This window comes from Gossypium arboreum, chromosome 10 (assembly GCF_025698485.1).
Source record: "Gossypium arboreum isolate Shixiya-1 chromosome 10, ASM2569848v2, whole genome shotgun sequence".
NCBI classification, from domain to species: Eukaryota; Viridiplantae; Streptophyta; class Magnoliopsida; order Malvales; family Malvaceae; genus Gossypium; species Gossypium arboreum.
The window spans coordinates 36507978-36580066 of NC_069079.1; the positions used below are offsets into that span (position 1 = coordinate 36507978).

General features: G+C 32.8%; 4 protein-coding genes, 1 long non-coding RNA gene and 1 pseudogene across 5 annotated transcripts; 4 read left to right on the plus strand and 2 right to left on the minus strand.

The window, feature by feature from the left end:
* The first annotated feature begins 890 nt into the window (after positions 1–890).
* LOC108487980 (uncharacterized) lies at positions 891–1803 on the plus strand. The gene is made up of 2 exons (XM_017792304.1): positions 891–1459; positions 1530–1803. The coding sequence occupies exons 1-2, from the start codon at positions 891–893 to the stop codon at positions 1801–1803; spliced, it is 843 nt and encodes a 280-aa protein (XP_017647793.1).
* Positions 1804–12268: 10465 nt separating this feature from the next.
* On the minus strand, positions 12269–18622 carry LOC128282032 (membrane-associated 30 kDa protein, chloroplastic-like; annotated as a pseudogene).
* A 1089-nt stretch (positions 18623–19711) lies between these two features.
* Positions 19712–22004, minus strand: LOC108488463 (uncharacterized). The gene is made up of 5 exons (XM_017792741.2): positions 21832–22004; positions 20857–20926; positions 20347–20766; positions 20195–20250; positions 19712–20112 (listed from the first exon to the last, which is right to left on the minus strand). Exons 2-5 carry the CDS (start codon positions 20912–20914, stop codon positions 19921–19923), a joined length of 726 nt encoding a protein of 241 aa, XP_017648230.1. The 5' UTR covers positions 20915–20926; positions 21832–22004; the 3' UTR covers positions 19712–19920.
* Positions 22005–32636: 10632 nt separating this feature from the next.
* On the plus strand, positions 32637–37355 carry LOC108487981 (receptor-like protein 13). The gene is made up of 9 exons (XM_053020105.1): positions 32637–33193; positions 33266–33424; positions 33512–33667; positions 33750–33815; positions 33934–34089; positions 34220–34294; positions 34368–34523; positions 34611–34760; positions 34876–37355. Exons 1-9 carry the CDS (start codon positions 32851–32853, stop codon positions 37128–37130), a joined length of 3516 nt encoding a protein of 1171 aa, XP_052876065.1. The 5' UTR covers positions 32637–32850; the 3' UTR covers positions 37131–37355.
* A 1898-nt stretch (positions 37356–39253) lies between these two features.
* Positions 39254–45873, plus strand: LOC108487553 (uncharacterized). The gene is made up of 3 exons (XR_001871680.2): positions 39254–40385; positions 40492–40603; positions 45548–45873. It is a non-coding gene; the product is annotated as an uncharacterized LOC108487553 (long non-coding RNA).
* Positions 45874–51320: 5447 nt separating this feature from the next.
* LOC108487982 (receptor-like protein 15) lies at positions 51321–55694 on the plus strand. Its single transcript, XM_053020106.1, has 9 exons — positions 51321–51777; positions 51854–51940; positions 52025–52180; positions 52253–52318; positions 52406–52552; positions 52628–52702; positions 52786–52941; positions 53025–53171; positions 53267–55694. Exons 1-9 carry the CDS (start codon positions 51414–51416, stop codon positions 55516–55518), a joined length of 3450 nt encoding a protein of 1149 aa, XP_052876066.1. The 5' UTR covers positions 51321–51413; the 3' UTR covers positions 55519–55694.
* The last annotated feature ends 16395 nt before the right edge of the window (positions 55695–72089 follow it).

Consider the following 72089-nt stretch of genomic DNA (forward strand, 5'->3'; position numbering starts at 1 on the left):
TTTAACAATGTTTTTGTAATTTGGTTCATTTTGAATTATGTTTGGATGACAAGTTGATGTAACTTGATGGTCAAAGAGCTGGTTACCAACTTTGTTTAAGTGTGCAAGTAATATCACCTAGTTCCAATGTAATAAGTGGAGTTAGGTAGTGTTTAGGTGATGAATTTGTTGATCTTTTGACCAGCCAATGACTGGTATATGTAATGGCTTTGAGCCAAAGTTTCTTTTTGAATGAAATCATCAGATTTTCTTCCATATGCTCCATCTTTCTTTGCCTTCTAAATTCTGTTCTTCATTAGCTCAAAGCTTGAATTCGAAGCATTTTTCCTTCTTTTTTATCCGGGTAAAATACGTTGCTGTTAAAGTCCAGATTGAAGTTCTTACTTTATCCGGTTAAAGTGTGTCTAACACCAACAATTGGTATCAAGAGCTCATTTCTTAAAGGACCTGTTTCATATACAATATAAAACAAGATGGCTTCATCAAGCTTCTCACCAGCTGCACCTCTAGTTTTCAATGGAGAAGGATATCACATTTGGGTAGTCAAGATGAGAACCTACCTCCAGGCATTTGATCTATGGGAGGTGGTTAACTTAGATGTTGAACCAGAACCATTGAGAGCAAATCCAACAGTGGCTCAAATGAAGCAGTACTCTAAAGAAAAAAGTAAAAAGCACAAGGCCATGTCATGCATTCAGAACTGTGTTTCTGATGTAATTTTTACTAGAATCATGGCTTGTGAAACACCAAAACAAGCCTGGGACAAACTCAAGGAGGAGTTCCAAGGCACAGAGAGGACAAGGCAGCAGTAGTTGTTGAATCTGAGAAGGGAGTTCGAGAACTTGAAGATAAAGGAAGAAGAAACTGTCAAAAAGTATTCTGACAGAATCATGGCTGTAGTTAACAGCATAAGGCTCCTTGGTGAGCAATTTAATGAGGCAAGGATTGTGGAGAAAGTGCTCTTTACTTTACCAGAAAGGTATAAGGCAAAAATCTCATCTCTTGAAGATTCAAGGGACCTAACCAGCATCTCTTTGACAGAGCTGATCAATGCTCTGTATGCACAAGAGCAAAGGAGGGCCAGCAGATCGGAGGAGCACCAAGATGGTGCCTTTCAAGCCGAAGTCAAGTCTGCCTCGAGCACCTCTGCCTACAAAGGCAAGAATACCTGGTCAAACGAGCCTAAAGCAGATGGTTCAGGAAGCTATCCACCCTGCCCACACTGCAAAAGGGTAAGTCATCCGGGTAAAGTATGTTGGTTTAAGCCTGATGTGCAGTGCAAATTCTGCAAGAAGATGGGTCATGTAGAAAGGGTTTGCAAAAACAAGGGCAGACCAAGATACAACCAACCCCAGCAGCCAAAAGCTGAAGCTCAAGTAGTAGAAGAAGACAATGACCAAGAAGAACAAGTTTTTACAGTTTCTTACTCAGCTGCAGAAGGAAAAGCCACAAATGGATGGTTGATAGACAGTGGTTGCACAAAACAACATGACCCCTGATGTTGACAATTTTAAGTCAATTGACAGAAGCTTCAAAACAAATGTGAAGGTCGGAAATGGACACTTCATCCAAGTTGAAGGCAAAGGAGATGTGCTGATAAACACTCCTACAGGTACTAAACTTGTTACAAATGTCTTGTTAGTGCCTGAAATTGATAGAAATTTGCTTAGCATTGCTCAACTGCTTGAGAAGGGCTATTCAGTTGTATTCAAAGGCAAAGAATGCCTGATTAGTGATCCTAGTGGATCCAAGCTCATGACAGTAGCTATGACAGAAAAAAAGTTACATTGTGGATTGGAATAAGAGTCCAAATAGTACCTACACAGCTGCTACAGATGAATCCAAGCTGTGTCACAAGAGGCTTAGCCATGCCAACTACATGTCAATGGCTCAGCTAACTAAAGAAGATTTGATTGAAAATTTCACTAATTCAGTTGAGAAAGAAAGAAAACTTTTGACACTCAAAGAGGTGCATGATATGCATGGGAACCAATCATCTGCTCAGATAAAAGAATTAAAGGCACATGTAACTAGCTTGGAACTTGAGTTGAAATCATTGCAAGCAACTAACAGAGATATGGCGGAGCAGTTAGAGAACAAAGCAAGTGAAGCAGAAAAACTGGGAGAACAAAATATAGGACTCCAATCCCGTATTTTAGAACTCGAAATAATGTTAGAAAAGAGAGAAAAAGAAATTTTTATTCTCACAAAGAAACTTGAGGATGATAGCAGTGAATCATTGTTTGGTGTGAAGAACTTGACTGCTCAGGAAAATAATCTGCTATCAGAGAAGGAGACGTTGCAAGCTAAGAAGGCTCTGTTGAAAGAAAATTTTGCATTTGAAAGTGATGAAGCATCGAATCAAGTACAGAGGTTAATAGATGAGGCAAACGCATTGCAGCAGCAGCTGGAATCCCTTCATATCCAGAAGGCAAAACTGGAATTGCAGTTTGAGTGAAAGAAACAAAAGTCATCCGAAAGATTGAATGAATTAGAGAATCAAAAATTGGAGTTGAAGCAAATGGTCAAGGACCTTCAAAGAGATTTGGAAACAAAAAGAGGTGATAAAAATGATTTAGTGAACCAAATCATCAGAGAATGCTTAATGAACAAGAGTTTGCAGCATGCAAGCCAAGGAGGAGTGTTGAAATTGGCTGCATGCAAAGATGTGAATTTCCAACATGTCAAGAAGCAGCCGGAGCCATGCATGCAGCTGTGAAGAAAAGAGATCAAACTGTTGTATTATTACCGGGTGAAGTATGCATCTTGAACCAGAAAAGTTGGCCTCCATGTAGCTCATGCAGATTCATGTACACAAGAATTCATGCACATAAGTTGTCCGGGTAAAGTACGTGCAAGAATCCATGCACATAAGTTTCCCGGATAAAGTACGTGCAACTGAAGATGTTAATGCTACTGCTTCATCTCAGTTTCATTTTGTTACCTTTTAACAATGTTTTTGTAATTTAGTTCATTTTGAATTATGTTTGGATGACAAGTTGATGTAACTTGATGGTCAAAGAGCTAGTTACCAATAGTTACCAACTTTGTTTAAGTGTGCAAGTAATATCACCTAGTTCCAATGTAATAAGTAGAGTTAGGTAGTGTTTAGGTGATGAATTTGTTGATCTTTTGACCAGCCAATGACTGGTATATGTAATGGCTTTGAGCCAAAGTTTCTTTTTGAATGAAATCATCAGATTTTCTTCCATATGCTCCATCTTTCTTTGCCTTCTAAATTCTGTTCTTCATTCCTGGCAGTAGCTCAAAGCTTAAATTCCAAGCATTTTTCCTTCTTTTTTATCTGGGTAAAATACGTTGCTGTTAAAGTCCAGATTGAAGCTCTTACTTCATCCGGTTAAAGTGTGCCTAACACCAACAATAGTTCCTTAGTTATAATTGGTCGAGTTCTTTCTTGTTGTCATCCTTAGTCGAGGCAGTCGGCTTGGATAAGGTGGTACTATATAACTACTTTAATAATGATTATTCTTTAATAATATTGGAATTCCTTTTAGTATGATTAAACTATAATTAATTATTTTGTATGATCCCTTAAGATACTTAAGATAATTAACATAAAAGAAATATGATTATGATGATGGTTATACGACATGCAACAAGTGGTATCAAATTAAAATTTTAATTGTCTAACACTATATCATGAGTCCAATATGGTAGGCAGGATGTGCTAAGTAGAACACCATGTCAGGTTTCTCAAGAGAGAATAAGTTTGAACAAATTATGTGAGTAAAGTTTCATAAGATTAGACGAAGAGAATGTCACCTAAAGTACTCAAAGAGAAAAAAGAAGCTTCAAGTCCGTGTTGGAAAGAAAATTAAATATTTTGCATTATAAAACATGGATATTACACACCATATTAAAACAAATTGTGAAACAAGAAGATAGTTTATGCCATACGGAGGGATTTAAATAGCGGACCGAAACCGCTATAGCGGCTGTTATATAGCGGTAGCGGCGCCGTCTGAAACCGCAACGGCTGAAAATAACGGTGTGAAGCGGAGTCACACCGATAACGGTGGGTCGCGGCCGCAACTTAACAGATAACGGCCGGTCGCGGCAATAACGGGACGCTATTCCCGTTATATCCCGTTATAGTGAATTAAAAAAAAATCAATCTCCCTCCTCTAAATAAAAATCAGCAGAAACAGTGAAACTTAATAAAACAAAAGGGAATATATTCCCCTGCAAAATCAATGTTTTCAATCAAAAAAAGTAAAAAGAAAGCAAACAAAAACTGAAACCAAATAAACAGCAAGCAAATAAGCAATCAAAATTCAAAACTCCTTTCTCATATTTCGGTCCCTAAACTGAAACCCAAACGGAAAACAAAGTAAACTGATCACTTCACATTCAGATTCAGAGACTGATAATCTTCAAGTAAATACCTAAAACTTTGTCTTGTTGATTCTTGCTTGTTTTTGCAGTAGATTCAGAGTTTTTTTGAGAGGATGATAGAGTTTAGACTTTAGATCACAAAGTGAATCAATCCCTTACTAACCGTTGTAAGATCGAGAAAAATGAAATCAATCCAGCAACGAAGATGAAAACGAGCAAGAGAAGAGAGATCTTGGAAGCTGGAAAGTGGAAACTGGCGTTTGATTTCCCTCTTGACTCTTCTTTAGTTTTTCTTTCTGTTTCTGATATTTCTGACGTTTGATTTCCCTTTTTCTTTATTTTTTTCATTTTTAATGTCTTTACTCCTAGCCAAAACCAAGGCACCGTTTAGGCTTCCAATATTTTCATGACAGGTCACTGTTTAATGGGTGTAAATTTGGCACTTTGACTAAAATTAATAGGCTGTAAAATTAATAGGCTGTAAGACTTGAAATTAGAATTCATTATAATCATTAAACATATATATATATATATATATATATATATATATAATCATTTTAAAATAAAACCAGATATATTATTTAATGAGAATGATATCCTTACTATATTTATTAAAATTAATATAAAAATGAGATTTAATTTGAATGATAAAATTGAGGATTTGAAAGTTTTAAATATGATTATTGTTTGTATTTTTCTATATGTATTTTGGATTTAAATTGATTTTTTTGTATTTTGTATAAAATGTAAAAATACTTTTATATTTTAATATTTGCTACTTTGTAAAAGGTTATGTTTTTTAATTAATTTCCAATCAAGTTAGTGTTTAGTTGACTCTTGACATTAACTTATCGACAATTAAGTATAATATAAATATTTATATTCTATTTGTTTACTTTTTATTGATATAAATTTTAACATATTAATAATTTATGAAATTAATTTTTACGTACACATATGGAGTTTTAATAATTTTCTTGTGTAATTATATACTATGCTAATGCAACCATAAAAATCATCTATACTATAAATTAAGAGTTGATTGAGTTGATGTAACCTAATAACCGAGACCAAACTCAATTAGAAAATTATTATCCATTCATTTTATAAAACAACAAATATTATTTTGAGGTATTTATATATTTTTATATTTGATAAATTTAGAAAAAATACATGCATATAAATGTAAATAATGACATTTGAAATCCAACATTAAAATCATCTTAACTTTATCTTTTCATGCCCTTAATTTTCACAGCAATTTTTTTATAAATATATTACGTAAATGTTTTCACATGCTATTTCTATAAACTAGTAAGTATTTAAAGTGGAAAAGAGTGAATTCCACCTCTCACTCCCATCCTCTTTAACTTGTTGAAGCAAAGTATATTTGGGTTGATTTATTAGAGTTTGAAGAGATTTTATAGAAAATGAAAATTGCATTGATAACAATCATATTATTATATTTTTAATATGAAAGCTTCAATCTTATCAGGTTTATAATTTTACTTTATATGTTATTTTTTAATTAATATTGTAATTATAATTTATAATGATAATTAGTTATTATTTATTATTATTTTAAAATTTCATAACTTTCATAATTTATTATTTATTATTATGTATGAATTATGCAATAAATTTAAATTTTCCATGTTAATGATGTTTACTTTTTTTGTATTATATTGTTGATAATATAAGTAATGAGTTGCTTATATTTCTAAATATAATTTTATGTTTCTTATATATAAATAAAAATAAAGCATGCCACCACGTGAAGAGTTCCGCCTAAAGGATTGGAGGGTGCACCAAGTAATGATATAGGTTGGCACTTTGGAACTCCAGTGCCAAATACGAAAGGAAATATCATATGTAAACTTTGTGGTAAAGTTGTGAAAGGAGGAATAACGCGATTTAAAGAGCACATTTCTCATAAAACTGGCAATGTTGCACCATGCCCTAATGTTACTGGTATGTGATACTTTATTATTATTTTTAAATGTTATTGTAAATTTTCTATAAAGATTATATATAATTGATAATAATATAAAGTGTGAATTATTTTATTTTTTTAACTAGTGTCATTAGAGAAAGCATGATGAATATATTGAAAGAAAGCAAGACAAAGAAAATAGAAAAAAAAAAAAAGGAGAAAAGATGAATTCTTATCTCAATTAAGAGAAGATGAGGATGAAGATGAACACGAGGAATTCATTGATGAGGTTTCTATCCAATCACAACACGAATGGCATAGAAGAGAAGAATTCAGACGAAGTACTGGTGGTTGGAATAACATTTATGAAGAAGGGCGATCTTCTCATGGATCAGCTAGAGAATATCATAGAGAAAGAACAAGTAAATCCACCCAAGTGAGTCTGAGTTTACCTTAAGGGGAGCTATACCTGAATTGGCCAGAAGCAAAAGTTCAAAGCAACCAAAGGTCAGTGACTCTATTTTAAAGACTTTTCGAAAGAAGATAGGTGAAGCGGTATCTAAATATTAATATATGAAAGACTTCCTTTTCAATTAGCAAGCTCTCCATAGCTGTATAACTTAATTCAAGTGTCAACAGAAATTGGACAAGGTGTAAAGCTCCCAACACCTTATGAGATTTCAGATGTGTATTTAGAGTCAGAGTATCAACGAGTTCATGATTAGGTAAATGGACTAAAGACTCATTGGAAAAAATTAGGTGCAACTCTAATGTGTGATGGTTGGACCAACAGTTTGAATCAAATGCACATCATTAATTTCCTTGTTTATTGTAGTAAAGGAACCATTTTTTGGAAATCGGTAGATGCCTCAAGTGTTCGTAGTAGAGATGCTGAATTCTACTACAGTTTGCTAGATTCGGTAGTAGAAGAAATTGGAGAAAATTACATTGTCCAAATAGTGACTGATAATGAGGCAGCAATGAAAGCTGCTGGAAAAAAATTAATGTTGAAAAGAAAACATCTATATTGGACCTCATGTGCAGCTCACTGTTTAGATTTATGCCTTGAAGATATTGGGAAGAAGCCCAGTGTAGCAAAAGTGTTAGATGAGGCAAAGAAAGTGACTTGCTTTATATACAATCACATTTGGACTGTTGATTTGATGAAGAAGTATACACAAGGGAAACAAATACTTCGACCCGCTCTTACTCGATTTGCAACTCATTTCATTCAACTTGAAGAGATAACAAGACAAAAGCAAGGTCTGAGAGAAATGTTTAATTCAAAGGTTAGTATTTTATAATTAGTTAATATAATTACTTAAATATAACAACCTTCACTGATTTTATTAGTTCCAAATAATTCAAATTATATTATTTTAAATTTTTTCTTATGAATATATAGGAATTTAAAGAATCAAAATGGGGACAACAAAAGTCAGGGCCTGCTTATGAAGCCAAAAAAATTGTTTTGGGAAAAGATTTTTGGAAAAAAGCCAACGACCTTATAAAAGTTTATGAGCCCCTAGTAAAAGTATTGAGACTTGTGGATAGTGATGAAAAACCAACAATGGGTTTTATTTATGAAGCTGTTGATAGAGCTAAACGAGAAATTCAACAAGATTGTCGATATTTCACCGAGTATGAAAAGATTATTGACAATAGATGGAATTTTATGCATTCCGACTTGCATTCAGTTGGTAAGATAAAATGTTTCATATAATGAAGAACTATTTTTATATTTTATTATTTTAAGCTTTAGATTATTATTTGATGATATTCTTATAAATTATACTTAGGTTATTTTCTCAATCCTCAATTTTAATTTGGGGTGGAGCATTCTGAGAATGTACTAATAGAAACATTAGAAGGTACACGATCAGTAATTGAAAGATTAGAACATTCTCTTGATACTCAAGTCAGAATGGTTAATCAGGTTAGATTCAAGTACTATTATTTATTACTTAGTTACATAATTTGAAATAGAATTATTTTTTTTATTTTTACTCTATCTTTTATTTATGCAGTTGTTACTATTTAGAGATAAACATGAGACATTCGGTACTCCACAAGCACAAAGAGCTTGGAAGCAAATGAATTCGGGTAAGCAGTTAATTAAATTATTTTATTTAATTTATATTATTTAATTATATTGTACATTTTGAAGTTATTTTTAAATTTAAATAATATTATGCAGCTGAGTGGTGGATAATATACGGCACATGTGTTCCCGAATTACAAAAATTAGCAATTAAAGTGCTTAGTCAAACAACTTCAGCATCAAATTGCAAACGGAATTGGAGCACATTTAGTTATATTCACACCAAGGCAAGAAATAGGTTAAAGTATAAAAAACTTGAGAAACTAGTGTTTACCTATTATAATATGAGGCTTCAGATAAGGCATCAAAAAAGAATGAGCACTGATGATATAAACGCTAGTTTTAATCCTATCAGCCTTGATCATATCTTTGAAGATGTTGATCCGCTATCAGAATGGCTTCATGAGAAAGGGAATCCATTATTAGATGGTGAAAATGCCGGTGTATTGCCTGTGGATACCTCTGATGATGAAATGGATGTTGATCAGTCTCAACAACAAAATTTGTCTCATTCAAGTTCTAGTTCAATGCCAAGTCAGAGTGGTGATGGACCCGATGGTGGTGGTTTAAGTCCAATTGATGAGGATGATGGATATAGTGGTGATAGAGGTGAAATTAGGTCTTCTAGTCAGTATGGAGGAGAATATGGGGTTGGTACTACTAGTGGACATTTCCGTGATAGATCAGAGTTTGATGGAAATATGTTTCCTGAACCTAGGAGAGATAGAAGTGAACCTAGAGCTCCATCAAAAGGAAAAGGCAAGAAGCATACTTCTATAGGCTCTTCATCTGGTAGGAGATCGAGTTCTAGTAACCTTGGATACAGTGATTCATCTACTAGTACTCAGGGTTTTTATCTACCAGAACAACCTTCATATTTTCAGCCTTCACATGGTTATCCACAACCATATGGTTATTATCCACTATTTCCTAATTATGGTGTGCCATACCAGCCCCAAATGCATCCTCCACCACCAATGTATCACCCACCTCCACCTCTCATGTATCCTCTTCCTCAAATATATCCTCCATATCAATTATATGAAAACCAAGGTGAAAATGTCACTTTTTTTGGATATATTTTTGGACAAAGGTCAAGAGAACCAAGTCAAGAACGCTCTCAAAGTGAAGGTGAAGGATCTGATCTTCCTCGTCATTCCACTAATTGGTGAAAACTAAATCGTACCACTACCATTATTTGTAAGGTTTGTTTTTTTTAAAGAAAACTTTTGTTAATGTTCTTAATTTTGATGATATTAAAACATTTAAAATATATCTTTAGATAAATGAATGGAGTATATTTTATGAAAAGATGATTAAGAATCCAAGCATGTTAAACTATATATGAAAGTAGAATGAGAGTGAGAATAAGTGATAGGAAATAGGAATAATTAATAAGAATCTATACATTTATCTATTCTTTTTTCTTTTTGCAGCATAGAATGTTTATATCTTCACCATCTTCAAAGTCACAAGAAATATTAAAGACATCTCTCGTGTATGAATTTTCAATTATTTTATCTATAAAAACTTTCAAGCTTATTAAATATGATAAATGTTTAATATTTTCTTCTTTTTACTTTGTTATTAGTTAATATAACGTTCTTAGAAAATTCATAAATAAATATAAGAATAATTAATGATTATAAAAGTTGTGTTCTCATATCATATTAATAAAAGTTCATAAGTGTTAGAAAATACTCTAAAAATCATTAAAAGTGACTTTTTATAATTATAATTAAAATTATTATGTTTTACAATAGGTTGTGCGAATTTTAAAAAAATTCACGACCGCGATACCTGCAGTGACCGCAATAGCATCCGTTATGTCCGCAACCGCGATAAATGCAACGCGACAGAAAACGCGGCCGCGACCGCAATTTAAATCCCTAGCCATACGTGTATGTTTTCATGAATGTTTTTCACGTTTGAACTTTCAGTAAGTGTTAATTTGAACATTAACATTCATAGTGTTTTATTTCAAAATTGCAACAAAGGATTTTAATTATCGATTTACATTTGCACATATAGTTGCAGAAAGCTGCATTATTAGATATCTTGAACCTACCTATAAAGAAGAAGACGAAAAAGAAAAAATAAAACAATAAAATAAAATAACAAAAACACTATGTTTAACTTTCATCTAGTGTGATTTCTGATCCTTAACTGGATTTCATGACTTGAATCATTCTAGTGACCAGGTCCTCTAGGACTGGGTCCAGAAGCCAACCGCTCGAGCCAGCACGACATGGTGAACTTGGCCTTCTCGTACACTGACGAGTATGTCTCCAAGTGATTTGCTTTAGCAAAATCCTCTGCTATAACTCTTGTTGCCTCCACCCCAACGTGACTCAAAATGGCCATTGAGATGACAAAAATGATCATAAGGGTGTTTAATTTTCTGCTATTCATCTTCCAAAAACACTGTATTTTCCGTCACCCAAACTATCAAACGTTTTCTTTCTTTTTTTTTCCCTGAAAGGTATATATGAAGGTTGTTGTGTCTGTATGAAGTATGGAAGGGAAATGGGGGTATATATATAGAGGAAAGGTGGCTAGATTTAGACTCAAGTAAAATAGTTTGAATATATTAGTTAGGGTTTTGTCAATTTGGCTTACAAAGAAGATTACGTGTTGTTGACCAAGGAGTTTTGAAACAGTCATGCATGCAGCAGACATAAAATGGAAATAATAATAATGACTGTGTGAAAATGGGGTTTGGGATTGGGGTTTTGAACATGTCAGAAGCACTAAGTTGTTTGAACATTTGATTTAATACGGCATATGCATTGTAGTTTCCTCCTAGTTAAATTCTATTTTTTCTTTTGCGCTTTCGTGGATTTAGTTTTTACAATATTTTTATTTGATTAATTTTAATCTTGACTCAAATAATAGTACTTAAATATTTTGATTAAATTCAATCACTGGTTTATATTATGTGTATAATCGTAAATTTATTTTATATTTTTCAATTTAATCATTTTAAATCTTTATACTTTTCAAATTTTGAAATTTCAGTTGAAATCAATTATAATTGTTAATCCATTAACTAAATTTTAGTGAATAATATGTAAAAATAACAAGGCATTACACATATGATAATATGTTTGCGATTTCGATTTTTGAATAGCATAACTTAACATAGAGAGTTTAACAACTATCATTTGGTAGGGATTGAAATTTTAAAATTTGAAAAGTATAAGGACTAAAAATTATCAAATTAAAGTAAAAGGATTAAATACACAACTTTTATAAAATACAGGGACTAATAGCAAAATTTAACCTTCCCTTTTCCATAAGGTAGAAAGCTGGTTTTTGTCATTTCTCCATAAAGTAGAAAGTTGGGTTTTGTCATTTTAGATTACTTTTATTTGCAAATTGTTCGTTATTATTACGATGTTTTTTCTTTATTCAAAATTAATCAAGTGCAAAGTTTTGAAAATTTCAAGTACTTTGCTTAATTTGAATGGAATGACTTTGCAAATAAGACCGAAATTCTTGCTCTTAACAGCGAAGGTATTGTGATGGCACCTCATTTTTCGTTCAATGACCGCAATTTATAGTCTCCCTCTACTTGAAGTTTTGACACGTCTCCTCCTTCAACTTGGTAAGCAATTTCTACAGTGTCTTTAAGGCTCCCATAGAAGTAGAACAGTTCCATGTCGACCAAAGAAGGGAATTTCAATACAATATTCACATAATCGGGTATACTAAAATCCTTCGGAAGAGACAGAGAAAAGTACCTAACAAGGGCCAGGGAATCGTGACTCAGTCCTTGCATGCCGCCTGTAATTGACTCTATATGTATATATAAAGTATTCTGTTTGTCGCCAATAAGGTATGCAAAACAGATTAAAATGCTAAATTGCCATGGACTATTTGTAGTATTGTACATTAGCAAGCTATTGAATAAATGGTCCAAAAACATGGGTCGTTGCCGCTGGTGCGCAGTAGGTTATAAGGGCAACATGACAATGATAAATACATAAAAAGTATGTACATAACCATCCAAAACTGGTTATAGTTCATTGATCTTGGACTACAGCTATACAAATGATCTGTTTGGATTCTAGCTCAATATGATAAAACTGTTTTGGTTTGTTCATGAAATAAAATACCATCATTTGAGTATCCAGATCAGGAACTTAGAAGTCCTTTGCCTTTCGCCTCAGTTCATTGAGCTCCATCTCAATCTCAGAATCTCGATAAGGAAATGCTGTATTTGTGCTAGCAGAAACAGCTCTTCCAGGTGGAAGCTCTCCTTTCTGTTAGTCAAAATAAGAGGCCAAAAGAGAATTAAAAACTTCCATAAGGTTGAAATTCAAGACACTGTACCTTTGGCTTACAGCTTCAGAAATAAGTAATAACCATGAGGTTTTGACCGACTGTGGGGAATTTTTTCCTCCTCAAAGTACTACTCTAGTTGCCAAAACAGACTAGGAAAGGGGAAAAATATGCACAAAAGATCCTGCATGTTCAGTCAATTCTGATTCATTTTATTTTATTTTATTTATTTTTTCCTTTAGTTTTCTGGTCAGTCAGGTCTGAATTCAGTTCATCACCCAACATCCAGATGGAGCTCAATATATTGTTAACGTAATTTAATTTTAAAAGCCTAGTATAGGCAGGGAAGTTATGTATGTGAGAGAACCTAATATAATCAAACAGAACCTGCCATTCATGAAACAAGTATGAGACATACCTGCGAGCTACCAGAGAGTTCCTTTTCATTTTTGCAAGATCATCATCAACTGATGTGCTCTCAAGTAATGCAAACTGCAAATTGAAATGAGATCGAAAAATACATTATATTATCATAGCGGAAGGGTTCTACAAATGCTGCAGCACATTGTAGTTTTGCATTCTTATTATAAATTTTCAGGTGGTAAGACAATCCAGATTTTCTGACTAAGAACTGACTATAATTCTGATTTTTATCTTGAAATTAAAATAAAAATATTAATAATCCCGACTACATGACCTTCATGCCACAACTACAAAAACAATGGCTACCACATCAAATTGACTTTCCATCTATTTTCAGTTCAGGGAACTTACAGGACCTTTTCCTTATTTCCTGTCCTAGAAGAAATTCAACAGAAACAAAAGAACATAGCTCCTGATTTCAAAAGATGCAAGCATAAACCAAAAACTGTTGGTTGAAGTGGTATCAACCTCATCCTGTAAGGATGAGAGCAAAAGTTCTGTCCCCGGGAAGCACACTTGTTGAGAAGACTTTACCCTAAACACTCCTGGCCTGACAGAGATTAGTCTTGAATCTAATGTGGCTTGGGGATACCCTAGGTTTACACCAAAAAATTCAAGCATAAACCTACAGCTAAATTGACGTTTATTAGTCACACCATCAACAAGCCATTATGTTGTTAAATACCAGGCCTATGATGGCCACTGCCATTAATGATGTATATTTCATATATCAACAAGAGAAATTTGGCCATATAAAGTTCATATCAGATTCAAAGAATGCAAATAAAGATAAAGCAGTTACTACCTTTCCTTCAAGATCATCAGTGGTTAACTGCCCAAGAGCTTCTGCTTCAGACTCCATTGCCAAAACTGTCAAAAAAATACATATATAAGCAAGGGATGGTCAATCTAGAGTGATCAAGAACTGCATTTAGGAGGGATTTCAAATCATCAGGTGCATGATAAGGATGCTTTCAGACTATGTATTTTGACTCTTCTGTTCTTTTTTTAAGTACCCCTGACTCGTACACATTTGAAAATGAATAAGGGGATATGACCCTCTAAGGACCTTCTATATGGATGAAAAAGATGAATATACTCATATCGGACACATACCCCTATCTGATACTTACACCTAAGTCTGAGTAACAAGGACTTTATATAAATAATATATGATTATTAATAGCACCACTTTTATGAAACTTTTAGTTCAGAAAATTATAGTTGATTAAACAGCATCATTTGTAAGCCAATAAGGACACCCGAACTTCAGAACTCCTCACATCCCTTAGCAAATTGATTTTTTCAACTTGGGGAGCTTCTTCACACCTCAGCTTCCTAAACAGGAACTGGAAATACTGTGTCAGTGCACTAGAAGAAATCACCCAATAACTTGATTGGATAAGACTTTAATGTTTAAGATATGTTCAAGAAAGTTAATTAGGCACACTTTCTGTCAAGTTAAATTCTAATCTTGCTAACGCTGAAGCAGAAATTAATTTGCAATTCTCACTTAGAAAAAAATAGCTTCCAACCTAAGAGGAACTCACCTTTCTCTTCCATCTTCTCAAAAGCTGCTAAAGCACTGCCAGTGTTGACATTTCCCACCATCTCATTGACTTTAGTTGCAGTTCTGAAGAAACACCAAAGTGATCATGACCAGAAAGTCCAATGTATAAAACACAGAGAAAAAGGGAGGTCACAATGGGAATAGTGGAGATTACTTTGCAGATTGAGCACGAGCTTTCAAAGTGTCTTTCTTCGACTTTGCCTCTTGTATCTTGCTCTCCAAAAGCTACACAAAATGAAATTCAGGAAATGAAATAGCAAACAAATCCATCAATGTATAAATACCAAGGTAAAAAAATTACATACATAGTTCTCTTATTACATCTATTATTTATTTATTAAGTGTTTCATCAATTTTATTTCCATCAAATTCATCGGTCATAATTCTAAGGCAAAAATGATGTCTCAGTTTAACAAAATGACCTACAAATTATATTAAGAGGCATATATATCAAGATAGATTGGATAATTTTCAAGCTACTTGACATCCTGCAAATTCCCAACACATTGCTGACATGAAGCTTCCCTGATAACTCAGCAACTTACATGACAGCTAAACCTGCTCCATCATGTTTTCAGCACAATTTACTATCTCTAACTAATGGATCATATACAGCAAGATGATAGTTCAGTTCCATATCCTATCTTATTCCAGGTTCCTAATTAACCTATAATTCTAAAACCAAGATCAACACAACTCTCTTTCATGTTTCATATATTGAAAACAGATCTTTAACCTTTAGATTTTCAAGTCTCATATTCCAAGACATAATAATCATTTATTTCAATTCATGCCAAATGTTAAGTAAAGTGAATTCAAAACCTAAGCAGTATATGACATAATCAAATTCCAAACCATCTAAATAAATAATATTTCAATCGAATTTAGAGTAAAAAAGTTAAATAGAAAGATACCCGTGTGTTAGAGACAAGATTATCAACAACGGTTTGCTGTTGATCAAGTTGAGCTTTCAATGAATTAGCATTATCCTGCAACAAAAAGGAAAAATGATGATTAATCAACCATTCAGTCAGAAAGATACCATCCACTTTAGGAATTTAGAATTTAACAGGTCCTAGAACTAAAAAAAGAATCCATTTTTATCAAATTCTATGCATCAGTTAGTTTCAAGCTCTTAGCCAATAAACCAAATACTCTGCCCCCTTGTCTTTTTGTAAGTTTGTGTTAGAACAAGACTATGTTGGGAGACATGAAGGAAACAGAAAGGAGACATAAAAGTACAAAAGTCAACACCAAAACCTCAAATCTCAAGCTTTTAATTCCAAAACCAAAGCTAACAGAAATCAAAATAACAAAAACCACTTATATCTACAACTTATAATCTTAAGATTCAAAATGCCAACACTAATCCTAAAATATCCTACAAACCAGAAATTAGAATTTGATCCATAAAAATATTAAAAAGCAATTGAGAATGTCCTAAATGGCTTTATTTCTTATATCAGCCATTTTTTTTCCACTCATCAGCTCATCTTTTCTTCTCTCTTTTCTTCTTCCTTCTCCATATAAATTCAGCATCCTTTTATATATTCTCTACTTTAAAATGAACAAAAGTAATAGAACCATAAAAGCCCGAGCCCAACAAAACTGATCTGTTTTTCCTTGTTGCAACTCCAAACCATAACTTCTCCATAGATTGAAATGGTAAACTCTAAAAATACAATCACCACGATAAACGGCTAAACTATGCTAATCTTGTTAGTTTAAATTTCCAGCTTCTCAAATCCTTTAGAAAGACAAAAAAGAAAAAAAAAAAAGAATGTTCAGCAAACGCCTTGACTAGGGAAAATTTACTTCTATATCAAATTTTAGCTGTCCTATCATCTTATTGAAATCAAATACTTGGAAAAAAAATTCATTAATGTTCTTTTGACAAATTTCAAGGAGTAAGAAATTGTAGATATGGAATGATTTTATATGAATGCCCAGAGAAACTCTATCTGATAGCAGGATGACATCTTACAGCAAAAGATTTACGCCTCTTAAGGGCTTCACGTGCAAGATCCTCTTCTCCTTTCTGCAGAGCCAGCTGTGCTTTACGGTACCTATATGAAACCAAAACGTAAAGGGGACATTTAAATACCCACGTATTTGGCAGCTAGAGGGAAAATAAAAAAAACTCCTTAATCAATTACCAATCTTCAGAAGCCTGTTGTGCAGCTTTGTACTTATTTTCCAACCGTTTTTGAGATGCTAATACCTTCAAAAAGGATAAAAGATAACATGTATAGTAAAGTGGGAAGAAAATTACACTGGAAAGGAAGAACGAAAAGTCACATAGATTCTAAGACCATAAAGGCATCTATAGTTGAGTAAATGAGCAATGGGATCATGGATAAAAAAGAACAAAAGAATATTAAAAATGATAAAATAAAGGTGAGACAAAGGAGATCACAAGAACAGAAATAAAGGATCCAAAAGACAACTTAAGAAAGAAACAAAATAAATAAATAAAATGAGGCTTACTTGCGCTGTGGCCTGTCTCATCTTTACCAAGTCATCATTCATTTCAAGCACAGCTTGATCTAAAATTTTCTCTGGGTCTTCAAAGGAACTTAAGAGTGCATTTGCATACGACTGCCATCATTGTTGAATTTTCATGTTATTGATGTAACAGACCAAAAGTTGGAATCAGAAGCCATGGTATTGTTACATTAATGTATATAAACAGGTCCTAAACTCTGACCTTAACAACTCTAGCAAACCGATCAAAAGGTTCATGCGCTGCACTAAGGGCACCTCCTCTTTGTCTGTAACAATGAGATCTTCCAGGAACACTCCTTAACCTTGTAAGTTTTAGGAAGCTACTGTTTAAAGGGAAAAAGGAAAATAAAATGACAAACCACTTTAGAAGTTAATATTTAGCTCCTTCAAATGATGTTAGAGGGTCTCTAAAGTTGGTATTGTCATGTCGTATGTATGTCCTTCTTTACAGGAGTTTCACACTCCTAATCATAAGTTAGAATGCAGATAAAATAGTCAAATAGAAAAATGGGAGGAAGAAAATGGGTTGAAAAGATGGTGGCTTACATGATAAGCAGTTCAAAATTTCATTACCAAAAAAAAAGCCCTTCACTAAAAAAGCATACTTAATTGCTAGAGAACCGAACCAATTCATCAACAAATTTTTTATGTTATAGAACTCGTTAACTTTTTTGACTTGTAAATCATACAAATGCCGTTATCCAGAAAACCATTTATGCTTTAATAATTTAACGTCTTTAAGAACACATTTGACTCACCACTTAACTAAGCTTTTGCTTTAACTATACCATTAGCAGACAACCAATAAACCAGTAGCTCATTGAACATAGAAATGCCATCATCAATTCAACCAGTTGAGCTTGAAAAGTATTTTATGTATTCCATTTGAGTTAAGTTAGCAGCCTAGTCAATCTACTTATCAAATAAGATTCATAGAAACCCTGTTTTCACTAATAAAGCTATGTAAGACACAATGACTCTAAAATTACAATAAGAATCAAAGCCTTTTTTTTTTTTTTCCTTTTAAGAGAAACAAAGCATAACTTTGATATATGCCATCTAATAAACAAAACTCAGTTCCAAATTCTAACGCTGGTCTTCTTCCAAAAGCAAGTAAAAGGGAAAAAACTGCATTAACCATCTTAGAAAATAGAAATAACGAATACCCATTTAAATTGAAGAAAAGGAAGAGTACCTCCGCCATTGAAGAAGGAAGAAGTGAGTGGTTTCTTAACTAAACAGAGGGTGCTACTATTCCCCGAGCTTGAAGAAGAAGCAGTGGGTTTCAATGGTATGGTAAATCCTGAGATTATGTGAGACTTGACAGCCATCTTAGGATTAATGGGAACAAAAATTGAAGGGTTTTATTGCCTTTTTTTTTTTTTTTTTTGAACAAGGTTTTATTGCTATGAGAAAATAAAGAAATATAAATTTTATAGATAGAAATTAAAGAGATGAAGAAATCACTCTCGCAAATAGGCGTTTTCAGATTCGGATTTTTTCCCTTTATATATGTGATTGATTTTGATTTTCGTCCGGTGCTGCCCAAAAACGTTGAACCGGGGTGGTTCAATCGGTTCAGCTCTAGCTCTCGGTTCGATTTTATAATCATATATTTTATGAGATTAATAAATTAGATTTTGCATTCCAAAATCTAAGAAAAATATAAGATTTTTCAATAACGTATTGTCCAATAAATAAAAAATTTCAACATTAAAAACGCTTTATTATATTTCTAGAAAAAATTAACTACAAAATTACTCTAAAATTATATAGTTTTTGTTTATTAGGTATTTAAAGTTTTTATTTGTCAATTTATATAAGAAAAAGTGTATGATATCCAATAAAAATTTGACAATTTTACTGGTTAATATCATATTTTGAGGAAAATGAGATAAAATGTCACTTTATTAAAAAAATTACAAATTAATCCTTGTACATTAAAAAAATGAATATTAATTTTTCCATTAAAATTTCATCCATATACGTTGTTAATAAATGATTTGATATTTTTAAATTTTTATAAAGTCACTTGAAATTAAAGAATGAGTAGAATTGAATAAAAGTACAATAAATACTAATGTGGCAATGGGCCTAAACACTAACACATGGGGTGTGATAGAATCTTAATAGTTATTTTCTTTTCATCTTTATTGCTGCCAGTATATTTAAATCTAAATACACATCTTTATTCAATCTCATCTCATGTTTAATCTCACCCAACCCAATGGAGTTGGTACCTTAAGTTTTACTAGAATACTTTTGTCTTAATTTAATAAAAAAATGTATGACATCCAATAAAAACATGCTAGGTAAAAATTAAATTAATTTAATAATTTACGTAGCATCAAAAAAAAAAAAACTTAAATTTCTCTTGAAAAAGACCAAAAAGACTTTATGGTCAATATATTCCGGTGATATTCGTACTTTTAACAGATTTTACATAATTTTCCATGTCAATTTCTCGTTTTATATCATGTTCACAATAAAAATGAGCATGCTGCACTATGATCATTTGGCTCGACAGAAGAAAACCAGATGACAGACCATTCAACCAGGCTTTCATTTCACCTCAAACTTGAATGCAACATAAGTTGCAACATGTTTACGGTTTTCCTACTACCAAAAATAACCGCAGTCAAGTACAATAAAAGAATTTCTTTCTAATACATGGATTACTGTTAATATATGGTGCCAGCTAGAATTGACAACCAGGCCTTGAAACTTGAAATCAATGCTTTTTCACCATTATGGTGATTCTATCAACTTAAAACTGGGAATGTACTTAGGATCATCCCACTGCATATAATGATCCGGTGCCTCTGGACTAGCTGGGCAAGAGTCGAGTTTCCTAGACAACTTATGCTTTGGAGGAGATAGTTCTTCAATCAGCATTGCAGTTATCTCGTTCATTTTGGCATCCCTTGAAGGACTTGTAGGCTGTAACAGAAGTAAACTAGTATTCTTAGGACAATCCATATGCTAAAGCTTATGAGACTGCTAAAATGAGATGAACGTTTACCTCCATTTTGTTTGACAATGAATGTTGCTTTGCAGATGCAGAACGTTTGCAGAAATCTAAACAAAAAACCATGCATGCAAATGTAAGTATCCAGTCAGCCAAATATTAATTCAATGTAAACATATGAATGAATGCCAAGTGAATTTCTTTACCATCTAATCCGAGGATCCGTAAAAATTCATTAGTGCTTATGGCTCTTTTCTGTGCTTTGATGCATTCTTCATGATTGTGCAGAAACCCTTCCTCTGCAATATCTTCTGGAATACATAGCTTTGCAGTTTGGTTCTTTGATGTTCCTTGCAAGTGAGGCTTGCCTGAGTTGGAAATGTCAGAGAGAGCTTTCCTGCCACTAGCTTGAACTTTCTCAGAGGCCTTAGGGACACTCTTTTTCTTGCTTGAATCATTTGGGAGTTTAAAGGCAACTGTTTCTTTCTCAGTGAATGAAATGATCTTGGAACTCTCCTTTTTAGATGTCTGCTTTGCGGTTGGGTTCACTGAATTCGATAGATCACCAAGTGGTTTTCTTCCACCAGTACTGGGTTTTCTCGGTGCTTTAGAGATATTAGCCTTGCCTGTAGGAAGCAATTTCAATTATCAAATTCTACATGAAAAACAAAATGGACAAAACCAAAAAAAATAATAGAAAGTGTTGGGAATGGTACCATTAAACTGAACATTTAGATTCTGATCTTGAATCAAACTGACAATACGCGATGCCATCTGTGGAATTTGCTGATAAGATCCAAATCAACACCACCTATGAGATGTAAGGGAAGAAAAGTTACAGTCTAAGAATGTAAAAGGTATGAAACTCAAACAACATCCGGTTCATAAAACAAGATCCACCAAAGAGCCATACAGAGATAGGGGAAAATTGAACAAGAAATAGGGGAGAAATCATGCTAAATCCTGAGGAAACTGAAAGGGTTTTGAAGATGTCATGTCAAAGCTTAAAATAGAAAGACATTCAAGATATGGAACTGTCCAATAAGAAATGTAGCTTTCAAATATTTACATGTAATCGAGTATCATTTACAGTCTATTTTGATTCAATTACAGCACTCATCCTAAAACTAACAGCGCAAGAATCCAGTGTAAACTGTGAAGCTCATGCAAGGAATGCTGAGTATTAACAAGGCTCTTGTTATATTCTATTTCCATATTAAAGCATCATCAGATGTTGGAACAAATTTTGAAAAGTGAACTCCGAAGCATATCAAAAGTCTTAATTAGTCCAAAATGAAACATGTAACTAAAATCGAAACCTTAATTTACAAAATCCAAAAACTTTTCGGTTTACAAGATACATGTGGTACAAAGGAAGGGAAAACAATGGAATTCTATGATAATCCCAAAGGACAAACCCAGAAAGGGAGAAAAAGAAACCTAGGATACAGCAGACAAATGGGTCATTCTTGGAATTATTCTTTCCTTCTTCCATTCATTTCTCAACAAACAAACAGGTATTCTTTTTTTTTATGGTTTTCCATTCAGAAACAAATCAATAACTCAAATCCCCTTTTCATTTTCACCCTAAGTCTAAGAAAAAAAAAAGAAAATTGAATATTTCTCTTTCAACCATTAAAGAATACAAAATAACTTTAAACACAGACAAAAACCTATAAAACAAAACTTACGACGGATTTTTGACGAGTCAAAATTTCTTGCTTTTGATCTGCAGATTCTGCACTTGGCTTTGCTTTCTGGATTTGTTTCCTTTGAACGTTGCTAATTGAAAAAAAAAAGGAGTTCGATTTCTGTTTATAAGAACCCAGAGCTGCAACGGTAACTTTTTTCACATTTACAGGAATACCCCTCTGTTGGCATATAATTAAATAACTATAGGTTTTTCAATTGGGCAACGTGGGCTCTATAAAACGGTAACGAATCCGCATTTTTCACAAAAAAATGAAGGCCCAAATTTAAGGTTTATAACCTAATAAATTAACCATTAAATCACTATTTGGTATCTACAATTTTTCTCCCATCCAGGTTTAAAATTTTTTTTATTCAATTTAGGTCAGGTTGAGTTTAAAATATAGTTTCACCGTATAAGATTTCACAAATTTGAATTAATATACCCGTAACTCCTATTTTCTCTTTTGTTCTTATACTTGTGTTGTAAGCCTACTTGCAACTGATGTTCATTTACATTCAATTTTCCTACTTGTTTTATCTTGAGTTACAACTAGAGGTGTGCATGGCCGGGTAGCCCGGCCCGGACCAACGACCCAGCCCAAAGGCACGCCCGAAATGTGGGAGGGTTTGGACAAAAATATAGGCCCGAAAAATGGGCTTGGACAAAAAATAAGGCCCGTTTAAAAAATGGGCCGAGAGTCGGGTAAGATATTTTTAATCTGGGCTTAACCCGGCCCGGCCCGAATTCACTAAAGGACAAAAAAATTCTGCATATTTTTTTTTTTATTTTTGAATGTTATTTTCTTGTTGTTTTCTCCATATTTTGCTACCATTTTATTATTATGTTGCTATTATTTTGTTGTTATTGTTTAGATATTGTATAAAATTTATTTTATTGTTAATTTTATTATTATTTTAAAGGTATTTGTTAATTTTTATTATTTTAGAAGCATTTGCTTGTTAAGTTGCATTTATCTTAGTATTATTTAAGTCTACATATTTTTCAAAATTTATTTTCAATTTTTGGGAAATATTTATTTTGATATTTTAGTATTTTGATGTATTATATATATTTAAAAATAATATAAAAATTAATACTGGTGGGTCGGGTGGGCTCTCGTTTTAATATTTTTATCCGGTGGGCTTGGGCAAAATTTTAGGCCTATTTTTTAGCTCTGCCCGACCCGAGCCCAATAAATGGACATGATTTTTTAGTTGAGCCCGACCCGAACCCAACATGGCCGGGCCCATGAATACCTCTAGTGTCATGGGTTGCATGGGAGCCCGCAACCATGACACATCTGTGTGAACTATCAAGAAGGAAGGAGGTTATTTGGCCCAATCGCATCGGCCATTGCTTGAAGAGATTGAAGGCCCATCTACAAATTAGACAAATATGGAAACATGATCTTACAAGATATTATTTTATAAGATTACATATCTTAGATAAGATATGTAATCTTAGAAGATATGATTTTATATTTGGTGGTAGGTGCCTTTTAATCTTAGCCATTGATGTACTTAATTTTGTACTGTTGGATTTGGAGAGGCTCAACTATAAATAAGAGACCTCTTCCTCATTGTAAATCACTTGAGTTTTGAGCAATAAGAATTCTTGAGAGCATTCACTCAAATCTCTCTCTTGTGTTCTTATTTTCTTTGGCTTGTTCTTGTCTCGCTCTTCTTTCATCTTGTTTGGCTTTAAGGTGCTTTCGTTTAAGTTGTGTTTTGGGAAGAATTCATTGAATCCTTCTTTGTAGAAGTTAATGACTTAGGCGTTTTGGAGTAAGAAATCGCCTAAGGCCGCACGGATTGTAAGGCAAGAAACCTAAGTCCGTGATGCTTGGTACCAGAGCCGGTTCAAAGCACTTTTGAGATATGTCGAAAGAAGTTGTTGATCGAATGAGCCAATGGAGACCCGTGGAGGGCTAGAAAGGCTAGTCGATCGAGGGATATGTTTGTCGAGCTTGGAGATTCGAGTGGTCAATCTCGAGGAGTCCGTTGGTGACATGAAGGAGACACTCAAGAGGTCCTAACCCGTATGGAGGAACCGAGGGAAGATAGCAAGGAGTTTGTGTTGGACTCCCTCGATCCACTTCGGACAAACCGACAGGGAGGATGAAGCTCTTGAGGCCCTGTGGATCGCCATGAAAGAAGAGATTGCCGAGCTTAAGGAGAGCTCGTAATCTGTAAGGCCGCCTGGAAGTGGGATGTTGGCCGGACCAAGCAACGCCATGTGGATGTTCCAAAACCCGAGAAGTTCAAGGGAGTTAGGTCCGCGAGAGAAGTGGATAACTTCTTGTGGGAATTGGAGCAATACTTTCGAGCAATTGGCATTGAGGATGATGCCACCAAGGTAAACACCGCTTCCATTTACTTTTCTGATGTTGCTCTCTTGTGGTGGAGACATAGGTCCACGGATGAGAAACGTGGAGGAACGACCATTGGAACTTGGGAGGAGTTCCAAAGAGAGTTGAAGAAGCAGTTTTATCCACAACATGCCGAAAAGGAGGCTCGTGCTAAGTTGCGTCGGCCACGCAACAAGGCAATCGCTCGAGATTATGTTCGGGAATTCAGCGAGTTGATGCTTCAGATCTCAGACTTGAATGAGAAAGAAGCATTCTATTGGTTCGAGGATGGTTTAAAATGTGGGCAAAGCAAGAGTTGCGTCGCCTAGATATCACCGAATTGACCGAAGCTATGGCAAAGGCGAAAATTTCTATGATGTTGGGGAAGAAAGTTTGATAATAACGATTCTTCCAAACCCAAGTCGGGACCAAAAGACAATGGTGGAAACAAGGATCAAAGGGAAAAGAGCGACGAAGGCCCAAAGTCTAGTCAAGGTAAGCCTTGGGATAGAAAAGGACCAATGAAGTGCTTTCTCGCCAAGGCCCACATAGAATAAGTGTTCGTCCAAAGAGAGCCGCTTTTCATGCCATGGAGGCACGCAAGGAGGTCAAGATGACACCAAAAGCCTCAATTCGATATTAGGAGGTGTCAAGAGAAGTCAAGCAATGGGCGATGTTTGTGGACATCATCGTGGTGGCAAAAGATTGAATGCACTTGTTGATACCGGTGCATCCGATTTATTCATGTCTAAAGAAATGGCAAAGGAACTGGGCCTTAGAATCGAAGAAGATTCGGACGAATCAAAACGGTGAATTCGTAAAGCATTCCCATAACGGGGTGGCAAAAGGGTGGAACTCAAACTTGGCGAGTGGATCGCAAAGCGACCATTAAGGTAATCCCACTTGATGATTACGATTTTGTAGTTGGATTAAGTTTACTTGATAGGCTTAATGCGAATATTCACCCTTCCGAGAACTACATGACAATCTCCGATGCAAATCAACGATATATGGTGAGAATGAAAAGGAAGGAAGCATGGAGGAAAAACCTTATCGGCAATCCAATTTGCCAAAGGAGTCCGAGAAATGAAGTCTCCTACCTAGCTACCTTGAGAGACAATATGGATGATAAATTTGAGGGAAATTCCAAAGGAAGTGGAACGGTTGCTAAAGTCATTTCAAGATGTAATGCCCATGGAGTTGCCCAAAGATTGCCACCAAAGAGGAGGTGGACCACAAGATTGAGCTGTTGCCCAACATCGAACCGCCAAAGAAGGGCACCATATCGAATGGCTCCACCGGAACTAGAGGAATTGCGAAGCGCTTGATAGAGCTTTTAGATGCCGGGTTCATTAGACCATCTAAAGCCCCATTTGGTGCACCTGTTATTTCAAAAGAAGCATGATGGATCTTTGAGAATGTGCATCGACTACGTGGCCCTAAACAAAATCACTATAAAAACAGTATCCCATTCCTCTTATTGCAGATTTGTTCGATCAACTTGGTAGCGAGATGGTTTACTAAGTTGGATTTGCGATCGGGTACCACCAAGTGAGAATAGCCAAGGGATGAGCCCAAGACACTGTGTAACTAGATATGGGTCCTTTGAGTTCTTGGTGATGCCGTTTGGGTTGACAAATGCTCCGCCACATTCTCGTACCCTAATGAATAAGGTATTACAACCTTTCTTGGATCGTTTTGTGGTTGTTTATCTTGACGATATTGTGGTGTATAGTAAGACACTCGAAGAACATGTGGGACACTTGGGAAAGTGTTCCAAACTCTACGAGAAAATGAGCTATATGTCAAAAGGAGAAATGTTCCTTTGCCCAACGAGAGGTGCCATTTCTAGGCCATATTGTGGGAGGTGGCACGATTCGAATGGATGAAAGTAAAGTTCAAGCAATTGCCGATTGGGAGCCACCAACCAAGGTGACGGAGTTGCGGTCTTTCCTTGGATTAGCAAATTACTACCGCCGCTTCATTGAAGGCTATTCGAGATCATCGCACCCTTGACGGACTGTTGAAAAAGGGCAAAGTGTGGGATTGGGACCTCGGTGTAAGAAAGCCTTCAACCAAGTGAAGCAAGCGATGACGAGTGAGCCTGTATCGCATTGCCAAATTTTTCAAAGGCGTATGAGGTACGCACGATGCTTCAGAGTATGCGATTGGAGGTGTTGATGCAAGATGGGATCCGATTGCTTTCGAGAGTCGAAAGCTTAACGAGACGTAACGAAGATACACGGTCCAAGAAAAAGAGATGACGGCAGTGGTGCATTGTTTACGCACATGGAGACACTATTTGCTGGGTTCCAGGTTTGTGGTATTCACTGATAATGTTGCAAATAGCTATTTCTTAACCCAGAAAAAGTTGTCCCCAAGCGTGCTCGTTGATGTGTTTTCCTAGCAGAGTTTGATTTTACCATGGAATACAAGCCGGGGAGTGCCAACATTGTGGCCGATGCACTTAGCCGAAAAATAGAATTTGCAACGATAAGCCAACCCGAGAGTCCCTTATTAGAGCGCATTCAAGAAGGACTGTCCCATGATCCCACGGCCAAAAATCTGATGGAGCTTGCTAGAGATGGAAAGACAAGGCGATTTTGGCTCGAGGAAGAATTACTATACACTCATGGGCGACGCCTATATGTGCCTCAACATGGAATTTACTGAAAAGAAGTCATGAAGGAATGTCATGATTCAAAATGGGTGGCCATCCCGAGTACACCGTACCTTGGCTCTATTGGAGGATCGATTTTATTGGCCTCACATGGGTGATGATGTGGAGACCTATGTGAAAACTTGTTTAATATGCCAACAAGATAAGGTTGAGTTGAAAGCCCCTGCTAGTTTGTTACAACCGTTGCACATTCCGGAGCGCCCATGGGAGAGTTTGTCCATGGATTTTATCACAGGCATGCCTAAATCTGATGGATTTGCGAGTATTTTTGTTGTGGTGGATAGGTTTTCGAAGTATGCAACTTTCATCCCCGCAACCAAGGAGTGTCCTGCTGAGGAGGCAGCTCGCTTATTCCTTAAACATGTGGTGAAGTATTGGGGAGTACCACAATCTATCATCAGTGATCGAGATGGGCGATTCACGGGTCGATTTTGGACAGAGTTGTTCAAGTTAATGGGCTCAGACCTAAACTTTTCCACTAGCATGCATCCACAAACTGATGGGCAAACCGAATGAGTGAATGCATTGTTGGAAACGTATCTTCGACACTATGTAAGTGCAACACAAAAGGATTGGCCAAAGTTGTTGGATGTGGCCCGCTTTTCATACAATTTACAACGAAGTGGGCAACGAACCGAGTCCGTTTGAGATAGTGACGGGCAATGACCGCTACACCCAATGCAGCTTGCAACTCGTTATGCAGATCGAATCCAAAGACTTATCGATTTGCAAGGGATTGGCAAGAGCAAAACGATCTAGCTAGAGCTTGTCTACATAAGGCAAGTAAGCGCAACAAGAAATGGGCGGACCAAAATTGAAGGGACGTGCAATTTCAAGTTGGTGACCCGATTCTTGCCAAACTACACCGATTCTGCGACATGATGGGTTACACAAAGGACTCGTTCGGCGGTATGAGGGGCCATTTCGAATCGTGAAGAAGGTAGGCAAGGTGGCCTACAAGCTTGAGTTGCCTAAAAAGCTTAAAGTTCATCCAGTATTCCATGTGAGTATGCTTAAGCCATTCCATGAAGATGGAGGAGACCCAAATCGAAGCAAGTCTGAACGAGCACCAATGGGGGTAAAAGTCGCCTATGATCGAGAGGTCGAGAACATTGAAGCGGATCGTATGGTCAGACGTAAGTACTACCGGCCGCGGCACGAATACTTAGTCCGATGGAAGGGATTCCCGGATAGTAAGATGAGTTGGGAACCTGCTGAAGCCTTGTGGCAATTCCAAGACAAGATAGATCGATACCATGCGGAAGACGCGACGAGGCGCCGCTAGATTTGGTGGGGAGAATGTCATGGGTTGCGCATGGGAGCCCGCAACCATGACACATCTGTGAACTATCAAGAAGGAAGGAGGTTATTTGGCCCAATCGCATCGGCCATTGCTTGAAGAGATTGAAGGCCCATCTACAAGTTAGACAAATATGGAAACATGATCTTACAAGATATTATTTTATAAGATTACATATCTTAGATAAGATATGTAATCTTAGAAGATATGATTTTATATTTGGTGGTAGGTGCCTTTTAATCTTAGCCATTGATGTACTTAATTTTGTACTGTTGGATTTGGAGAGGCTCAACTATAAATAAGAGACCTCTTCCCTCATTGTAAATCACTTGAGTTTTGAGCAATAAGAATTCTTGAGAGCATCCACTCAAATCTCTCTCTTGTGTTCTTATTTTCTTTGGCTTGTTCTTGTCTCGTTCTTCTTTCATCTTATTTGGCTTTAAGGTGCTTTCGTTTACGTTGTGTTTTGGGAAGAATTCATTGAATCCTTCTTTTGTAGAAGTTAATGACTTAGGCGTTTTTGGAGTAAGAAATCGCCTAAGGCCGCACGGATTGTGAGGCAAGAAACCTAAGTCCGTGACACTAGTTACAACTCAGTAATCTTATCACTTTACTAGAGCAAAAATGGGTATAGATATATACAAGGTTTCTTAAAATTTTAATTAAATCTTTTCACCAAAACATACTTAATTAAATTTTTAGATGTTAAAAATTCCTAACTTTTTTGACCAATGATTTTTTTTTCCATTGATTATTATTGTGGTCATTGATTTAGCAGTTATAAAATTGATGTGGCGATCTACATCAACAAAAAATTTGAGAATAAATTTGGATAAATAGATGTTTAAGTATATTTGAATTTGAATATCCATTTGTTCAAATTCATTTTAAATGGAACTTTTAAATTTTAAAATTTAAATATATAAATATATTTATTAAAATTTGTAAACCATTATAAAAATAGAGAAATAAAATTCAAATTTATTAAAAATATTTAAACCTAAAATTAACATTGACAAATAGACATTTAGATTTATTTGAATATGGACACTCATTTATATTCACTTTAAATGTAATTTTTAAATTATATGTATATATTAAAATTTAAAAATATTAAAATTTTATAAAACATTATAAAAATTATAAAAGGAGTGAGAAATAAAATTATATATATATAGATGTGTCAAACAAATTAAATAAAAATAATCTTAAAAATATATCAAACATCAATTATACAATTACCAAATTAGATAAAAATCAACAACAGGAACTAAAAGCTTATTTAAAAAAATATAGGATTTACTAGTTGTGAGATAGAATGTTTAGATTCAAATAATTTTGGTGATTATTTGTTTAAATTTATTGTGAACTTAAATTTTTAGATAATTTTAATAATTTTATTTCTCATTTTATATAATATTTATAATATTTTACAAAATTTTAAAAATATTTTTAAAAAATTTAAATTTCTAACGTATCTGAATAATTCGATGTCCATATTTAAATTAACGTAAAACACTGAACTTAAAATTTTAAATAATTTTTAATAGTTTTTAAAACTTTTATTTCATCCACGTCAACATTGTGTCTGTTACAATTAGCATATTAACTATTAATGATGGAAATTGTCAGTTAACTAAATTAATTAATGCGTTTTTAACGTTTGAAGTCTTAAATGAAGTGTGTTTTTTTTAGATAAACTTAATTGAATATTTTGGAAAAGTATAAGCCCTTTTTTTATAATAATAATTAAAATCAACTTCAACCCAAAAAATAGAAGGTAAATTACATTGGTAGTCCCCCAATTATTGGTAAGTTTCTTTTTTGGTTACCAAACTCTAAAAAGTTATAAAATGGTCACCTAACTATTTGATTTTTTTTTTTGGTCACTCGTCATTAAATGATTAATGGAAAGATGATGTGTCAACTTTTAGAATTAGCATATTAGCCGTGTTAACCCTCAAATATTTATACTTAATGTTAATTTAGTCTTGATTCTAAAAATTTAATCATCAATATTTATACGTTGTGTAATTTGATCTTTTTTTGCAGTTTTGTTTCTTTGTGACCCTTTCACCTAAAAAACAAAAAAAATCGACTTAGTGAAATCTCATTTTTTTACATAAGAGCAAATTTGATAGATATATATATATAGATATATACTAAAAATGGAAACATACCCAAAAACCCAAGATCATATTTTTGCCTTTTCTCATTCTTTTCTTTTGATACTATGATTCTCCACCATTGGATTGAACACTAATGGTTGAGATGACTTGGTCTTCGATAGTTCACTCTTTATTGATTTCATAGGGAAAAAAAGATTTGTGATGGAATCGTTTGACATTAGTTCTGTCAAGCAGCTCTTATTATTGTTTTTTTCGTCATTATTAACATCTCCAGCAAACACAAAAAGTCTCGCCACCCGTACAATTAACCCAATGTGAAAATGAAAATAAAAGTGCTTTTGAAATAACCAATTTCTAGAGTCAGAGCCACAATAATTTAGCCTAGTCTAGAGAGTGAATAAGTTGAATAATTTGGGGACTCAGAAATTTAAACAGAGCCATGAATGAACTTACACTATCGGTTATCGAAGCTGACATCAAACAATGGATTTCATTGGTAAATAAGAGAGATTAGAACATTGCCACTTCTTCCCTTTGTGATGTCCATCTTGCATTTAACTTAATGGAAAAATGAATAATAACAAGAATAAACAAAATGTCCTAAATTTTGTAAACTAGCCAATTCCATTCCTTCAAAAGAAAAACTACCCACTCCGTTAATTCAACCCAACTTTAAGTCTATGGGCTTCAAAAAAGTTTTAAGCCTTTGTTTGATTTATCAATGATAGCCAACTTAAACCTACAAAAAAAGAGTTAATTTTCACTGAAAGATATTAAGTTGTCAACCATTTAAAGTAAAAGAAAAACAATGTATTTGAGGATTGTCTAATTTAATAATAAACATTTTTAAAAAATATTTTATTTTTATTTCTAATTTACTCATTGTATATTGAATTATATTTTATGTAAAAAATATAATAAAATTAGGTAATGTGTAAATATTAATAACTAATGTTTTAAAATTAAAACTAAAATTGGAACAATGTGTAAATATTAATGACTAAAGTTATTATTATGTTAAAAATATCTTGTTATTTTTCATTAATCATTTAACCACTAATAACTAAAAATGGAAAAATTCAAATAATTGAGTACCGCATAGATCTCGTTAGCTCCCTATAATTTTACGACAGGTGGAAGCTTCTCTAATCAGTGGAGAGATGACAAATGACAAATCATTCAACTTTTGGTTCAAACATGCAAATTACGTTTCGAGAGGTCATCATCTTGATTTGGTAAGTGCGAGAGTTTTTAAGTTTGATTCGATGAAAATGGTTGCCAGTCTTTTCAATCCAAGTGTTCATCGATGATTTACAGATTTAAAGATAGCTGCGGCTCAACCCGGGTAGACAAAGTAAAAGATGAGGACCCCGTGGAGTCCCCCATTTTACTACTCACTGAATGGAAGACGACTCAGGTCGAAGCTTTTCTGGAAATGGAGTGATGAAAAAGCTTACAATTTTTGGTTGAAACATGCAATTTACGTGAAACAAGAAAAAGCTTCATCTTTTGTAAACCTTTAATTTGTGGGGTTAGAAGATTTTCATGCATCTTTAATTAATATTTTAAAAAAATTAAATAAATGAGACTGGTTTTTAATTTTATTTATGGATTTAGAAAAATACCACCACATTCTGGTGATCGAACTGATTAAATTGTTGATTCGTTGATCCGATCGATTTAATTAAATAAATCATTAAGATTCATAAAATAAAATAAATCGATTCAATTAAATTTTTAACACAGTTCAATTAATTTATATTGACTCATGGATCAACAAATCTAATATCTCTCTCGAAATTGATACCTAGACTAATTTTCGATATAATCAATTTAACCTGCTGCTCTAATTCAAACAAGCATGCATGCTAAATTTAATTACACGTCCATTTAAGAGAGGCACTGAGAGGACATGTGAAGGCCTTGGCGCTCCCTTAATTTGGTGATGTTGCTTTTAAGCCTTTAAAATTTGCGACATTATGGTTAATAAGTGATAAACTTTCCATTTTAGCTTCCAATATTTTATAAATTAATTCTAACCTCTTAAAAAGAATTTCTTATTTCGTTATTGCATCTAATTATTATACAAAGAATACGAGAAATTTCATTTAAGATATAGCTCAATGCTCATTTTATTATTGAAAACATAATAAAGCATCATTTAGTTCTTAAACTTGACAAGTTTTCTTTAGTTCTTGAAATTTTTTAGACAACATTAGTCCTAAAATTTGTTAAGTACTTTGTACGTTTTAGTCCATGCAATAATGTGATACTTTGATATTGTGCTATGTTATCACCTAAAAATTATAAATATTTCTATAAAATTTAAGCGATGATATGATATAATCATAGAGAATCACTTCATTACATGAATCAAAATTGGAAAAATTACCTTGAAAGATTAAATGTTGTAATTTATTTTAATATATCAACTTAATCATTTTGACTAAAATCTTATTTATTTTTTACATTAATTTTTATATAATTTTTTTCCACCACATAGTCTGGCACATGTATATATATCAACTGAGTTAAAGCAATAAGTGTGTTGAGTTGAGAAAATGGAATCAAAATGGATAAGGGTGGTAATTGTAATAATGATAAGTGTGTTAATTTTGGAAGAAGCGAAGTGGAGTAATGGATGTTGGGATGTAGAACGTACCGCACTCTTGCAACTTAAATCTTTCTTCAAATTCAATATGAGGGAAGTGGGTTCAGATTGTTGTGAATGGAAATGGGGATGGGTTGAGTGCAACGCCGCTACTAGACGAGTCACTGGACTCTCTCTAAGCGTTGCAAAGTACGAGTCTTATCTCTTTAATGCCTCTATCTTTCTTCCATTTGGAGATTTGAGGATTCTTGATCTCAGTAATATTGGACTTGTTGGTTCCGTTAAGAATGAAGGTATTTCATCTGCTCTCTAATTAAAGTTATATATATAGTTATTTGCATATAAAAAATGGTCTTTTCATGCAGGTTTTGAAAAGCTATCCAAGTTAAGGCATCTGCAGGTTCTTAACTTAACTGGGAATCACTTGAATGATAGCATTTTATCATCTTTGAGCAAAGTTTCAAGTCTCGAATCTCTAAGTTTAGCTGGAAATGATCTTTTTACAGGATCAAACCGGATTAATGGTGAAGTTATATAATATCATGTGATTTATATATCTATTTTGTAATGTAATTGATTATCTTCATATAATTATTTTACTCCTTTACCAGAAATTAAGCTGCTTTCAAGGCTGAATAGTTTGGAAATACTTGATCTTAGTAGAACCAATATGACCAACAATTTCTTGTCATATTTGGGTGGCTTTTCATCTTTAAGAACTTTATGTCTTCAGGGAAATAATTTACAAGGAACACTTCATCTTCAAGGTAAGGTTTCTTATATAGCTTTCTTGTTGCTCTTTCACTTTTTATTTCTTTTGGAGTATAATACTGAAATGGGTTTGAACAGCCTTTTATAATCTGAAGAAGTTGGATTTAAGTCAAAATCGAATTGAGAGCCTACAATCTTCCTATGGTAAATATATGCAAAAACTACTTAATTAAGTCTCTTGTTTTCAACATGATTAAAAAAATAATAAAGTAGAAAATAAACCTTATAATGAAGCTGAAATTATGCCCATTTTTTTTTGCAGGAAGTGGAAGACAACTGAAGCTGATCAGTTTAGAAGAAATTGATTTGAGTTCTAATCTCTTCAATAATAATATATTTGCAGAACTTAGTGGATTCTTAAATTTGAAGTCTTTGAATATAAGGTGGAATCAACTAAATGGATCAATAGATGTTAAAGGTAAAGAACTAACCAATATGTAATGGTGGTAAAATGAACGTGAAGACCAAAAATAGATGTTGGAGCACTTAATTTAATCCTATATATATATATATAGTGTTTGATTGGTTTTATTTGCTGAATGTGGCAGAGTTTTGTGGTTGGAGCAATTTAGAGAGTTTAGACCTGAGCGAAAATGAGGTGAACCAATTTATGACTTATGAAGGTAGGGATTGATGATTAATATAAATTTCATTCTGATATTAGCTGCTAATTTAGTTTATCATTTTCACTTGCAGAAAATAGATGTTTGCAGAAGTTAAAGGTTCTTTATTTAGATGCTGTTTCCACCGACGGAAACACTTCCCTTGTATCACTCCTTGAGGCGTTTCCATTTGTCAAGACCCTGTTTTTAAGAGATAATTGTTTCTTAAACAAAACAATGGTTAATACACGTAAGTTCTATACATGGTTGGCTGTCATTTTAGGATAAATATGTTGACTCAATTTGTTATTCATACATTTTTAAAACCTTAATACAGAGTTGCATGTGTTGAGAAATGTGGAGAACTTGATCATGGATTATACTCCTCTGCAAATCAACTTCTTGGGAAGCATTGGCATCTTGACTTCCCTCAAAGCCTTGTCTTTGTTTAACTGTGGTCTGACCGGTACCTTACCTGCTCATGGAGGTAATACAAACATTCAATTTCTTCTGTGCTTTTAAAATTTTCTTTATTTTTTTGAACCGAACACAATCTTAGATAAATACAAAACCTCTACATTATCCTTAATTTTCTTTCTCAGGTTTATGTTTTCTAAACCATCTTGAAGAATTGAATCTCAAAGGAAATGCTCTGGCGGGTGCAATCGCTTCATGTTTGGTTAACTTAACATCTCTTCGCTATTTGGATATCTCTAACAATCACTTCACTGGAAATATTGCCTCCACTCCCCTCACTAACCTCACAATGCTTCAATTCCTCTCCTTCTCAAAAAACCAATTTCAAGTTCCGGTGTCATTCAGGTCCTTTGCAAATCACTCTAACCTTAAAGCCCTTTTAGCCAATGAAAACAAGTTGGTAGCGGAGCCAGCTGGTCTCCAAACATGGTTGCCAAAATTTCAACTAAAGATCTTCAGCTTGTTAAATTGTACGATAGAAGAACATGGAAAACTACAACTTCCTAGTTTTCTCTATTTCCAACATGATTTGAGATACGTTGATCTTTCTTATTGCAATTTTGGCGAGCTAAGGTTCCCACATTGGTTGCTACAGAATAATACAAGGCTACAAGAACTTTACATGATAGATTGTTCAATTGCGGGGCCTCTGACCTTATCACCACATCCTAATTTGAAGCTATCAGTACTTGATATATCCAATAATAAGATACAACATGAAATTCCAAGGAATTTTTGTTCACTTTTTCCATATGTAGAGTTCTTAATCATGTCGAAAAATGCCCTTAAGACTTCCATTCCTCTTTGTTTCAGTAGTATGAAGAGGTTAGAAAGATTAGACCTGTCCCACAATAATTTGTTTGGAGGGATTCCTGAAGAGTTGGCCATGAGTACCTCATTACTTCGGATTAGACTTTCAAATAATAGCTTGAGCGGCAAAATTATTCCTGCAATTTATCGTTTAATCAGTTCGTTGGAAGCATTATATTTGGACGGAAACAAGTTTGAGGGAGATATTTCTGATTTTTCAACTACTAGCTCTAAAAATCTCCAAGTGTTAGATTTAAGTAGTAATCATTTCTCTGGCAAGCTTCCAAGATGGTTATGGAATCATACAGATTTGTGGGTACTGGATTTGTCCAAAAACCATTTCGAAGGTCTCATTCCTATGGAATTATGCAATTTGGTGAGTCTTGAATTCCTAGATCTTTCTCTAAATCATCTGTCTGGTACCATTCCGTCTTGCTCTAATCTAAAAATGATGAAACATGTACATTTGGCCAACAATAGGCTTAGTGGAACACTATCAAAGGCCCTTTGTAACAGCTCTTCATTGGTAACGTTGGATTTCAGTGAAAACAATTTAACTGGAAGAATTCCTGGTTGGATTAGCACGCTACCAGCTTTGAGCGTTCTTCTTCTAAAAGCAAACCAGTTCCATGGTGAATTTCCTCTACACTTATGTAGATTGCAGTCATTAAGCATCTTGGACCTTTCGCAAAATAAACTCTCCGGTCATGTACCTTTTTGCTTGAGTAATTTAACTTTTAAGCCAAAGAATGAAAAGTCTCACATCAATTCTGCCAATTTTGGGTTTGGTTCTTTTGACCACGTATTGGTAGACATCGGACTAACAATATATAATCTCACAAAAGACTATATGGGAAGTGTATTTCCATTACGCAAATATGATCATTTCACCTTTGCAGAAGAAAAGATAGAGTTTTCAACAAAGGGTGCAACATACACTTACAAGGGAAATATTCTTGACCTGTTGTCTGCAATTGATCTCTCTTGCAACCAACTCACAGGGATAATCCCACCAGGATTGGGAAATTTGAGTGAAATCCGAGGTCTAAACTTGTCGCACAACAACTTAACTGGACCTATCCCCTCAACTTTCTCAAAACTCAAGCAGATTGAGAGTTTGGACCTTTCCTACAATCATTTAAATGGAAGAATCCCCCCTCAACTAACGGAGATGAATGCTTTGGAGGTATTCAATGTCACACATAACAACTTGTCAGGGCCTCTCCCTGATAGAAAAGCTCAATTTGGGACCTTTGACGAGAGCAGTTATGAGGGAAATCCTCTTCTCTGTGGTCTTCCATTGAACAATAGTTGTAACCATGGTGATTCACGAGGAACTTCAAGTGCTTTAGCTAGCGAAGCAGAACATGGTCTTATAGGCATGGGTGATTTCTATATCAGCTTTGCAGTTTCCTATGCAATTATGTTTTTAACAACTATCATTGTGCTCTACATAAACTCATATTGGAGCCAAGCATGCTATTATTTCATTAAAGACGGTAGCATCACTTGCTATTTTTTCGTTGTGGATAGTCTTTGTAGGTTGCCCTGCTTCAGAAGAAACATCTAACCCTGTGCTTGTTCACTTGTTCTGGACTCCAAGTTCAAGGTCAATAGATCTTTGTCCTTTCTTTCGTTGGTAGGATCTTTGTCATTTTTATGTTTAGATAATTTGGTTCAGACATTGTGTTTAGCTAGAAATGTGCCATGTTGTCTACGCAGTATCTTTGATTTCAGAAACTTATGCTTGGTTAACTAATTATAATTTTAGTTATGAGATGTATTGCATTTAATATCCATACCTATACACTATATTATACTTTTGCATATACCTTTCTAGTTTTAGAATCATAATATCTATTAAATTACTACCAACAACAATAACAACTCAGTATTCTACATGTGAGATAAATCTATTCAAGTTTAAATAAATATTCAATTATTTTTAGTTATAATAAAATAAATTTGTATAATTTTTATGTAACTTAAGAATTCACTTAAAAATCACAAATCACTAATAGTACGATATGATCATCGTTTAATAGAAAAAGATAAAAGCATAAAATTTTAGAATTCAAATAAAAATTTCACCTAAATCATAATATTACACATAACTATCATAATTAAGTACCTAACTATTTGAATACAAAAAAATATCTAATTATTCTCTCAACTATCAATAAGTAATTAAAAAAAATAATGAGAGAAAGTTAAAAGAAGTTTCACAAAAGTAAGACTTTTTTAAGCTATATTGGTTGGCCATTCAAAATATACTATTAGCTATCAATAAGTTGTCGAATCTTAGCTTAATTGGTATCGATATTGTTGTTGATATAAGAGAATATAAGTTCGAGTACATTCAAACATATTTTATCCTTTTATTTAAAAGATAAGGAGGGTTATGGATAATTTTAGACATTATATCAAACACTAACATTATAAGTCCTTTTACCCTTGTGAAAGAATTAACTTGGTTGGGCCATATGATAAAAATAATTTCTAAACAAGTAATAAAAATAAAAACCAAATCATCATATGTATTATATTAGTCTAAAAAGTAGGTGATGATATGATTACTAATAAAAAAAAACAAAAACAAATGTCATATGCAATTTTATCTAATTGGTTTAAAGCATATTTGTTGGGTTATTTTCTTTATTATTTAACCTATGCTCCTTATCAGTATCTGTTAGTCCTTGACTAAGTTTAGTATCATCTGAATTTAAATTTGCACTATTAATTTTATCAAATATCCTTCTTTCATGTACTCTTCGAAGTATGGATTATTTTAATATCACCTACTGCTGAGGTTATGAAATATACAACATGCTAATGCAATCCAACATATGTAAAATATGGAAAAAAAATTAGAATAACATATGTCTTCTCAACCACATTTCAAGTATTGAATGTCTCAATAGTATATAACTATAACTAACAATACATAAAATATTATTAAAATTTTAATATATTAATAAAATATTATTTTATTATTTTTATTAAAATAGATTTTGAAATGAATTTTAATCTTTACAAATTGTATTTGGATATTTGGTTTAATTTCTTTCTATTTTGGACACGAGATTTGTGCTATAATTAGCTTATTTTGAGATTTGGTAATAATGAGTATATCATTTGAGTTTGGGCTTAATATAATATATTTGAGTTTTGGAAAAAAATTAGAATATGAGTATTAGATTTATAAATTTAATAAGAAATTTAAAAATTATTTAGTTGTCAATATAATATATAATATGATAACGAACAATAAAAGATATTTTTGTTAACTTGTCTAATATCATTGAATGATAATTTTACATACAATAGGTACTTTAATAATTTTATATAAAAAATTCTATTAAATATATAATTTATGTTTTTTAAGGAAAATTTGAATTGCATTATCATTGTAGAAAAGTAAAATGAATTATTACATTCGAAATTAAAATATTTATAACTTATAAAATTTAAAATTATTTAAATCTGTTTGAGTCAGCTCTGCTCGATCTAAGCTCAAATCCGAAAAATTTGAGCTCAAAAAAGACTAAGTTCAGAAGGGCTTCAGCCCGAAAAAATTTGAGCCTGTAATAAATCTAAATCAGAGAATATAAATTTTTTTTTTGAAAAATGCTCTTTGACTTTAATTAATAATCAGAGCCTAGCTAGCCATTCAACCACATACTTGACAAAATAAAATAAAACAACTTAACCTTCTTAAAAAACACAACAAACCCAAATGAAAACGGTGTCCACTAAGCCCAAACCAAAACAACAAAAATACTAAAAGCTAGCTAAACACCATTTTCTACATACCCAATGCCTAGTGTAAAAATCCCGAGTTTCCTCCTCTCCTTTAGGAAATCAAGAAAACTCTCAGAATCCCAAGACTCCTCACTGTAACATTTCGTCTTCTGGTAAAAGTTCTCGAACCTTTACACCGTTCTATGACAAATCCCGTCTTCTATTATCTTTTTCCACTGCCGCTACTGCTGACTCCGGTACTTGTCCTTCCAAGTGGGCTGTCTCCTTTCGGTTCAAACCCTCCCTAGCCACCACATGTGCAACTTCATTTCCCTTTCTTGATATTTTCTTGAAACAACATAAACATTTTGCTTAGAGCTTTAATGTTTGTAATATACAAGCTTATTTTTTTATCTATCTTCTTCTTCGCTTTGGATTTTTCTGATGACAATGAGGGCATCTCCCTCTATTATTACCTGTCGATATTCAAGATCTAGCCCTGTCTGAACTGCCTACAAACAAGCCAACGCCTCAACCGCAAACAGAGTTGGAATATGCAAATTAACCACTGTTTTGGACCCCAAAATAACCCATCTAAATCCTGACAGACAATATCCGTACCAGTGATATTCAATTGTTTTTCAAAAGCAATGTCAAAGTTAATTTTAACCTTAGAAAAGTTTGGCGGTCGCCATTGCTCCTCCTCTATCCTCTGCTTAAGTATCTTATTGTTTACCCTATCCCAGTCACTAAGATATGCCTTAGTAAATTGTATAGTTTCTAACATACTCATCAAAACTTCAAATTGTTAAAAATCGGAATATAATTGTTATAAATCCTCCAGTTTGTAATTTTGATTTTCGTTGGCAAGTCTGTTTTCCATAGGCTTTTTAGGACAACTTTGTTTGTAATATCAATAGTTTCGACATCTAGTCTAGAGATCTCTTTAAGTAGACTTCTATAATCGTTCCTCACCGTATACTCTCTCGTTGACTCTCCACCCCATACCCTATGATCCTCCTTCAGATGTTTTACTAGAGGAATTTGCAAGATTGCTTCTGCCTCTTCCCTTGTAAACAAAAAGGTAACAAGGTCCTTCCATTGTCTCAAATTGGGTTCAATCAATTCAGCCACTTTAACTATATTATGATTTCTAACTAAGTTTTGAATTTTTTGATCTTTCAACCTAGGGATCCAAGCATCCTGCCAGATGGATATACAATCACCGTTACCCACTCTCCAAGCCATTCCATTCTTTAATAATTTCTTCGTCGCCCATACGTTCCTCTAGGTATAAGAAGGGTAATTTCCTAACTCTAAATGCATGAACTCCACATTTGAATGGTATTCAGCTTTCAAAGTTCTAACTAATAACGAATTTGGGTAATTCATTAAACGCCAGCCCTGTTGTGCAAGAAGGGCCAAATTAAACTTAGATAAATTCGCATAGTTTATTCTAATTACACCAATGAATCTCTTTCCTTCTTTTTAGTTTCTGCCACCAAATCGACTTATAGCTTTTTCCCTTTCATGAAATAAAGCATTCGGTAATAAAAAGCAAGACATGGCATAAGTTGGAATTGATTGCAAAACATTCTTAATAAAAACTTCATTCCCTATCCGGCAGAGTGTTCTAACACACCAATTATTTATTCGTTTTGTAATTCTCTCTTCCAAACTCTAAAAATTCTATCATTTCTATCTCCTCACAATATTTGGGAGCCCCAAATACTTCTCCGGATTCATCAAACAACACACCCTTAATAATTGAACTACCAATTCCTTTGCCTACACAAAATCATTTGAGTTAAAAAATAATGCTGACTTCTCTAAATTAATACTCTGCCCTGAATATTCTTCATACTTTTGCAAAATCCTTTTCGTCTCATTTTCTGCCCTTTCCACAACTTCACAAAATATAATACAGTTATCTGCAAAGAGTAAATGAGTAATCTCAAGACCCATCCTACATACTTTGACACCCTTTATTCTCCCCTCCCCTTTTGCCATTCTCATTAATGTCAACAACCCCTTCCCATAATTTAGAAACAAATAAAGGCTTAGAGGATCCCCTTGTCCCAGACCCCTTGTAGGCTTGAATTTTTCCCCTATCTCTCCATTAAAACATACTTTGTATGACACTGAAGAGATACAAGTCATAATCAAATCCACCCACTACCTCTCGAAACCCATTTTTAGTATCATCTCGGACAAGAAACCCCATTCAACTTTATCATAAGCCTTACTCATATCTAATTCTAGTGCAAATGATCCATTATTACCAATTCTCCTCTGCTTCAAAGAATGTAAAATCTCATAGGCCGATAGCATATTATCTGTTATCATTATTCCTGGAATAAAAGCACTCTGTACTTTATTAATACAACTCTCAAGTACTCTTCTGAAACGATTAACCATGATTTTTGATATAATCTTATAGAGAATCGAACAAAGGCTAATATGCCTAAAATCCTTTAAGTTATTGGGCCTAAAATTTTTCAGGATTAAGACAATAAGGGTGGAGTTAATGGCTTCTAAAGAATCAACCATTTAGAGCATTAAGACAGAAGCTCTCTACATCCTTACTTATGCCAAAATTTTTGGAAGAAAAATGTTGGAAAGTCGTCCTTCCCGACAACCTTCAATTGAGCCATCTCTTTCAAAGTTTTTTGGATCTCCTCAATTTTGTAGACCTCATTCAATTCTCGATTCATATCTTCTGTAACACATCTATTCACACCTTCCAAGCCACTCTCCAACCCCTCTCCCCTACTTGACTTGAATAACTTAGAAAAGTACTCCTTTGTGATCACTGCCATCTCACTCTTATATGTAGTAACCGAATTATTCTTCATTTTTAGTTCCTTAATATAATTAATTCTACGTCTCTGGGGTGCAAATCGGTGAAAGAATGTCGTGTTGCAACCTTCCATCTTTAATCAATTAGCCATTGATCTTTGGTCCCAATATAACACTTCTTTATCTATCTCCATATTAAGGTCCAATTTCAAACCAATAGTATTAGGCGATGACCCGAAAAAGAATGTCCCAAATGTTTGACTCTATATTTCGAGAAAAAAGTCCACTAATCCATATTGCAACATATCTATCTAGAAGCTTCCTAATATTGTTCTCTGCAAAATTCCCTCATTTCTAAGTGAACCACGGGCCTACAAACCCCAAATCCTCCAATTGACAATGTTCCAAAGCTTCTCCAAGTGCCTCCATTCTTTCTCTCTCTCTTACCTCTCCCTTTTCTTCTTGAAAGAATATAGGATCTCATTAAAGTCCCCCCAACCAACCATGGCATGTTGTAATCTCGTCCTAAAACCTTTAAAAGATTCCAAGTTTCCTTCTTTTGATGACCATCAAAAGAATCATAAAAACCTGTAAACCTCCACTTCTCATTTACAACTTCCTCATCTACTTCCACATCAATATGGTTCACCGTAAAACTCCTCAAAGACACATTGGTTCCTTCCTTCCACCCTATACTTATCCCACCTCTTATACTCTTTGATGGTATATAAATTCCATTATATAAACCACACTTTCGTTACACATGTTCTATTCTTCTGCAGTTCAATTTTATCTCCATTAAAAAGACCACTTAGGGATGATTGACTTTCTACAAATGTTGAAACCTTCTATATGCCCGAGAACTCCCCAATCCTCAGACATTCCAACTAAAGATTTTCATTACATCCGGTCAGCAGACCTCGTGTCGGCTGTCGATTTTTTAAGTTGGCTAACTGATCCCCGAACCTCTTTACAATCCATCAACTCTAAATTTCCAACCTCTTCTAGGACCTTCAAGGAGAACCTCGGTATCTTCTTTCCATCTGAATTTTCTATTGGCTTATTTTTTGCCTCTTGCTTCCATTGTTTCCCTTCAGGCCCTCCCAGAACCCCTCATTCACTCCCTTATGCTCTTTTGATTTCTCTTCCAAGTTAATCCCTAAGATAGAATTCACTAGTTAAAACACCCAGAATTGTGAACATCTCTGATCCCCATCCCTTATTCGTCTCCCCACATCTTTCCTACCAACCATGCTCCCAAGAAGATTATTTCCATCATCTTCCCTCAGCCAAATACTTTTGGTAATTGTTGCTCTCCTCCCTGGTGCCCTTACGGATGGATCCCATCCCAATTCTAGATATTGATTCGCTTTTGCTACCATAATAGGGCAAAAACTATCACCATGCCTAAGGCATCTACGTAGGAAACAAAAGTCTAGCATAGAATTGTTTACCTGTTGATGTTATTTGGTTTTTTTTCCTCCTTTTTAATGGAACTCTAACATCCACTATAACCTTTACTCGCATATAATCTCTAAAACTCTTACTGGTTTGCTTTACATCATATTCCACAAAGGAACCTAGGAACACTCCAAACTACTTAGCAATTTCCTTAGAAACCATACCTGGCGACAAGTCATGGATCTAAACCCAGAAAAAAGAATGTGTCAACGGCACATCCATCGGATCCTCCTTCACCAATAGATGATTATTAAATGTCCATAGAGCATCATTAACAAACTTACATATATCCACTTCATTATAAAATTCAAACAAAAACCTATTTTCCCAATATCTGAAATTAAAACCCCTGCAATGGGATGCCATAAGTTGGCCATCGTTTTCCTTATGGCCGGGAAGTGTACCACACTTGCTGTCAAAAAATAACAAACCAAGCAAAACCCCAACCTTGATCATTCCCCCTTCCAACCTCCATCCACCATCCAAGCCTCTTCCTCCCCATCATCAAGTCGCGGATCTGCAATATTGTCCTCCATATCAAAGTCGTTTTTCCAGCCAAGATCCAGATCTCTACTTTTAAACTCTCTATTATGATTGGAAGAAACAAATTCACTACAATTGGAACCCTAGGAAAAATAGAACTCTAGAAAAACATGTCACAAAGGTAGACAAAATTTCAGAAAAACTGTGCTAGTACGACAGACAACATATATATATACCTGAGAAAGAATATAATTATATTAATTTAATTTGTTAAAGTTGAAATTATATTAAGATAGGATTCTATTAAAAAATTCACTCTATAATAATTTTAAAAGTCTTAGTAATTATGATACATTTTAGAATACTGAATTAATTCTTCTTAATACTTTGTAATTAAGTCTAATTTTAATTGTATTGTGAAAAAAAATACTAAAACTAAAAAAAAGAAATGAGAGGAAAAACTCAACCTTTCGAACCATCCATTCTTGTCATTGGTTTATAAAAAAGTGCTCAGCAATCATTTTATAAACCATAATTATTTCAGATTAATTTTATGTTAATAAGAAAATATCTCAACTTTTAGTTTAAATTTCAAAGTCATCATTAAAATGATTAATCACTACAGGAAAGTCTTGCAAATTTTTGGTAAAAATTTTAAATCAATTATGAGTTTCACAGCTATTCATAGGAAATAAAGAAGAATACCAAAATATTATTTACAAATTTACTGAAAAACAATTCAATATAACAAATATAAATTCTTATTAATCATTTGTGAAAATGATAAAATTAATTTACTAAATTTTGATTTAATGATATTATATCGATATATATCATATATAATGTTTAAATTTATATATTTATTAATTTTTTATATTTTTAACATATATAAAGGTTTAGTTAAAAATATTTCATATTTATAACTAATTTTTTCTAATTTGTAATTTGATATGAAGATTTATTATTGATTACTTTTATTGCTAAATAATATTCATAAATTCTTTTTAGTAAATTAAATGTTTTCCATTTATATTTTATTATTTAAATTATTGTTATATAGTTATATTAATTATTGTGTCGATGTAATTATAAATTTAAGTTTTTTTTTTAAATTTAGATAAGATATATCTTGAGTTCAGACTCAAACTTGAATTAGTCTCTATCTCAAATTTCGGATTTAATTTTTTTCAGACTCAAATCAACGCAAATAAACTTCAATTGAAACCTAATAAAATAGTGATAAAAAGAAAAAAAATAAAGAAAATGCAAAATATGGCAAAACTAATTAAAATACTAGGAGAACATAAATACGACAATAAAGTGTTTTGAGAAATATTAACACAATTGCAATAAATTACCAACAAAAATAAATAAATAGAATAATGTGTGAGGAGCATAACGTCTTGTTGACTCCATCTTGTGACTAGCATTGAATTTGTGTGAATGGGAGAGTCTTCAATTTTAATTGATGATAAACGGTGGCCATTCCAAGTTGATTTACAGATAATTGGGGGTTCAGCCGAGCAATGAGATGAGGACCACGTGGAGTGATGAATATGTTTGATTGAGATCCTCAAGTCACAAATATCTAAGTAAAAACAAAACTAATTGTATTTTTGAGACTGCAATTAGATGCTTCCCTGTTCGTTTGGGCAGGGACTTGGTAGTAATAAAAACAAAACTTGATTAGTGCAGATGATTGAGGTCACACAACTACCTTTACGATGCTTCCTACGTTTATGGTTATGTCTTTTTCAGTTTACTTAAGGTTTTCTTTTTCAAAGAACAAAAATGAAGTTCAATGATCAATGAATAAGGGGAATTGTAAAGTTACGTTTGTTTTTGTTTTATTTTATTTCCCTAAGTTATTATTTTTGTAAAATATCAGTAAAAATAGAGAGTAAAGTAATTATAGTTTTTTTAAATTAAAGTGGTTATAATTAATTAAATTAAATTAATATTTTTGGTAAGCATGATTTGCATGAGTCATGGTTGCATGTAATAACTTTAGTTAAAACTTATAAGTAATACTTTATGTATTTCTAGAAATCTTATAATATATTTAAAATATAAAGGTGTATTTTAAAGTAACATAAATAAATAGTAAAAAGTACGGTTTGGAACTAATTAATAGCAACGTATGAAAATGTATGATGTTAAAATGAAAAAATAAAATAAATTGCGAGTAAAAAATTTAAATATGAAAAAATTATTTATAATTGTTTTGTCAACAATCCTAAGTTAGTGTCGAATTAATTTATGACACTAAATCAACATCATTAATATACGGAAATATCTGAAAATCATATAACAAATCGTAAATAAAAAGTTTTATATGTATGGTGTCATTGGTTCAAATCTCATTATATAAATATTTTTATTGATTTTAAAAAATATAAAAGATAAAATCACTCATATATCATTTAACTTTGCAAATAATATGAATTTTGATAATTCCCCAATTGAATTGAGAGCCGATCGATGAGTAACACTAATTAAATGATAAAAGAGAAATAATTACATGGCATCACCTCAAATATTTATTTTGACATCCTTCAATTGAATAAAATTCACAGATTTAATATATTAAAAAATTCAGAAATTTACCGAGGGATGACAATTGATGAGAAAATAAAATGGAAAAAGTAATACTTAATTCGTTTTGAATTTATTACAAGAATTCCTAAAGACTAGTCCAAACAGTTATAAATATATAACCATGGTCTTCCTCAAATTTAATTGTATATAATATCCTCTCAAACATTTGTCTCAAATTAGATTCAGAAACGGAGTGAAGTCACGACTTTTGTATCCCTTTTTTAATAGTTTTATGTCATATTAATTTTTTCATCTTGAAAAAAAATTAAATTTAAATTAAAATCTTGAAATTCAGGATAAAATTATTAATGTAACATAAAACTATTAGAAAAGAATAATATTCCTATTTCATACGATTCTTTCTCTTCAGAAACTTATGTGTTTGAGAAGTGGAGACAAATTTTGCGCATCTAATAAGCAAATAACGTGGTGTGGTCTTTAATTTGTTGAAAAATCATATGTAATTAAGTGATAAGAAGTTTAATGTCTCTTTAAGAAAGTTTAAGGTTTGAATATGATAGATAAAAGAAAATAGTGTTAATTTTTTTACTCCTATTTAAGATGAGTTTAAATAGACAATATATTTATCTATAATTAATATAAAAATAAAAATAACGGACACTATAACAATATTATGACGTGAGATAAAATATAAATTAAATTCACTGCATCACAATCCACGTACCTTAATAATTCTTGAGGCTCAATTTAGCATCAGTATACCAAAACCTCTCTCAGTTGAGTTAGAAAGAAGTAACTAAGGGCACATTTTTCATTTCAAAAGGCATAGATATTATATATACTAGTTTTAATGAAGCGTGATACGTGATATTTTCATATGGTAATTTAATTTAATATTTTCTATTAAAATATTATATTTATATAATATTTTAAATATAAATAAAACACAACATAAAATTTAAATTTTAATGTCGATAGAAAATAAATACATAATGTTCCTCTATTTACTACTTTTATCTTTAATTGTAACTAAATTATTTCAAATGTGAGTTTTATAATATTTTATTAATTAAAATTGATGTATTTTTATTTATGTATTAACTTGAAATTAATTTTCAATTAGTTATTAAAATGAATGATATTTATAAAATATATATATTTATTTATACTTAATAAGTTTTATGCATGTAAAATTTTAAATTGATTGGATGTCTTTATCGTATCAATTTAATATATGGTCTTTATTAATATATATTTAATGATTGAAATTTTTATATAAAATAATTAGTTAGACAATTTTAATATACTTAAAATTGGACATGCATGATCTACATGAATGGAACATAAAATATGATAAATAGTTTACACTAATGTAAGTGGATCATTCCTCTAATATTTATAATGTAACTCCCCAAACCCGGCCTAAATGTTATGGCTGAATCTGGCGGTGTCATATGGAATGGAATTTGAAATCGCATTTATCAAGTTAAACAGTTTCCGTTTATTAGCTTCTATTTATCTCTTGACAATTTCAAAATCATTTTCTCATTAAATTAGTTTCATTTTAAAATACTTTGTGTATAGGAAACTTTTAAAACCGTAATATTTGAAGAAAGTCGATCGCGTTTAGGAAAACGTTACTTTCAATTAAACTGGGTTTCCGTTGAGCTTTGCAGTTAAAAATCCATAAACACAGTTAAAAATTAAAATAAAGGTAAAAAGTCCAAACGTCCAAATTACATAAAAAATACTCCCAAAATAATAGGAACTAAAAATCTTAAATAAAATTAAATCAGTCCAATGAACGTGAGGTCACCGTAGAGTCCTTCGCCGCACCGATCCGTCTAAGTCTAGGGATTACCTGTACAGATAAAACAGAAAGGGGTGAGTTTACGTTAAGTCAGTGTGTAATCCCCACAGATCACATGCATACAGTCAATCACAACAAACAGTCAAATACAGTCTGGGCCTAAGCCCATCTCAGTTTTAGTAGCAGTTCGAGCCTTAGCCCATTTCAGTTTCAGTATTAGATATGCATTAGGGCCTAAGGCCATCACAGTAACAGTATCAGATATATATTAATCAATTAATAGAGTCCTACCCAACCAGCCTCTACACACCATCTTCGGCTATCCCTACACTCTATTTGGGGTTTAAAACACCCACCCATCCCTACACTTAGACCTGCTCATGGGTCGGGCTACCCGGCCCAACCCAAAGGCCCGCCCGAAATGTGGGAGGGTTTGGGCAAAAATATAGGCCCAAAAAATGGGCTTGGACAAAAAAAGAGGCCCGTTTAAAAAATGGGCCTGGCCTCGGGTAAGGTATTTTTGGTCCGAGCCCGGCCTGACCAGGCCCGAATTCACTAAATGACAAAAAAATTCTGTTATTTTTTTTTTTTTGTTTTTGAATGTTATTTTCTTGCTGTTTTCTCCTTATTTTACTACCATATTACTATTAGTTGCTCCTATTTTGTTGTTATTATTTAGATATTGTATAAAACTTATTTTATTATTAATTTTGTTATTATTTTAAAGGCATTTGTTAATTTTATTATTATTTTAGAGGTATTTGATTGTTAAGTTGCATCTATCTTAGTACTATTTAAGTCTACATATTTTTAAAATTTATTTTCAATTTGTTGGAAAATATTTATTTTAATTTTTAGTATTTTAATGTATTATATATATTTAAAATTATATAAAATAATATAAAAATAAATACTGGTAGTAGGGCGAGCTTGGGTTTTAGTATTTTTATTTGGGTCGGGCTTGGGCAAAATTTTAGGCCTATTTTTTGGGTCCGGTCCGACCCGAACCCAATGAATGGGCCTAAATTTTTAGTTGAGTCTGGCCCGAACCCGGCCCGGCCCGCCCCATGAGCACCTCTACCTACACTCCAAGTAGTACCTTAGAACACATTTCAGTTAAATGGGCTCACACGCTCATATGGCCTGTCCGTGTGGGCCCATACGCCTATGTGGCCTATCTGTATGGGCCCACACGCCCGTGTGGCCCATACGGCCCAATTTGGCCTTGGCTGTGTGGATCACACAGCCTGGCCTAAAATCCCACATGCTCGTGTGGACTACTCGTGTGGCCCACCCAAATCAGTGTAGCCCGTGTGTCGCACACGGCCGTGTCTTGCATGCACGGCCTGGCCTCATCGATCATATGCCCGTGTTATGGCACACGGCCTACCACACGGGCGACTACACCCTCGTGTGGTGTCGGCGGTAGAGTTTTTGGCTTTCGTCGAAACCCTATTTTTTGCGTTTTCGGGTACACGTCTGGTACGATTTCTATGCTACTGCAACTATGAGCACTCCAGGACATAAAAAATCTAAAAAGCCTCCGAATTAACTACTTAAAAGGATAACTACATCGATCCCAAATAAGTTATTCAGTAGATTGAGCAACCAAACCTTACCTTCAATCAAACAACGGTGCTTATGAAAGATTAGAGCACCGATTGAACTCCTCCAGCCTCTAGATATTCCCCTAATACAAAACGAACTCCATCAATCCAGGATTCATTAGCCAAAACACAAACCATACTCATCATACTTACCGATAATACACCAAAACGCCGAAATAATGAAGCAGGACAAATTGATAGGATGTAGGAAGAATAAACAAAATTGGTGACAAGAAGAAAGGATAGGGAAAATGACAGAGAATTGGAAAAGAAAAGTTCACGTCAAAATTTTGAGGAAAAAAAAATAGAACTTGAAACAAAATAAAATCCCAGCAGCTAGCATATCCCCTCAATTTACTCCCACTAATCCACTACTCAACCTTCTCAAAAATAACCTCTCACACTCATGCAGGGATTCAAACACAGGACCTCCACACAACATAAAGACTCCTTTACAACTTAAACCAACAGACTCATATTCTAATATGATTTTACAAATAATTTAATATAAGCCCATTGAGCAAGATAAAGACTTAAGTCAGAAAAATACCAAAATTTGCTAAATGCAAGGTTTGAACTTGGAACCTCTCACACATACTCAAAACACTTAATCACTAAAGCAAATACACAATTGTGTTAAATTTTCACAAAAGCCGAAATAAGAATTTTGGAGCGTTACGTATAAATTCTCTTTTGTAAATTAAATAAATTTAATTTATATTTAAAATATTATCATATAATTATATTAATTATTATGTTTGTTTATTATAAGTTAGGGTTTTAACCAAAATTAATTGAGAAAGTTGGGTATTTAAAAATTGGAGACAAATTTTTACGTATCTAATAAGCAAATAACGTGGTGTAGTGCTTTAATTTGTTGAAAATCTCAAGTCAAGAATTTCTGTCGCGGCATTCTATTACATCCATGCATTAATTGTACAATGGAATAGACATATTTACTCCTTTATTACCAAGAAAAAAAATAACCAATAAAAGATTTTTACGATTTGTTTTAAATCAAGTATAAAATTTGAATTTTCAAAAATTCAAATTTTATAGATAGAAAGAACATAATATTAGAACAATTTTTCCTCCCGTTTAGAGGTCCAACCTCATCTAACTCCGGATATAATCTAACCTCATTTTAGCATCTAGATATATACCAGAGGTTTTGGCATTTAATTAAAAGGAAAAAATAATTGTGGAAATATATCAACCACAAGTGACAGGAGTTTCAAATTCAAGTGACACGTGGGGCATAACTAACGTATAACTAAGGGCACATTTCTCATTTCCAAAGGCACGCACACAGATATATATATATATATATGTGTGTGTGTGTGTGTGTGTGTTTGTAAATCAAGTGAAGTAATTTGGGTGTTGAGTTGAGAAAATGGGATCACTATGGATAAGGGTGACAATAGTTATAATGATAAGTGTGTTGGTTTTAGAAGCAGCAAAGTGGAGTAATGGGTGTTGGAATGAAGAACGTACAGCACTCTTGCATCTTAAATCTTTCTTCAATTTGAAAATGATGGAAGAGGGTCCAGATTGCTGCGAATGGAAATGGGGATGGGTTGAATGCAATGTCACCACCAGACGAGTCACTGGAATCTACCTAAACGTCGCAAATTATTACTTCAATACTAAACTGAATACTTCTTATCTCTTTAATGCATCTATCTTTCTTCCCTTTGAAGATTTGAGGACTCTTGATCTCAGTTATATTGGATTAGCTGGTTCTGTTGAGAATCAAGGTAATTCATTTTCTCTGTAATTAAATTTATATATATAGTGAATTTCATATAATTAAAAAAAGGTGTTCTCATGCAGGTATTGAAAAGCTATCCAAGTTGAGACATCTGCAGAATCTAAGTTTAGCAGGAAATGATCTTTTTACGGGTTCAAACCTTACTGATGGTAAAGTTATATAATGTGATGTATGTCTATATTAGATAACATCCTGAATTCATCTTCATATAATTGTTTGACTCTTTTTACCAGAAATCAAGTTGCTTTCAAGAATGAATAGTTTGGAAATTCTTGATCTAAGTAGAACCAACATGACCAACAATTACGTGTCCTATTTGGGTGGCTTTTCATCTTTAAGAAGTTTAATTCTCCAGGGAAATTATTTACAAGGAACAGTTGAAATTGAAGGTAAGGTTGCTTGTATAGCTTCCTTCAATTTTAAGTTGTGTTGGAGTATAATACTGAAATGGGTTTGAACAGACTTTTATAATCTGAAGAAGTTGGATTTAAGTCAAAATGGAATCGAGACCCTTCAGACTTCTTACGGTAAATATTTGCAAAGACTATTTAATTACGTTTTCTTTCAACTAAGATGTTCTAATGCATTCAACGTGGTTAAAATCTTATATGCAGGCAGTGGAAGGTTGATGAATTTAGAAGAAATTGATTTGAGTTATAATCTCTTTGATAATAATATATTGGCGGAACTTGGTGGATGCTTAAATTTGAAGTCTTTAAATTTAAGGGGGAACCCACTAATTGGATCAATAGATGTTAAAGGTACAATTAATTAATTGAATTTAAAAACGAAAAATAGACGTAGGAGCAATTAATTTTATTTTCTTAATCTCTCAGAGCTTTGTGGTTGGAGCAATTTGGAGAGTCTAGACCTGAGCCAAAATTGGGTGAACCAATTTGTGACTTCTAAAGGTTGGGATTGATTATTAATGTAAATTTCATTCATTACCAACTACATGATTTCATTAAATAGCTACAGTCATTTCCACTTGCAGAAAAGAGATGTTTGAAGAAGTTAAATTTCCTTTATTTAGAGGCTCTTTCAACCAACGGAAACACCACACTTGTATCACTCCTTGAGGCGTTTCCATCTGTTAAGACTTTGTTTTTAAGGGGGAATTATTTCTTAAACAAAACAGACGTTAATCAACGTAAGTTTTATACACGCTTGTTACTCATGATTTTAGCATATATATGCTAAAACTATTTTTTTTTTTTTTTTAACTTCATACAGAGTTGCATGTGTTGAGAAATGTGGAGAACTTAATCATGGATTATAGTCCTCTGCCCTTCAACTTCTTGGAAAGCATTGGCATCTTGACTTCTCTCAAAACCTTGTCTTTGTACGGTTGTGGTTTGACCGGCACTTTACCCACTCAAGGTAATCATGCAATTACAATTCCCTACATCAATTCTTTCGAATTAATATTCCAAATTATCATAACTTTGAATCCACTACAATCTTTATTTTTTTAGGTTGGTGCTACCTAAAGAGTCTTGAAGAACTTAGTTTGAGAGGAAATGCTCTAGGAGGTGAACTTACTTCATGTCTGGGTAACTTGACATCTCTTCGGTACTTGGACATAGCCGGTAATCACTTCACTGGAAATGTTGCCGACACTCCCCTCACAAATCTCTCAATGCTTCAGTTTCTCTCCCTTTCAGTTAATCAATTTCATGTTCCACTGTCATTCAAGTCCTTTGCAAACCACTCGAACCTTAAAGTCCTCTTAGCCAGAGGAAACAAGTATGTTGCAGAACCAGCAACTTTCCGAACTTGGTTTCCAAAATTTCAACTTAAGGTCTTTGATATGTCAAACAGCGAAATAGATGAAGATGGGAAACTACAACTTCCTAACTTCCTCTATTACCAACATGACTTGAGATACATAGATCTTTCTTATTGTAGTTATGGTGGAATAGGGTTCCCACATTGGTTGGTAGAGAACAATACCAGATTAGAAGATCTGCTCTTGATAGATACTTCAATCGTCGGTCCATTTTTCTTACCATCCCACCCTAATCCTAACTTGAAGACATTTGTTCTATCCTATAATCACCTGCAACACGAAATTCCCAGGAACTTTTGCTCTATTTTCCCAAATTTAGAGACCTTATGGCTAAGAGAAAATGCCCTCAAAAGTACTATTCCTGTTTGTTTGGGAGGGATGCAGCAGTTGATATTTTTGGACATGGCTGTTAATAATCTTTTTGGAGGAATACCGAAAGAGTTGGCAATGAGTAGGTCATTGGTGTTTCTTGATCTTTCACTTAACACATTGAGTGGCAAAATATCTCCTTCAATTTATTATTTCTTTAATTCATTGGCAGTGGTATTATTGAGAGGAAACAAGTTTGAGGGAGAGATTCCTGATTTTTCAACCATTAGCTCTACAAATCTCCAAGTGTTGGATGTAGGTTTTAACCATTTGTCAGGAAAGCTTCCAAAATGGTTATGGAAAAATACAAATTTAGGGAGATTGGATCTGTCCAGAAACCATTTCGAGGGGTCCATTCCTATGGAATTCTGCAATTTGGTTGATCTTCTATTCTTGGACCTTTCTGAAAATCATCTATCTGGTACAATTCCATCTTGCTCCAATCTACAGAAGATAAGGTATGTGCATTTGAGAAAAAATAAGCTAAGTGGACCACTGTCACCTGCCTTTAATGGAAGTTCTTTGGTAACATTAGACCTGAGTGAAAATAGCTTAACTGGAGAAATTCCTGATTGGGTTGGCTTGTTACCGAATTTGAGCATTCTTCTTCTAAAAGCAAATCAGTTCGATGGAGAATTACCTGTCCACTTTTGCAGACTGTATGCTCTAAGCATCTTGGACGTCTCTGGGAATGAACTTTCTGGTCGTATACCGTCATGTTTGAGTAATTTAACTCTTATTCCATGGACTGAAAGGGATATTAGCCATCCGTTCTATAATATGATTATGTATTCTGCTTTTCGCAATGTATTCGCAGGTAGTAGACTAACAATATATAATCTGATCAGCAATAAAGTCTATTACAATGGTGAACTTCCAAGTTCACAATTTTATTTTCTCAAGTATGGAGCAGAATATATAGAGTTTCCAACAAAGTACCGATTATACACTTATCAGGGTAAAATTCTTGACTTGTTGTCTGCAATTGATCTCTCTTGCAACCAACTCACAGGGACAATCCCACCTGGATTGGGGAACTTGAGTGAAATCCGAGGACTAAACTTGTCGCACAACAACTTAATTGGAGCCATCCCTTCAACTTTCTCAAAACTCAAGCAGATTGAGAGTTTGGACCTTTCTTTCAACAACTTAAGTGGTAGGATCCCCACTGAACTGACTGAGATGACTGCTTTGGCGGTATTTTCCGTCGCACACAACAACTTGTCAGGGCCTCTCCCCGATAGGAAAAATCAATTTGGGACATTCGAGGAGAACAGTTACAAGGGAAACCCTCTTCTTTGCGGACCTCCATTGAACAAGAGTTGTGGTGAAGGTACTCCAAGTGCTTCATCTAGCGAAGAAGAACATGGTCCTGTAGACATGGGTTATTTCTATATCAGCTTTGCAGTTTCCTATGGAATTATATTCTTGGCAACTGTCGCTGTACTCTACATAAACCCATACTGGAGACGAGCATGGTTTAAGTTTGTTGAAGACCGCAGCACCGCATGTTATTTCTTCATCATGGACAGTCTTGGTCGTTTGCCCTGCTTCAGAAGAAACATGTAGCTCTATATCTTCCATGCGTGGTTCTAGACATTTGCTTCAAACACTGTATAAGATGGAAGTGTAGACTATATTTTGTTTCTGTATACTTATGCTTGGTAAAATAATTGTATCTGATTTCTGTTATGAGATGCAGTATAATTTAGATTCTATGCCTACATTTTTACCTTTTTATAAAATAGATCCACCATCTTCTCTTTGAATTATAAAGCAATAGTAAGAGTTAATACAAAGAATTAATTACTAAACCACTGCACTGAAATGGTTAATAAAAAAATTTATACTAGAAATTTAATATACCTTTTTTTTTTGATGAAAAGAAAATGAACAGGATCAACTACATAAAACAACAACCGCTTTCTTTATCTTTCTGTAGAAAGTCAATAACTTCCTTGGGAGCCTCATTAAAAACTTGTAAGCTTGATTTTCAATTCAGGCTGAGTTTAGCAAAGCGATCTGCCACCAAATTTCGATTTCTTGAGATATGTTTAATCTTCCACTGTCCTTCCGCTCTTATAATGTTCTAAGCTCTTCTGAGAACAGTAATCCCGGAGTCCTCCAAATCTGGTTCAGACAAGACTTGAACGACTTCAAGATTATCAATCAAGATCTAGATTTTCCTGTATCTCTTATTAAGCAAAATAAGAATTTCATCAAGGATGGCCCAGACTTCAACTTCAAATGGAGAACAAACTCCTAAAAACCAAGAGGACCCCACTATCCAATTTCCTTCATGATCTCTAGCCACGCCTCTTGTGGCAGCATATCCAGAATCTCTGGCCATAGCTCCATTTGTGCAGAAAAAAATCTAAGAATTATTCAAGATATTTACAGAAATCGACCTGTGATTGACCCTTTTATTGGTTCCCATGCTTGTTTTCGTATTGATGTGCCTAGCAACTAGAGTTCTTAATCACCTCATTACTTTTACTTTCAATAAAATTTCACCTTTCAAAAATAATTAAATTATGCACATTCCCATTTGAGTAAAAATATATATTTTATAAATAAATTTAGCCTTCTAATGACTTTATTTTATAAATTCCAAAAACCAAATTCAATTGTTGAGATTATAAATTTCTTCTATTAAATTTAAGCTTATTACAATATTTTTTTTCTTGTTACATAACTACTAAGTGAATATTTTATTATTTTAAAAGGTTACATTTACTAATTTAAGAAAAAAAATTTAACTGTATTAATAATTAAATATAAAATTTGAAATTAGAAAAATTATTAGTAATAAAATAGAAAATTAAATATAACAGCATAAGTGATTGTAACATATTTTAACTTAAATAAATGCTACCTATGAGGAATCTTAAAAAAACATCATCAGACAGTTATTAATTGTGGGTTTGAAAATAAAAAAATGTTTCGGTAATTATTCAACCACATAATGTTGATACTTTGGTTGTAAACAACAATCAGCCAGAAATAGTTTATTAGAGGAATTAAGATTGAAATTTAGAAAATACAAAACTTGGAGGTTTAGGCATTTGGGAGAAAACTTGGTTTGAAGACTGATGCTTGCCAGGAGGATATAGTTATAAATGTAAAACCTAAATCCGATCTAGACGTTATGGTCAAATCTAAAAATGTCACTGTAAATCAATTAAAAACCTAAAATTTATTGATTTTGTGAAGATAGTTGTTAGCTTTTATCAGGAAAAAATCCAGTTTGTTTAAGAACACCTCTATCATAATTAATTTGAGAGACTATTGTTTGTTTACATTTTCCAAAATATGTAAGTTTGCAGCGGAAATCTTTAGCATGTTAAAATTTGAAAACACAATTTATTGTTTGAAAATTCAATGTTTTGCAAGAAAAATGAGTGTAGTCAGTAAAAAACGTTTAAACAATTTCAAGCGGAAAACCGAAAATAAAATTCAAAATCAAAACAGTCCTAAAATGTCCAAACAATCTAAAAATAAAAAAATGTCATAATCCAAAATTTAAATTATTCAGAAAAATTCTAAAAGATCTTAATCGAGCTCCTGTCACACCAACCCGTCCTAAGTCTGAGGGTTATTTGAGGTGACAAACAAACAAAGAGTGAGTTTTGAAACTTAGTGTGTAACATATCATATTATCAGCAGAAGAAAATAATATATATATATATATATATATATATATATATATCAGAAACAGAACATAACAGATGCAGATTACATTCCTACTCCCATCTGCTATACATCATTTCCGGTCATCCCAACAAACCATATAAGGTATTATATGCCCATCCAACCCTACACACCGCTAAGTGTCAGTATGATACTTTTCATAAAATTTGCAGCTTAATTGCTAGTTTATTAAGCGACTTATCGCTGTTTACAGAAATATATGTAGATGTGCCACCAAATACGATAGGTTATTATATTGTCCACACTTCCTCCATATCACAAATTCCACCCCAAATGTACATAAAAATTTTATCAAATATCAAAATATACATGTCATTCATGCTTTCATATCAGATATAGATTATGCTCGATAAAATATAAGCAAAATAGATTTACCATACATACGGATCATACTAAGCTTACCACATACTGTTCATGCATACACATATCGAATTATGCTAATAGAACATCAAATCTATGTTTTATAGCTTAATTTTGAGCCAATATGGTCTCACACATGCTTGTATAACCCACACGCCCATGTGGCTTAACAGTTTCGCACATAGCATGTCACACAACACACATCCTACCCCACGGCCTAATTAAAAGTATTTAATTAAAGAAATTTTTGTAGTCTTAATTATTTATTAATAAAAAAATAACAATTTACCCAATTTTTTTTTGTAGTGGCTTGTATGTTAACCCCTAAGAATTATGTAATTGGTTGAAATCATAGAGACAATTCTATTTCTAAAATTATAGAGACAAACCTATTTATAGCGTGCGTCAGTTTGCAATGATTTGCTTCTCTCAATATGTTTGAGTTAAGGCTAATCTATAAAAATAGTCACTTTTGTTTGTCTCAGATTACATTTTAGTCATTTATGTTTGAAATGTTACGTTTTAGTCACTTATGTTATTAATTTGTTACGAAATGATCACTCTACCGTTAAGTTCCGTTATCTCTCTAACGGTAATCCTACGTGGCAGTCCAACTAGATTTTAAGTGCCAACTTGGATTTCTAAATGAGATAAAAATAGATTTTTAATTAAAAAATTTAATTAATTAAAATTTTTAAACCTAAACCTTAACTAAAAAAACTGTTCATATCCTCTTTTTAATTTTTTTGTCATCTTTTCTTTTTTTCAATGGGTTTTTTTTTCTCATTTGGCTGGAAAAACTATTATTAATATTAAAATAGTTAAAATCAAATTGACTGCTTCATAAAGATGGATTCAATGGAAGGTTTAGGTATGTCTTCTTTGTATTCCTCTATCTCTTTTATTCAGTACTGAAAAACAAAAGATTAGATTTTTTATTATTTAATGAAAACCCTAAATTAAAATTCTTGATATTTTCTTCTACTTTTTGAAATTGTTTGTAAACATGTATTTTATTTTGCGTCAATAGACATCCCATAAATGCAACCAGAAACATGTTTTATTCAAGCTAATTTTAAAATTTTCAGAAAAGGGCGGTTACTTTCACTATTGTTGTTCCTAATTATTATATTTTATAGTTCTTTCATAGTTCTTGAATGATTGGTTTCTCAATCAAATTTTTTCTAATCTGAATCAACTTGTATGTTCACAATCTCTTTGTGGGTATTCTAGATTATTCTTTCTTATTGTTGATTTCAACTATTTTGATCTTAATAATAGTTTTTCCAGTCAAATGAAAAAAAAAACTCATTGAAAAAAAATAAGAGACAGAAGAAAAATCAAAAAGATTAGGAGATGAACAGCTTTTTTAGTTAAGCTTAAGGTTTGAAAATTTTAATTAATTAAATTTTTTTAATTAAAAATTTATTTTCATCCCATTTAGAAATCTAAGTTGGCACCTAAAATCTTGTTGTACTACCACCTACGATTACGGTTAGAGAGATAATAGAACTTAACGGTAGAGTGATCATTTCAGAACAAAATAATAACATAAGTGACTAAAACGTAACATTTTAAACATAAATGACTAAAATGTAACCTGAGGCAAACAAAAGTGACTATTTTTGTAGATTACCCTTGAGTTAATTATAAATTTACTAAAAATAAAAATAATTTTTCTTTTTTTATATTTTATTTTATAAAGAAGAATGATTTAAAAACACTATATGATCAAGACAAACATTTTTTATAAAAAAAATATGCCAATTGAAAATATGGCAACTCTCCACTTTTATATATTATAGGTTTAAATAAAAAATTAATTTCAATAGTATTCGAAAGAGTGATTAAATTGAGAAACTGTCCAGATTTAAAGAATTTATGAAGAAATACGCCAAAAAAATGTGTAAATATGTGTCAAATAGTTTAATGCAAATGTCAAAAAAAGAAAAAAGAGTAGAATGTAAATATGATTGTTTATTTCAATTTTTATCCAAAATCTTGTAATATACTATATGTATGATATATGATATTTATATCAAATATTATATTAGTATGTAAAATTCTATTTAATTTAAATTAATACAATTAAAGTAAATTTAGGGTGTAAATGAACAGAACGTTAGATGAATTATTCGTGAATGTTCGTTTATAGTCGTTTACTAAGCTAAATAAATGAGTATGAACAAAATTTTTATGTTCGTTTAATAAACGAACGAACACAAACAGAGGTGTGTTCAGTTCGTTTATATTCATGAATAAGCTCCTTTATTGGCTCGTTTATAAGCTCGTTTATTTATTAATGATATTTTCTTATAAAAATATTAAAATAATATCTATTTTATTTATTTATTTATTGTTTGTTTATTATTCATTAACGTTGTTCCTGAACATGTTCAATTATATGTTAATAACATATTTAATTAAGTTAAATGAACATGTTCTTAAACATTAAACAAACGAACATGAACAACATAAATTTAAATAAACGAACATGAATAAAAATTTGAAAATCTTAACGAACACAAACTGAACACAAACAAACTTAAAAATAAACAAACAAACATGAAAATAAGTTTCTTCGTTCAAATTCAGTTCATTTACAGCCCTAAATGAATTAATTGAAAATTATTTTATCTTAATTTACATGTTAAATATGAATTTATTCTAATATCATCACAAATGTTTTTTTTTAAAAAATCTAGTCACTAAATTTTAGCTTTTACCGAATAGGTCAAAACATGTTTTGAAGCCTTTATATATTTTTTACACTTGAAATTAATCACTTTATTTTTAGATTTGAAAATAAATTAAATTGTTAAAATCTTTAAAATTCTTCTAATAATTCAAGTTCATCACAACATTATTTCTTATTATATATCTAACATATAAGTTTTTTTAATTTAAAAATATCATGCTATCGATTTAACAAAAGAATTTTAATTGTATTAACAATTGAACCTAAATTTTGAAATTTAAAAATAAAATGACTAAATTCTTAAAAATAAAAGGAAATAGATTAAATTACAAATATATAAAAAAATATATAGAGCTAGAGCATATTTTAACTTAATGAATAACTCAAATAACTTAGTTCTAATGATATTTATGTATCAATGTAAAGGCTAAATTAGTGATATAAGCCATTTTTAATTTAAAATTATGGTTTTCAGTCGATTTTAATTTTAACTAGGGATATAGGCCGATGTTTCTAGAAAGCGCATCCCGCTAGACACGCTTTCCAGTTCTCTCTCCTAGGGTTAGGGTTTTTTTATTAGGTTTTAGGGTTTTATGGAACTGTTCAGGGTTTTGAACGAAGATTTTTATGTAGTTTTGAGTGGTCGAGGATGTGATAACGCGCCTCAGCACACATACTTTTCATATGTTATGGCAGGATAGGACCATGACTTTAGAAACCCATCGTGGGGAAATCCAATTTTTAGGGTAATAATGTTTGATATGATCAAGGGTTGAAGTCAATGTGAAGGTTCCAATTGACAGCTGTGATGCAGTCACGGGTTCGAATATAATAGAGGGGGGGAGGAGATTGATTTTTAGGACATACAATTTATTTAGTTGTCAAAAAACAAGGCAAATCTAAAGAATTTCGTATTCAAAACAATATGTCAATAACAATTATTATATATCAATGCAACATAGATAGTAACAATGATAAGTGGTTTGTTTGAATGAATACCCATGATTTTTTTTATTATTTATGACTTGCCTATATTTACATTAAAAAGATTATAATAAAAAATATAATCAATGGTGTCGTCGGGGAGAATGTGTGCCACAAGACAGTGAAGGATTTCTACAGACAACCGGCTTTACCACCAGTGGTGCATCCAGAGTATCATCTGGAGGTGTATCCGAAGGTGCGGGCCCGTAGACTTCCTCATCGTCATCATCATCACTTGAATATGTAGGTAGCAGGCCCCCTAGGCAATCACATCTTTGGGATCGACACCGTCATCATCTTCCTCCATGGTCAATTGTTGCATCGTCCTCGCCTGTCATCGTGTAACTATCGCTTCTTGGTCCATCGATTGGGACGATAAGCCACTCCCGTAAAAAAAACGATACGTACGGTGTTTGGGTCACCAATGTAACACTCTTAACTCATATCCGTCGCCGGAACAGGGTTATGAAGCATTACCGGAGTTTATCGAATAATTACAGATATTTCCCATCAATTACCATTCATTCTAAAACTAATCATATTGTCGCTTGAATGGGCCCTAGAGGCCCAATCTAAACATTAGAATCAATTCAGGACTAAATCGAGAACTTTTAAATTTTTTTGAGAAATTTCAAAATTTTTCCTAGGTGCAGGGCTCACACGCCCGTGTGGCCATGGGATACACTCATGTGAACCTATAGCATGCCCGTGCATCAGGCCATGCTCTACCTTGTGTAACTCTCTGACTTATATCACATGACCTGCCACACGCCCGTGTATTTGGCCGTGTCAGCCATACGGCTGAGACACACGCTCGTGTCTCTTTCCGTGTGCTCAATTTTGAGCATTCTGTTTCTCAATTTTAGGATACAGGGGACACACGGCCAGACCATACACCCATGTGCTAGGCCGTGTGTCACACACAGTCAAGACACACGCCCGTGTGTCTACCCGTGTGGACGGAAATAGGCTATTTTTTAAGCCACATTTCTCACCCAACTTGTTATCCTCTTACACCAACACATATGTATATTGATAAATCATTTCAAGACAATTAATTCATGCCAAAATCAAGTCTTATACATGTCATATAATTACATTCAACCAATGTACCTGTAGGTACCTCAGATGACAATTTATATCCGTGACAATTTATACTCATATTTATTTAAATACCTTGTTCACATTTATGCATATAGTGTCAAACATGCAAATTTAATTCATTTATCCATATGTTAATGTGATTACTATCCATAAACCATTTCAACATATATATCATGATAAAGACTTTTATACATAACGCCAAAGTGTCCATAACTAGCCATTCCAATAGCTAGTCATTTTCAAATATTTACATGCCATTCATTACCATTTTAACCTATACATGCTATTATAGCCACAATTGTTTTACTTTATATACCAAACTGGAAAGATGGAGAGTGTGAATGATCTCCGCTGAGCTTCCAATCCCATGAGCTTCCGATTTACTATAGAATAGGGAAAATAAATGGAGTAAGCATATAATGCTTAGTAAGTCTGTATAACTTGACAATTAACTTACCAACCATTCATATTCAAGCTAAACAATCAGGGAATAATCAAACCATTTGGTCACAAGCCCTACACATATCCTTATTATTCTTGTTAGTCACTCATTCCATAATAACATTAAGAAACATAGATGAATTCATCAACAATCAGATTTTCAAGTACATATGCTTTCCACATCATGTATTCATGTAACATGTATAACTCATATCTTTGTATTTCAAGTACTTTTTCATATTATTTCATCTCACATTCAGATTATTTCATGTCGGAACTTTATCCATTAAATCATTCGAAATATCAATGTCACATGTGTAGTACACTCAAGGTGTACAAATCTATAATCATGGATAAATATATTTATCAAATAAATTCCATGCATACATGTCATCATTTCATATTTCCATATATCATGTATCACCATTTTCACATATTTTAGGCAGATACGTGTAAAAATTGTAACACCCCTATCCCGTATCCGTCGCCAGAATAGGTAAAGGGGCATTACCGGACTTGAAACTCATATCAGAACAGTAAATTTTTTTTTCATTTTCTTGAAGTAAAGATCATTCAATTGGATAATTGCTAGACACAACCAGGGATAAAATTTAAAAAAAAACTTATAAAAGTAAACATTCAAAAGATGTCATATTCGCATAGCTTATATACATTAACCAAAATATCCTCCCACTACTAGTCTATTCTATACATGCTATAAGATAATCCAAAACATAGCAGTACCAAACAATGGATAGTGATAGTGTGACTAGTTGCTGACGATCCCCGAGCCCTGTAGCTTCCAAATGAGATCTATAAAACAGAGGAAACAAAGTAAACGGAGTAAGCATTACAATGCTTAGTAAGTTTTAAGCAAGGTCAACAGATAACAATCAAATTATAACATAGTTGTTCGTATTTTATTTCACTCTTCCTTCGGGCATACCATCCCTTTACCGAATATGCACATCTCATCATATATAATAGGCAGATAAATTCTCACTTGATAGTGATCTCTTATAAACATAGGTACATTACATATTTTCACCTAACTTTCCACATTGTCCAAATGCACAATAATCATAGAACAGTCTTATTGCTTTACTCACATATGCATCACATAACGACCTTGTGATTTAGTCCAAATCAAGCTTAAATATAATCTCAAAATACATACCTGACCAACTTAATGCATTGAACGTATTTATTACCAATTGTTACTGTGAAGTCGTATAATCTTATGCTTTACTCGAATCTTCAGCGAAACCTTTAGCTCGAATAGTCCCCACAAGTAGTTATCGGGTCTTACCCGGACAAAATCTCCACACGTAGTCATCGGGTCTTACCCGGACATAATCTCCACACGTAGTCATCGAGTCTTACCCGGAATATATTTCCAAGTTTCATGTACATTTAATCACATGTTACAACATTCACATCGACTGTCATATTTGTAATTCATTTGCCTCATCAAATATATAATAATACACACCTTTCACATTTGGTCATTCGGCCACAATATACACACATCTCCTACATATTTCACATTAGCCATTCGGCTTTACCAAATATACATATCTCATACATATATCACACTAGCCATTCGGCTTTACCACACATATATATCTCATACATATTTCATAATAGCCATTCGGCTTTACCACATATACATATCTCATACATATTTCACACTAGCCATTCGGCTTTACCACATATACATATCTCATACATTTATCACACTAGCCATTCGGCTTTACCACACATATATATCTCATACATATATCACACTAGCCATTCGGCTTTACCACATATACATATCTCATACATATATCACACTAGCCATTCAGCTTTACCACATATACATATCTCATACATATATCACACTAGCCATTCGGCTTTACCACACATATATATATTTATCTTGTACATCAATTTCAGCAATAGCTTATAAGCAACTCAAATAGTTTCATCAATGTTTACAACAAAATCACATATTCACTACAAGCTGTTTTCCTGAGCAATAGTTACTAAATTATTTATAACTGGAGCTACAAAACTCAAAATCAATTGCTGTTAATTTTTCCTGAATATAGACTCATATATCTTCCATCCATAAAATTTTTAGAATTTTATGTTTGGCCAATCAATACCAGATTTTTCTTAAAGTTTCCCCTGTTTCACTGTTTGACTAATCTGACCAGTCTTCACTATGAATCAAATTTCTCATTATACAGAATTCAAAATATGTTCTATTTGATTTAATTAGAAACTAGACTCATTAAGGAGTCTAAGCATATAAATTTTATCTTATAACCATTTTTGTACAAATTATAATGATTTTCTAAAAACAGAACAGGGGATTTCGGAGTCATTCTGACACTGTCTCACACAACTTTAAATATCTCTTTATAGGAAATTTCTTTGCTTACACGGTCTCTTTTATAAGAAACTAGACTAATTAAGCTTTGATTACATATTTTATTTAGCCTATAATTCCAAACCAACAATTTATAGTGATTTTCTAAAATCACATTACTGCTGCTGTCCTAAGCAAATTATTACAATTTGCCCTTAAATTTCCAAGTCTAAACACTTATGAACTTACCATTTGAGTTTAAGACATATCATGGCCACATCATATCTTATTAAATCAACTCATTATGTCCTATTATGATTGAATTTACTCAACGTTTAATCACTTAAAACTTACCTCGGAAGTGGTCGACGACTAGATATCCACGGCTATTCGCTTACTTTCTCTTTTCCCTATCCGACTTTGATCCTCTTTGCTCTTAAGCTTAAGTAAAACAATAGATTTGCTTAAGTACTTAACTAATATTATTCACTTAACAATCACATTTGGCAATCACATATCATTTAATCTATATCTAAAACAATAGATTTCAATATGTATCATATTTAATAAAACATGCCATGACTCGATTTCATGCTTATTTAATTTATATCTAATTCACATTCACAAGAAAGGAGTCACTTAATTTATCATGCTTCCTTATACATGAATTTAATCATATTGCCGAATGTCCTTATGTGTACATGGTACATACATAAGGCATATATATATATATATACCTATATATGACCATTACAATTTAAACATTTAATCATAATCGGCAAGCTTTATTTCAACTATTTAAGGTGCAAACATCAATTAACAAACAAACATTATCAACCCATTTTTATTACACGTTTTCCCCAACTTAACACCCCCAAATTATCAAACTTTAACAAGTTTAAAACTCATCTAATGACCATTTATAAACTAAGGCATCAACCATTCAAATTCAACTCATCACAACATGGCGAATACACATTTCTCCTACTTCCATTCTAAATAAAAGTTTATCAAGCTTCCATCTTCATTTAACTATGTACCATTTAGAACTATCAATACTTTACACCCTTTAGCAAATTATAATCAATTGCCAAATGCATCTTTGACAATTTAAACCACGCAACTCAAATTCTTACAATTTAAGCTTAGAAATTTCTATTCATGTAAATTTTAGCAACATGGAGTCCATTAAACACTCCAAAATTCCATTTGAACAACAATTGTTCAACCTTCTAGCATAATTTCAATCTGGACAGCAAGCATTATTTAACATTCAGGATGTTTTATTAGACCATCCGAATAGCTTAATTAACACCAATTTATAGCCCCTTGAACAATGAATTAAACCCATTCGATTAGCAACAAAAACTAATATTTAACAACCATTGTTTTCTTTTATTTCAAACATGCAGTGAGACCAATTCCTCCACATATTACAGCACATTCAAATCAGCATTTACATGCTGGAACAATTTGTTTTCAAGCTGCAGTTTCCAGCAGTCATTTATGCATTTAATTGTCAAATTGTTACGTCACTACTAACAACTGAAACTTAGTAAGAATAACATAATATTTTAGCTATTAGACTCAATTTATCAATCCCTAATCGGCATGAAAATAGAACCATTAATTTGTTCAAATTTTGGACAGCATAACGAAGGCACAAAATTGGACAAGAGTAATTTTACAACTAATCAAAGAGCTTTTCTTTTCTACAACCCGCATTCATGCCTTCCAACCACAATCCATCATCATTTTCTTTACAACAAAGTTAAAGATAGAGGGAGCTTAGAAAGCTTACCAACTTAGGATACAACTCTTAAACAAGCTAAATCCTTAGTTTTCTTCAACATGCAAACTGTCTCCATTTTTCTTTTTGTTGCAGCCCTCTTCTTCTTCTTCAATGGATTACCGAGTTACTTGAAATTTCAGCTACCTAACTAGCTAAAATCATAGTTTTTTTTCCTCCTTCTAGCCATCTTCTAAGCCAAAAATTAAAGCAACCCAACTTTCTTCTTCCTCCCTCAAGTCACGGCAATGGAGGAGCAAGGGTGAGACAACTTTGGTTTCTCCTCCCATTAACTAGTATTTTATTATTTCTCACACAACATTTTAACACAAAATGTTTATAATATGTTTTAACCCATGGCATGGCCGGCCACTACCTAACATTTTGGGTAATATGACATGCAAGTACAAGCATTTCCTAACATGCATTAATAGATCCTTATAGATTAACCTATCACATTTCAAAAGTGTCACACATAAGTTCTATTTAATAAAATTCACTTTCAATTAACAAAATTCAAACATGCAATTTTCACACATGCATATATACATATAATAAGCATTAAGTATGACAGTTAATTATTTTTATGACTCAGTTTTGTGGTCCCGAAACCACTTTCCGACTAGGGTTACATTAAGGGTGTCACAAAAATCCCTTTTCTTTTCATATTAATATTTTACCCGTTGAATTATTGAAAACATCGATGAATACACAAGTAGTACACTCGAGGTGTACAGTTCCATAGTCCGTCAATTCATATCCAGTAGTACCTTTTAGGTACACTCTCGAGTCACATACCATACAACAGAATTACTAGTCCAGGCTAAATTCTAGCTGTAACACATACACTCTAAGGGCTTTGTCGGATTACCAGTCCAGGCTAAATCCTTGTATGATAAGAATTCCCAATAGAGTTCAATCTGGATTACCAGTCCAGGCTAAATCCAGTCAATTAGGATTACCAGTCCAGGCTAAATCCTAATTGAAACACATATACTCGAGAGTCCATTTCAGGATTACCCATTTGGGCTAAATCCTTTTCACATTGAGATTAATGGATTACTCATCCGAGTTAAATCCTTTTTTGCAACACATGCAAGATCTCATTTCATACAGGAAATCACCTTTATCCATTGACTTTCATTTATTCAAACGGGATTTAACATTTATCAAGAAATTGTCGGGTATATGTTCAACCTCATATATTTATGCATTTATGTAATTCATATTTCATATTTAACTCAAGCACAAAAATAACATTTTTATCATTTATCACTTTACGGGTATTATCATTTATTTTGAACATTATCATTTATCGAGCTTTATCGGATATGTAACCATTTCAGATATATATATATATATATATATTTATACAATCACATACACAATTCAATTCAAGCATAAAAACATGCATAGCTAAGTTATACGAACTTACCTTGATAATTGCTCGTATACATAAAGTCTATTAATCCGACATTTTCTCCTTTCCTCGTTCTAACCCCGTATTCAATTTATCCAGATCTATAGGAGTAAATTTAACATTAATTTAATGAAATTCATACTCAATTTAGTCCAATTTACATCTTAGGAAAAATTAACATTTTGCCCCTAAACTTTTAATAAATGATGATTTCGTCCTTAGGCTCGAAAAATAAAATTCATGCAATTTAATCCTTGTTCTGAGCCTAACTGCATTTTACATGTAATATTTACAGCCCATTTATTTCATAAAAATTAGAATTTTTCCATGGATTTCACATTTTTACAATTTAGTCCCTAAATCAAGTTTTCATCAAAATTCACTTTGTAAAAGTTGTTTATTTATCAACAACCTTTCATTTTCTACCATAAATTTCATAATTTTAGATATTCATCCATGGAAAAAAAATTCTATACTTTGATATCTATTCAAATTAATCCCCAAAATAGATAGATTAAGTTATCCAGATCTCACAAATATAAAAAATACTAAAAACGGGACTTGAATACTTACCTATTTTGGCCAAGAAAGCTTGCTTTCTCTTTCCTAAGGTTTCCATTCAAATATTTGGGGAAGAAGATGATAAATGATGATATTTTTCTTTATTTAATCATTTATCATCATTTATTATTTTACTTTCCAATTTAGTCCTTTTCTTTATTTCTTTTTCCATGGATGAATCATCATCCTTAATGACTAAGCATATTTTAATGGTATATTTACCATATAAGGACCTCCAATTTAAATTTCTATAGCTATTTAATCCCTTTAGCTATTAGAACTCAACTTTTGCACTTTGTGTAATTTGGTCCTTTATCAAATTAGACATGTAATCGGTATAATTTCTTTACGAAATTTTCATATGACATTTCTATCATACTATAGATCATAAAAATATATGAAAATGATTTTTTCTTTCCAGACTCGGAACTATGGTCCCGAAACCACTGTTCCGATTTTTACCGAAAATGGGTTGTTACAACTCTCTCCCCTTAAAAATTTTCGTCCTCGAAAATTATAGTAGTAAATAGGTAGCTTTCTCTATATCATATCATTGTCAGAAATCTTTTATTAAAGCTACCTTTTATTTATCAGTTCTTTCACTTCACGTGCCAGAATTCTAATCAATTCTTCACTATAACTCATGTCAGGTTGAATTTCAATATCTATCGGAGAAATAACTTGTAATGGATTTGATTGATACCATCATAATATAGTCACAAGAAAACTTTCTGAATTTAGTCAAACTCTGGCGGTAACATCATCTGATAAACAACACTTCCAACTCATTTTATAAATTTCATGTAATTCAATAGTTTAAGAACTTATTTTTCCTTTATAGCCAAACTGGAAAACTTCTTCCATGGAAAATTTTCAGAAATACTTTATCGCCAGCTTGAAACTCTATTTCTTCTCATTTAAGAATCACATAAAATCTCTGACGATCAAAAGTTGCCTTAAATCTATCTCAAATCACTTTCACATTTTCTTCTGTTTCATAGATCATATCAACTCCATGTATCTTTTCTCACTGATCTCAGTCCAATACAATGAAGTTTTACATATTTGACCATACAGAGTCTCATGCAGTATCGTTTCAATACTTGACTGAAAACTGTTGTGATTTGCAATTTAACTAACAACAATTACTTCTTTTCCATTTGCCTTTGAATTCTAAAATACAATACCAAAGCATATCTTCAAAAATTTGAATAGCACATTCGGACTAACCATCAGTCTGAGAGCAAAATACAGTATTAAAAATTTATAACCATGTACCCAAAGCTTTTTATAATTTGCTCCAGAATCAAGAATTAAACCATGGAACCCTATCAAACATATTGGAGACTGACACTTCATAAAACCTGATAATCTCGGAAACATATATCTCATTCAATTTATCAAGTGAGCCATCCACTCATGCTGAGATAAAATATATAGACCTTGTCAAATAATTAATGACTACCCAAATAACATCTTTCTTTTTCTGAGATAGGGGTAATCCTAATATAAAATTCATAATAACTTTATCTTATTTTCGTTTCAATATCATCACTAGCTGTAACAATTCTGAAAGTATCAGTACCTGATATTCGGTTTTAATCTGCTAACATAGTAAACATTTAAATATAATTTCACAGATATCACATTTCATTCTGGTTTACCAATACATCTTCTTCAAATTAGCATACTTTCCGGATAACAGACATATTACCATTGTGAGTTCTGTATAAAATTTTCTGTACAAGCTCTGAATTCTTCAATACACAAACTCTATTTCGAAATAACAGACAATCATTAGATCCCATATGATATCTTGAATTAGAATTTTTTTTACTCTGTACCCATTTAACTTACAACTCTTTATCACCTTCCTGGGCTTCACTGATCTAGTGTAGAAACATCAGTTTAACTTTTCTCAACTAAAATTAGTCTTTCATCAACTAATAGTAATCGGATATTTATTTCTCATAAAGCAAACGGAGATTTTCTATTCAGAATATCAACAACTATATTTATTTTTCTCGAATGATACTCGATTACCAAGTCAGAGTATTTCAATAGTTCAAGCCATTTGCGCTGTATCAGATTCAGATCTTTCTATGCTATCAAATATATGGTATTTTTCACCATATAGAGAATGTTTCCACAAACACAATTATTGCCAATTCAAGATCATATATAAAGTAATTCTTTCCTATGGTTTTGACTGTCTAAAAGTATAGGCCATTACTTTTCCTTCCACCATCAAAATACAATCTAATCCATTCAATGATGTATCACTGTAATAATAAATTCCTTACCTGATTCAGGCTAAACCAGAACTGATGCTTCAATTAATAGAGTTTCCAACTGATCAAAACTTTGCTATTGTTTATCGATCCATTCCAATCTTACATCTTTCTATAATAACCATGACATTGATGTAGCTATTTTAATAATTAATATCAAGACTTTGAATTATTCCAAAGTCACAATCATCAAATGAATTTAAAAACCATAGTGCCATAATAAGATCGATGTTTCAACAGCATAGATGGAACAATACCTCAACATCAATAGTATTTTCCAAATAGAAGAAGAAAACCAAAAGTAATCCTAATAGTAACCAGTGTCATAATAAAATTTCTATAGTCTGAAATCCATATCACCTGACTTCCATGATCAAATCAGGATTTATAATAGTAATATATGTAATTTCCTTTGGTAAATGAAT

Coding starts and splice junctions, on each gene's coding strand:
- LOC108487980 (XM_017792304.1), top strand. CDS start 891: ATGGCTGTAGTTAACAGCATAAGGCTCCTTGGTGAGCAATTTAATGAG. Junction 1,460..1,529: donor GGAAAAGCCACAAATGGATG/GTTGATAGACAG, acceptor AATTGACAGAAG/CTTCAAAACAAATGTGAAGG.
- LOC108488463 (XM_017792741.2), bottom strand. CDS start 20,914: ATGGCATCGCGTATTGTCAGTTTGATTCAAGATCAGAATCTAAATGTT. Junction 20,767..20,856: donor TCTAAATGTTCAGTTTAATG/GTACCATTCCCA, acceptor TGCTTCCTACAG/GCAAGGCTAATATCTCTAAA. Junction 20,113..20,194: donor CATTGTCAAACAAAATGGAG/GTAAACGTTCAT, acceptor CTTCTGTTACAG/CCTACAAGTCCTTCAAGGGA.
- LOC108487981 (XM_053020105.1), top strand. CDS start 32,851: ATGGAATCAAAATGGATAAGGGTGGTAATTGTAATAATGATAAGTGTG. Junction 33,816..33,933: donor GAGCCTACAATCTTCCTATG/GTAAATATATGC, acceptor TTTTTTTTGCAG/GAAGTGGAAGACAACTGAAG. Junction 34,090..34,219: donor TGGATCAATAGATGTTAAAG/GTAAAGAACTAA, acceptor TGAATGTGGCAG/AGTTTTGTGGTTGGAGCAAT.
- LOC108487982 (XM_053020106.1), top strand. CDS start 51,414: ATGGGATCACTATGGATAAGGGTGACAATAGTTATAATGATAAGTGTG. Junction 52,942..53,024: donor CAAAACAGACGTTAATCAAC/GTAAGTTTTATA, acceptor AACTTCATACAG/AGTTGCATGTGTTGAGAAAT. Junction 53,172..53,266: donor CGGCACTTTACCCACTCAAG/GTAATCATGCAA, acceptor TTATTTTTTTAG/GTTGGTGCTACCTAAAGAGT.